A 72089-nucleotide genomic window follows, 5' to 3' on the forward strand; every position below is an offset into this window, starting at 1 on the left:
CTGTGTCTGTTGCTCTCCAGTGGTCTCTCTCTCCCTTGCTACTCTCACTGGAGAGATACAACCCACGGCATTTCACACGCTGAGAGGCATCTGCCTCAAACCTGCATATTCACATGCACATTTGCACACACATATAAGCCCCCAAACAGATGCACAAACATTGCTCAAGTACTTCCACTGGCTTACCGCTGAAATATGTATACAGTACTCACATAAACACACACACACACACATACACACACACACACATATACACACACACACACACACACACACACACACACATGCACACACACACATTCAGTGACTAAAAAAAACTAAAAATCTGTCATATTTCTGTTAAAGCTACACTCAAACTCAACCCAAACTGTTGTGCAATCAGCACTTTTCCATGAAATGATGCCAAATATGCAGGCCGGCAACGTCTACAAGGTGTTACATCTTCATTTTAAAAATATATATAGGATAGTTGAATATATCTTACATTTTTATGTAAGATATATAATATCTGTCGTAGACAGACAACAGGGAGATATCGATGGATATACAGTGCAGTAAGAGGAGAAGAAGCTGCACAGGTACTGGAACCATATCTCTACTATTGTTCCCAGTTGGGAACAAACACTGTCCTGAAGTCTGAGAGTCAGCACTTTCATAGTTTTTGCAACTCTGTTTACCATATTTGCAAGATTTTTTTATATAGTTCTGCTGTAGTCTCCCAGGACAGAGATGCAGGGGTACTGAGGTAGAGAAGCTGTACAGTGATGCACTGTTGCAATACTGCTGGGTAGCCTAATAGCTCCCCCATCTGGACAAAAAAAAACATCAGGCTGTAGTACATGTAATGTATTCTGGATGACTTGAAATATTTGCCAGTGCCAAGGTTACAGCTGCATGATGAGAACATCTCTCAGCTGGATTCAACGCTCTTTATAGTTTAAACAACTTTTCAGTTGTTTTTCCTGAGCATGTCCTTTGATCGTCATAAAGTCATACATTCATATTTCTAATAAGTAGCAAGGCAGGTCAAACTTTGACAAACTCATTATAGAAAGCTTGGAGCAGCACAGTAAGAGTTCATACAAACACAATTTGATCTCACATAAATGTTTTCTGAATGTTTATTCAGAGGGTTGGATGCAACAATAATCATTTCCTTTGAATGTGGCAACAACAGAGATACAATACAAGTCACAAAGGCAGGACTGACTGTGCAGGGGAAATATGAATGAAAGGCTTGTGTCTCACAGAGGCAAGGAGGGAGAACTGGGGCAGAGAAAGGCACGGGGTGCTCAGAATGGTTTGTTTCTCTGCAGAACAGTCTCTTCCAGGATGTTCTTTGGACACCACAGATGTTTGGATGAAACAAGTAGGCGCAATTCGAGCTGGCCTGAGTTCAGTTGGATCTGTGAATGGGGCCTTTGAAAACCCTGCTGAACCACATGGTGCCAGGACCTCAGCCACAATACCTCACTAGACTAACTCAATATTGCAAACATAAAAAGTATCAAATTCTTCTCTTATTGATTTCCTGAACAAAAACACAAATATTTGTTAAACAAAGTAGATATTTTAAATTGGCCACTGCATGTAATGATACTTTCAGCATGAAATAACTCAGCAGATAGAAATCTTGCTGAGTGTCTTTTAGATATGTTGTCAGTGATGAGCAATTTAAAGTGCTCAATTTTTATTTTTATTTTTGCTGCAATTCATTTTTAAATTACCTATCACTATTACCTATCACTTTTCAATGAGATATAGACCACCACAGAGTTTCTCAACTTCTTTATCTCATTAGGTGTTTGAACATTTTTCCATGCAGGCTAACCAAGTGATTCGTTTTCTATTCTTCTCTGCAATTATAAAGACGTAAGATAGTGAATGAAAAAGCCCCTGTGCTGATGAAATCGTTACCTGCTGATATTAGTGTGTGTGTGTGTGTGTGTGTGTGTGTGTGTGTGTGTGTGTGTGTGTGTGTGTGTGTGTGTGTGTGTGTGTGTGTGTGTGTGTGTGTCTGTCTGTCTGTCTGTTCCATACCCTTTTCTTTCTGATAGGAGAAGCCAAGATATCCAATTAATAAGAGAGGTTAAAGTTGACTTTCCAATGGCTGGTCCAATCACAATAGATGCCCTGGTTAATTTGGTGAACAGAGTCATGGCAGGGGTTGGTGGCCACTTAGGGAAAAGCTAGGCGAAGGAGAAGGGATGGATGAGAGGAAGCACGATAAGGACTGAAGGAAAGATTGCAGGTCCCTGACAGCTCAGCTTGCATGGCAAATGAGGAAGCTGACTGAACAAAAACATTTGCTGAATCTGTAATGGGAACGATCAGACCACTTCAAGAGAGAGCAGTGTGCTACAACAAAGAACAAAACAGAAAACTTTTGCACAACAGCCAGAGCTAGATAAATCCACTGCAGGTTTCCTTGCCTCGGTGGAATGAGCCTTTGTGCATAATGTAGCCACATGAATGTCATTCCGCATTTACAGTTTTGTCAAATATCTTTCTGTATGAACTGAACTATGCTATTGTCACAATAACAAAGTTCAGACTAGCGTGTCACAGCAAAACGCTGTCAGCAGCTTTTTTATCTCTCAGTCCAGAGCAGGAGGACATGAAGGCAATGGCTTTCTGATGTGACATGTGGCTCTTTTTATTTCAGAGCGCTCACATGGAGACACAATCAAAAGCATCACTCACTTGACACACCCAGGAAGCAGTTGAGTCTCTGTAAAGGATATCTCTGAGCTTGCAAAAAAAGATTGATGGATGTCTCTGAAATGTAGTGTATATATGCCTCATTGGAACATTCTCAAATATGACAAGCAGCCACGGACCATGCTGAAGCACATCCACTGTTCCTAAATTCATATACACACACTGACGACAGTTTTGCCTCAGCAATTTGAGGAATATTCCTGTCTGCTGTGTTCTCTCTCTCTCTCTCTCTCTCTCTCTCTCTCTCTCTCTCTCTCTCTCTCTCTCTCTCACCTCTGCGTCATCCTATCTCCATCACATCTTTCACACTTTGGTTTATGGATCCAAACTAACGGTAGGCAGACTACTTTTCAAACTTTTCAGAAAAGTGATTCTGAATAGAACATGTAGCCCTTCGGCTCCTGGGAACTCCAAGAGCCAAGAGCTTTCTAGAGAGATACATTTAAAAAAGTGGAGAAAAGGGAAAAAATTATTCAAAACAGAGAAGGTGGAGAACAAAAAATATATTAAGAATAAGAATAGTCTTTATTGTCATTGTACATGTACAAAGAAAATTGAAATCATAAGTAAAAAATTAAAAAAAGAAAGAAAGAAGGTGCTTCTAAAATAAAAAAATAAATGAGTAATTAGTACTAAAACTAATTAAGTACTAAAGTAACTAAAACACATAAGACATTCCATTCGCTGCCAACACTATTGCACAATTCCCCTAAATATTACACAATAGCTGCCGCAGTTAAAACAGGATCAGGTTTATTGAGCTTTTAAAGTAGTTATTGACGTTTTTTAATCTGTTAGTCCGTGTTTTAACTGTCCTGTAACGTCTGCCTGAGGGCAGCAGTTCAACCAGAGTGTGACCTGGGTGGGATGGGTCTTTGAGGATGGTGTAGGCCTTTTTGAGACAAAAGTAATAACCTTAGACAGCACAGGCAATGAAGTGATTTGTGAAAGTTGGAGACAGTATTTGTTTAATTGATCAAGATTCATGATCCCTTGACGAATTTTAGCCACACATTACCAGAATTTCCTTGTTGTTTCATCATTTCCATTGGAGATCTAACTTATCATTATACGCTCTTAAAGAAGCCATTCTCAGCAGTATTATCTTGATGCAATGTCATCATATCCTTATTCTGAATACATTTTTTCATCTATCCTTGAAAAGCTCCCCCTTTGGCTACGTCAAAATATTGTATTACTTTGGTGTAATTTTCACAGGAATACATTGAACAAAGTATGTTGGCTTAATTCGATACAGCTATGGTCTTTTAGAGTTTTGAAATTGAATTTCACCTTCCTTCAAAGTCTACTAACACAATTAAGTTTGGGTCTTTGACTTTAAATGTGATTTTGTTCTGAAGTGTCTTTGTTCTGAATGTCTATTCTTAGAAGTTAATTGCATTTTCAAAGGGTGTTGTTCAACAGCAAAAAAAGGCATTTATGACACCTAGCTTATATCTCTATTCACAGACTGCCCTGTTGTCAAATACCAAGCTGCAAGGTGAAATTAATTCTTTCATATTTTTAGCTAAATGGAAGGTAGGCTGTGGCAGAAGTCTATATATTGGCAAAAGGGATGTGAGAGAGAGTTTGGGTAATGCTATTCTTGCAGTGTTTTCTCACTAATTTGGTTTTGTGCTCTCACTGAATTTCACATACAAGAACCTCTCTCTTAGTGGCTGAACATTTCAATGGTTCATTAATTCCTTTGCCTGGTAAGATCCCAAAAAGGTCTCTTTAAAGTTGAGGTGAATGGCCTTCCCCTATAGAGCCATAAAAGATGATCTAATTAAACTATGCCCTCCACCACTCTATTTAACATTTTGCTTTTTTTTAAATGAGTCACTTGCATGGAATAGATTTGATTTATATTCCATTTATTCACAGACATATAAATGAGAAAATACGGGTCGACCCTCCACAAAAGTCTCAGTCTTAACCTGGGGTTATCACATTACAGCAGTTGCAACAATGAGACTTAAATATTTGTTAAACACTTCGTAGTTATAAGAATTAAAACACTTTAAAGTTATGTTCAAAATGAGGGAGTTGTGATAAAAGTTCTTACACATCTTTAGAGAGGTTGAGGAAGCAGATGGACTCAAGAGGAAAACGAGCAAAACAATGGAGAGACTGTTGGGTTTTGTAAATACACATTATAGCTGATCCAACCAATCAGTCCAGGCGAGCCCTCTGTCCCAAGAGTCTCATCAACGACCATCTGTGAATGAAGCAGAGAGAATAAGCAACAGGGAATTTGGGAACTCTGGAAATGCTGAATCAAATCTGCACTACCAGCTGCAGTAGGAGGAGAGTAAGATGTGGTGGCCTGGGACCGGAAGAAATAATAGAAGACGAGAAGACCTTCTTTTGATATAATGAGCTTATGAGAGAAAATAATGCATGCCAAAGTTTCTCAATCCAGGAGAGACCCTTATTAGACTTCAGATTCAGAAAGGTTCAAATATTTACTTAACTTTCCCCCTTTTTTCTATCCCAAGGCTGAGGAATTTAATAAAACATGCATGAGTTGAGCTAGGACTGAATTATCATGAGAGTAACACTGAAACTTAAAGGACTAGCACCACGTGAAGCATCTAGCAACAATTATGTCCTCCTCTATGAACAGAAATTCAAACAAAATGTGTATTATTGCCTCAAGGCAGTCTTTATTAAGAAGATGACTGACTGAATGACTGGGTGAGGAAGAAAATGGAGGGGGACAGGGAGTTTGGGAGGGAAGGAATAGACTGCTCTATCATCTTCACCCAGACACCACTGGGATTCAGAGTGAGAGACTGTATAGAGTGGTGGAGAGACAAATCGCTTCTCTTGACCTTTGAGAGAATAGCTAAATACAGTAATAATCCACTGAGGGGAGGAAGTTGAGCCGACCATAGTATTGGGGTTTTCACTTTTGCTACAGAGAAGCACTCTTCCAACAGACTGCTGAGGAAGATAAGACTGGGAGTATGGAGGCCTGAGCACTCCTGCAGAGTTCTCTACTTGTACATGTTTGTTGGTGTTTGATCTCTTAGTCTTACTGCTCTGGTGATTATGTGAGAACTCATTTATTCCACGGTTTAAATTAACCGGGATGACACAGTACACTGTGAACGCTCAAATCAGTTTAAAGATTTGTTACAGCTGGATCAAAATCTTTCTTATAGTGCTTTTGGCTGCACTTTTCCCTCCCAGCTAGTAGTTCATTGAGGTCTTGAACACTGAGATTTCCACTTTATGCACCTTCATTAAATTCTAACTAGTGCTATAATTCTCCTCCCTTTGATTCAAAAGCTCTTCTCTGCACTCTTTTGCCACACAGTGCATGTGGGATGTAGCCTGCAGTGGTGTACAAGCAGCAGAGTTGCTGCATTATGGGCCCTTAACTTTTTCATCTGCTACAGTAAAGAGGTTAGCATGATGGACTAGTTACTGGTGGTGCCTGTCACTGTAGTGTGCACTGCTCTCTGATCTACATCGTTCTGGGCTTTAAGTACTACTTCATGCCCTGAGCAATTACGGGCTGCTTCACTATAGTCTGCCAGAGAGAAAGCAGAAGATGTATTGGTGGGAACAGTACCATTCCTGCTAGTGAATTATTCATCTGTTACATTACTGTAGAAATGATCTAGATATTTCTCTGGATTGCTTGATTCATTTGCACCTGTAATTTCTAACAGCCCTCTCTGTCACATGTGCTAAAAGCACAAAGTTTTTTCTCACGCTGTGGGCCCACTTTAGGGTATGTTAAAAATGTTGCTAAAGTATGTTAAAAATGTATGTTATTATATAGGTATATAGGTCATATAGGTAACCATCAGTATTTTTTGGAAGACCCTGTTTCATCTGTTGTGTCTTCCTCACCTGTTTACTTGATCCCTCTAAGTCGTACGGTAGATGCACTCTGCTTTAAATAGCCCATACACTTCTAGCAGACACTGCAGCCCCTCACCTATTTGCTGCTAATGAATCATCTATAATCATCATCTCTGCCATGCACATCCATTCAACATGTGGGGGATCCCTCTCATTTATGAACTGAATCTGGGTCTAATGATCCATAGTTGACTGGGCAGGGAGCAATGTGCCATTAAGGCACATACTGTAGGATCATGTCTTACTGCATGTCCCACTGAATCCAGTTGATGCAGGCCACACACAGACCTATTAATACATGCCACAAAGTCTCACATGACTTATGGGTCTGTAAAAAGGCATCATCCTCCACGAACGGTGTGCTGTACAACATAATCAATTTCAGGAGAGCGCAAATACATGCCACTTTATTATTACAAAATAATAAATGAACATTAGGCAGCTGGTAATGCAACCAATTTGTCTTTCTGGTGGTCGCTAATGGCGCAAAACACTCACCAGAAAGAACTTTGGATATTCTGGTACATTCCATTAAAAATTGAAATGCAATCAGTGTTGTAATCTTTCGGTGCAACTCTTGCTGAAGTCAATGGTGCTGAAACAACAGCCAGTTCAATCTCATATCAATCAATCATAAGAGAATGTGCTCGCTGGGTGAAACTGCTGAGATAGAGAGATTGAGGCAGGTTCTGCCTGTGGTGTATACATAGCTTATGTATATTCTGTATTGAATCAAATGTGAATTAATTGAGGTATTGGCTAAATATCCACCATACCTGCCTTCACATTATGGTTTTTACAACGAATATGAGTCCACTGCTCTGAACTCCAATTGACCTTGTATAAATATTTTGCTTGTTCTTAAAACTGGGGGCGTCCTTGCCTGTGTTCTCCATTTGCTGCCTATACTCATAAACTATCCTCTCATCAGGGCGCAGGGTCATGGACAGTGGGCTGAGCTGTCTGAGTCGTCTGTGGTGTGGAATACCAGAGGACATCTGTCTGAGTGCCAGTCAGACACCCATACAACACCCCTCCCCGCTCACACACACACACACACACACACACACACACACACACACACACACACACACACACACACACACACTCACACACACACTCAGCTCTAATGAAACAGATGAATTATTGCTGTGAGTGCCCGGAGTTTCACACAAAGTGACATTAGCGGGAGCCTCAATAAAGCTGCTGTTGTATCCACACAGAGAGGAGAAGGACAGGACTTTAGACTTCGTGTTTTGCATGCACTCTGCAGCATTGTGTGTCTGTAAAAGGGAAAGCACGTTGAAGGCAGCAAGTAGTGCAGTGCAGGGGTGGGTGTGGTATGCATGGCGGGGTGGAGGGGGGGCTGACTCACAAACACACACATACACTGCTGCTTTCCTTCCCCCTATGTTTCAGTGGCTCAGTAAAGGCCCAGACGTAGTAAACAGGATTTATGTCATTTAATTAAGCTTTTGTACAATTACCTTTATTTACAGCTGCATGAAGCAGGCAATGGGGAACTCATGGCAGTGTGAGCCAAACAGAGAGATCATAATTTCTCTCCTTTATTTCTCATTGTTCCCAAGATATGAGAACAACACTCAAGAGTATGTAGGCTACAGGCTTTGCTTGGTGGACGCACATATTTACATTTACTGGAAATTAATTCCACTTGTGATTAATAATTGTAGGCAATTTGTGAGTCAGCTTTGGGGTATGAATGGCCAGTATGAGTGACTGATTTTAAACACATGAATGTGAAGCTCAGAATCTAACAATATTCTGTTATCATCTACTATTATTTATGACACAGCTTTCATTCCAACCATGCTGTTCCCTAATATGAGAAGAAACATGAGACTGATGAATCCTATAATGGTGATGCACCGAATTTAGCTGCATTTGTCATATAGCAAAATGAGGACACTAGATTCAGCTTTAATGTTACAGTGCCACCTACTGGCCAGCCTATAATGTTCCATATTTGGCAGGTTGCTGACAGAAAAGAATTCAGAACATGTGATCCCGTGTCCCATGTCTGTTTTCCTCTGACAGCAACAGAGGACCTGTTCTGACAACTGTCCCCGTCTCTGTGTCAAACCATCAGAACACATGGCCGTGTCTGTGTGTGCTGGCTCACTGCCACGTGGAGTCACACAGACGCTCTGTGACTGCTGGCATTGTTGTTGCTCCAGGAGGACATGACTCTCATCAACATGGGTATTGTGAAGCAAGAGTCACACAATATAATCACTGTAGTTTCTTTTTTGTTTGATGCATCATATTACACCTAATGCCATGAAGCAAGTTTTCTGTATCTGTAAGAAGCTACAATTATTATTTCTGAATATTTTCAGTTGGATTTTTGCAGATGAATTGTTCATTGTGTGATTTTTTTACCTCCTCCGTTTTATTGAGACAAAACATCTCTTGTTTTAAAGTTGCACAATCTGACCAAGAGAGGGAGCCTTACCCACACTTTTCCTCTGGCTGCATGGGCTCAGCCACAGCATGGAGGCTTCTAATTCCTATAAGTCAAGATACCTTCCTGCTAGCTTTCTTGAAGTTGATCAAGCTTGAAATCAGTGATGCAAAACAAATAATTGGAATCAATAGGCAGTGCTATTTTTCTTTTGTTAAAATAAAGGTATGCTACCTCTCCACATAACATCTACTTGTAACAAACACTACTAGTATCAGTGAACACTAGAATCTGTATCACCCTCTCTTCACATTGCAGGCAGTGCCCCGGCCCTCTAAGAATAGCCTGCTGTTTGCTTTTTTGTTTGTGCATCGTGTCCTTTCGTCAACCCTTGTGAATGGGATGGGACATGAAACTAAGCTCAGAAATGCAACAGGCCCCCGAGGCTCCGCGACTGAATGCAGAGCTTTACTTCTCATTATGGTTCTCATAAAGAGGCTTTTGGATGCCGCTGGCCTGGGGAGGTCCATGGAGAAAAGTTTTAAAAAAAGGAAAAGAAAAGAAAGCAAGAGTAGTGAGTCTGGATTTGCCAGTCACAAGACAAACATGGCGAAGAGATAAAGGACTGACTTTCACACAATATGTCTGTCTGTCTGTCTGTCTGTATGTATGTCTTTCTATCTATCTATCTATCTATCTATCTATCTATCTATCTATCTATCTATCTATCTATCTCTGAATATAGAGTACAGTATGTTTATATTCACACATCCCTGGATTACGAATTCACAGGCTGCCATTGTTATGGAAAGCGAGAGAGAATGAACACCAAAACAGCTTTGTCCACTGTCAGTGTCTCACGGCATTTTTCAGTGTTTTGCAAGACAGTGAAGGAAAGGACGGATAAAAATAGTTCCTGTCTAGCCAGTAATGATAAAACCATACCTGCTGATCCGGAAGCTAACCCTTATCTCCTTTGAAGACAAAAAGCCAAGAGCAACATTGAGAACTCTGAGCATATTCGATCATGCACAAATCACACTCCTAAAGTCTACAGGGAGCGGTTCTTGGTGTTATCTCGAACCCATATTTTAGCTGTCTAAATCCCAGAAGAACAGCTATCATTTCTAGATATAAAAATGCAACACTGAAAGACTTGAATCAAGGACGCTGGGACAAATTCTATATTCTGAGAACATGCAGAGGAAGTACAGCAACTCTGTAGCTGTGAATGTGTATTTATGTGTGTGTGTGTGTGTGTGTGTGTGTGTGTGTGTGTGTGTGTGTGTGTGTGTGTGTGTGTGTGTGTGTGTGTAAGAACATCATCTAGTAAGAGCAAGGGATAAAATACTGTTTAATTAATTGCAAGTTTTGCCCTTAAGCAAAAAAACTTTGCGTGCTCCAGTTTTCCTGAGACCCTGAGAACATTGCCGTGGGTGAAAATACAAGCTCCTTGCTGCAGGGCTTTCCCAGTCAAAATTAGATCTGCCTAAACATCAGCATCAGGATCATTACAGTTAGTGGTCTGCTTCAGTGCAAAATATATATATATATGTCATTGCTCTCATCTTTGACACTTCTTTAAGAGTTCTGAGAGATATGAGACACTTTCTATCCATTTGTGCTTCAACTAAGTTATTCGAGTCAAGGCAATTGGCTAGAAAGCACAAAAGTGTTGAATATGAATATACTTCCTCATCTAATGGCTCGCCCTAGATTTCCCCACCTGCAGTACCCTTATTTTTCATTGAGGTGTCTAATCTGCCATCACTCTTCCACTTAATGTAACACTAAACAAAGCCTCCTACAGTGTTACTCTAGGCTGCTCTGGGGAGCTGCTCTGTTGAGACCCAACTTCATCACATTGTAAGTAAAACACTTTTAACGACATCCATTCCAGGGAGGGGATTATGCCAAACAGGATAGCAGACACTCACCTCTTGCCTCCAAGCACTCTGTTGATTTATAATACAATCTGTTCCATAATCTAAATTTGTTTTGCATTATTCATTCCTGAATGTACTTTTTTCAGAGGGATAATTTGCTTGTTACTGAGCCACTGAATGGTATAAAGTGCTTCACATGGAATGGAGTTTTTCAGTAATCAAACGGCTACTGTCACAACCAGTCATGTAAACTCATGGCATCATCAGGTCCCTTATTATAGAGTTGACACCTGCTATTTCCTGCCACTGTTGGTGAATGTAAGGCTGCAGAACAAGAAATTAGCGATATGTCAGTGTTGGGTTTTTTTTTTAATTGTACATATGGTGGCTCAGGGGTACATCTCGGACTATTGTAATTACACATTATAAGATTTATAATTACAAGTAATATAAAAAGAAATTGTAAAAAAAATAAAATAAAAAGACATTAAGCAAGTCATGCAAAACAAAGAAATGGAGAATATGAATTTTTACAGTTATATGGACAGAGTAAGACAACACCATGCTGCATTATTAGACAATAATATCATCTGTGTCAATTCCATATCCAGTAGATCCTCAGTTATTACTATTTGTGAATACTGTGACAAAAAAAGCTCCATATACAGTATGTCACAAAATGTATCACGTCATAGAAAGGTCTTGTAAATGTAACACATTTCCTGACAAAGGGTTTTGGAAAACTATCTCCTTTTCGTAAAGAAGCTGTATACCATTAATATAAAAAGAAAATAACTAGAGAGGATGATATATCCTAATTGCCATGCTAAAGGATGTTTGTTGATGTTCACACATACTGTACATACACACACACAGGGAGCAGAACAGCACAGGGAGCCAGATGAAGCAAAATGAAACAACATATCCCTCAGTGTTGAACAGTTGGGGGTTTGCACCAGGGACGTGCACATGATTATAGAGGGGCAGGGGCTCAAACTCAGAAAAGGGCAGCTGCGTGCCAACATTTTTTTCCGGTCCTTTACACAATATGGAAATTAATGTAAAATTAAAAAATATAGTTCTAATAGAAAGCTAACTACTTAGCTGTGTGTCCTGTGTAGGTGAAAGTGATATGTAATTGCAATTTCTTTTGTGTCACATTATCAAAGTCACAATAATCTTTATATCTAAACCTCGGACCTGTACTTCAGACCTGTAGTGAGAAGGGAAATATGATCCGCCGTAAACACGGTGTATTTTATTTTGAAAATTAACCCGGTGTTTTATTTTGTATTTTGCACACGCTTTCCTGTACCGCACGATCTGCTCTGTGCTAATTTGACGTCCGGCAAAAATAGAAGTTGACACATTGACTAAAATAGAGCGTTTTCTGAAATATTACCCATATTTAAGCACGTTGAATAAGTGGACGGCGACTAGTTAGACCATAACTCAGGTTCACGTTGCTCCACTGTCACGTCTCCTCAGTTATCCATGGGGCAGCTCTCTCTCTCTCTCTCTCTCTCTCTCTCTCTGGCGGCTCTGTGACGGAGCGGAGCCTCAACAGACAGAGGAGCAGCAGGCTCAACACACACAACAACCCCGTATTACAAGAAAATGGGTACGGTAGATCACCGTGGATATTTTTGTACAGCTGGGTTTTTTTACATCCTTAAGAGGAATTTATTAATGTAATTTTTTAAAACGCACACACACACGCACAGAGGGCACTTTTTAATACGAGGCAAAAAGGGCAGGGGCTCAAGCACCCCTAGGGCCCTATGTGTGCACGTGCCTGGTTTGCACAGGTGACTGTTAAACACAGCATAAGCAGTGGATTTTCTGAACGTATCACAGATTAATAATCATGTGTAGTACATGGTGTGGTGCAAGGTTATTACTCCCAAGAGATTTCCTGTGCTGATTTGATCAAACCACTGTGACATTTACACCTCTTTCTCCCTGTCTCTGTCTCTGTCTCTAGATGACACAGCACACATGGAAACACGCACTACTTACATGTGTATGCACAGATATGACACTTTATTCTGCTGTGTCTTTAATGTGTGTATAAGATGACACTGTAAGAGAACTGTCATTTTTATCCATTACCTCAGGTGGAGTCATACCCTGGTCTACATAGTGTGTGAGATAGATGGAAAAATAACATATGACCAAAGCCCACTGTAAACTTTTATACTCTCTCACACACCCACCATTCAAAATCTGTATTTCAAGTATGAAACACCTCCTGTAGACTTGAAAGGCAACTGTAAAAAAAATTGTAGTTGCTCCATCACAGAGAAAATGTATGTGGTCAGCTTGGATTAATGACGCATTCAGCTTATTTTTGTCCACAGCTGAGTCAGTTTCTATCTGTGCATCACAGCATTGAGGCCCCCCTTGACATTGCTGGCTTGTTTGTCCAATTTATAGAAAGTCATAAACATCCTTGATGCCCTCAAAATTGATATTGGAGAGATCCTGCAGGGTGAGTGATGCTGTCACAAAGAAAAGAAGACAAATTACAAGCACAGTATATGGCTCCTGGAGCTTTACTACCCGATCCAGGCTTAGTCTCCTGCCCTGATCCATTCTTTATTGATGTACGCAGAATATCCTGAAGGTAGATATTTGAGTAGGACAAGGCGATCTTTACTGTGTTTGAGGTATTGCTTAGTTATGTTTAACAAGCAGATCATCCTAAAGACTTGCCTCTAAAGACTGCCCTGTGAGAATTAGCTGAGGGCCTCGCCTCCTGACTGCTGCCCTGATTTCTTGTTTTGTCTCACAACAGTATTGATCTGCACATTCTGTTAGGGGGTTTGAGGAACAATTTCACAGAAGATCGCTGATGGGATGCTGCTTCAAACCCCCTCTGCTGTGTATATATAGAGTTGATCAATGGTAAAGATTCTCGCAGTATGTGAGTGTTATGCTTTTTGATAAATGATCCGCAGCTTGGTTTTGGGAGGAAAACAATCTACAGCCTTAAAGCCTATTGATGGGAATACTTGAAATGTAAATATAATAATAATTTATCACTTAACGTAATACCTGTGAAAGAGGCTAAGATGATAACACTAATTTCAAGGAAGTTTATTGTCATCCCACAGAATGTTGGCACGTGAAAGGGAACAAAATTTGGTACTCGGGTCCTGAATCAGAAAACAGCAATAATAAAACAATAAAGACAGAAGAGGCACATGATAAACACATTATAATAAATAGTTGAAAATAAATATACTTTTTTTTTTGTATGTGGAAGGTACAAAATGTTTGATGAGAGAAATATTGCGTGTCAATCCATATGCAAATGCATGCAACACTTCCATAGCTGCACTTTCTGTTTACCATATGTGTAAAAATAATGTTATGAGCTAGACATATGTGTTAGAGAAGCGTAGAAACACAGACTGTTGTCCTGTCCTCTTCATGGGAGCACATGGTGCGCTGCTGTGACAGTCAGCATTGAACATGTCTTTGGGGATGCTCCATTATTTACACCGTGCCTTCCTGTGGCCCCGATGAGACATGACAGGAGCCACAGGAAGCTCATGAATTAAACAGAGGGGCCTAAAAGCACAAGGGGAGGGTACAGGGTGATGGGGGAGGCCTAGGGTGGCCTGGGGAGACAGCAGAGCAGTGGGGCTGCAGATTGCAATGCACATGTCGCCATGGCCTTAGGGGCTGTTGGAAGGTGAGGTGGTGAGGAAGGCAGTGACATGCAGGGACAGGGGAGAGATGAGAGAGCAGAGAAAAAAAGTAGTAAGAGGAAACAAGAGAGAGGATGATTAAGACAAGAGGAAAATGGTAGACAAAAGCAGGAGTAACAGAAATGCTATTAGTGGGTTGTAATGAAAGAGACAGAGAGCAGAGGAATAGGCAAAAGAGCAACAGCAGTCTTAATTTAGCCAGAGCGACATTAATCCCTTACTGAAGCATATGAAACACAGGAGTGGAGATGATGTCATGCATTCAGTGGACAGTTAGTGGGGTGTGTGATGTCTCAGCTGTTGCTCAAATGGGTTGGGCAATGAGTAGCTTTTGGTGTCAGCCTGCATGTTCGGATGGATGGGATAACCTCATTTAGACTGACTCATCACCTGATGCAGCAAACCAACATGAACAGTAGCTTTGGGCCATAAAAGAATCAGGCAATATACCCCTCCTGTTTTAGTGAAGTGATAAATTTGGACTAATGGGGTCAAAGACATGAATGCTGAATTTTTATCACATTTTTTTCATGCTTTATGTACAGACGTCAATAGGTTTTTACATTGTGCTATGCAATTTTGTGTTTATGTTCTTACCAAATGTTTCCATTCCAAAAGATAAATACTAAATAAATGAATTTGCAAACTGAATTAAGAATACAGCTTCTAAAAGGGTAACTGCCTTTCCCATTTTCTTCTCCAATTATTTAACATGTTAGCTAATGGATTCAAGTGGATCTATATGTCATGAAATGCAGTGGGAAAAAAAGGCTATCTGCGTACTTGCAGTATCTATACAATACACCCACTTTACTACGTTAGCTTCTCTATTTAGCATCTCTGCTAAACAATATGAATCAATCTCCCTGTCCCATGCTCCTTTGTTAACAGCTGGGTGAACTCACCTTCATTAAGGTAACAGTCCTATGTGTGTTTTACATCACATTAGTGTTTGCTCTGTTGGTGCTAATCGTCAATTAGACGTATAGCCCGCATACTACTTAGCTAGCCCACATTTGTTAGAATAAAACTGGAATACCACTACAGACAATCAAACTGTGGACATAATGTGACAACCTTTACTTACAGACTCAACAGAGCTTGTATTAGACTATAAAAACCAGGGGCCACCCCTTTGTTTTTGCAGTGCAAAGTGTCATAGAGAGGTAACATGGAGAGGCGAAAAGAAGAAGCTAAATTACTCAGCAAATACATTAGCTAACATGTTCACTAATAGGAAAAGGAAATGCAAATGAAAAATACAAATTAGAAAGTGAGTTGTCCTTTTAATTGCCCGATTAAAAGCTGTGTTCTTAATTCAGTTTTTAAACTCAGTTATTTCTCAAGCTGCATTTTCAAATTGATTTTGAAATTCCAATATTAATTCAGCAACTCAATGTATTTTAGTCAATAGTCAATTTTATGTTTTTGTAAATCCTTTTTCTAATTTGATTTATCGATGGATAATTATTTCATTTTTAAATTACTTGTGACAATGTGGTTTTCTATAGGACCCAAAAGCAGACGCAGAGACAGTGGAGTGGAGGGGAAAAGGATTGTCTCATGACAAGGCTGGCTGCGGGTGTAGTTTAAGGCTGAGGTGGAGAGAGGCTGGGGGCTGGAGCAAACAATGGCAGCAGAGCTGGAAAAAAACTAAGAAAAAGGCATTGGTAAGCAAATGATGCAACACAAACAACACACTGGATTAATCAGTCACTAGAAGTTTCACTACAGGTTTGAGCCAACAGTTACCACAAGAAGCAGCAGAAACTTTCTGGCGATGAATCTTGAGAAGACCAGTGTTTTTATACTGTGGCTGATAGATAGATGGAAGGGAGGTGTGCATTAGGGAGCTGCTCCACTCAATTAGGTAACTGTCACCCAGCCTCTGGAGGAGAACTCAAGCAGGGAATAAAAAAACAAAAACAAATGCACGATCATGACATTACTTTTGTAATTCCTCTTTTTATTGCCCATTAAAATATCAAGTAATGAATGAATTACTTTATGATGTAGTTTATTTATTTATTAATTGATTTGTAAACCAATTCCTGTTTTTATTATAAAATGAGTTATTAATTAATGGAATTCTTTATTACTATTTCTGTGACACTTGTGGCCCTCTATATATTCCTTTAATAAGACCATGCTTGTGTTTATTCTCTCTCACACACACATACATTCCACACACATTGTTGTTTTTTATGAGTCTGATATTTGTAAGTAACTTTTTACAGGAAGTGCTTCTAATGACAACCCATTTCATTGGCCCCCAGAGAGCTGCTGTCCATCTCTCATGGCAACCCCAGACGGGAAAAAGAACCGCCCAGACCGTTGGTGCCAGGGTGATATCATTTGATCATCAACCCCAAACATGGGCGCTGAGCCACACAGTGCATTTTCATACAGTGGAAGGTCTTCATCCTTCACATTCCCCTTTTATATTCAGAGCATTTTTTCCTCCAAATATTGATCCCGCAGAACTAGTGAAATTGGATTGTCATATAAAATGGGAAGTTGTGAGCATTATATATCTGAATGTGTGCCAAGTAAATTAGACTTATTAACTTGAATCAGTAAAATCTTTTCTTTTTTTAACCTTAAAAGCTGAATGTGGCTTCTCTTATTGATGCAGTCCATTAGTTGCAATAGTGGTCTGTAGAGTATCAGTTGTCATTCTACTTGTGCTTGAGTGCTCTTAATTCCCTCCAGAGCCCATCTGGACAAGCATCTTTTCAAGCAATATGACAATGCATTGCAAAATTTAGATCCAGCCACCACACAAGTTGGACATTTACACAGTCTTTTCAATTATTTTTCAATTGTGAATGAATATAGTTTTAAATACGCAGAAGCAGCTTTAGCCCATTGAATAAAGCAGTGACATATCAATTCATTTACATGTACAATTTCAATGACAGAGATAGTTAACCATATAAAATAATAAAATAATCAAGTCTAAATACATAAATGAAAAGCATAATACTCATGATTACAAAAACATGAACTGATATGTCCTAGTTAACCCTTTTTCCCCCTCTGTGTAACTAAATGTGTCTATTGCTGGCAGTGGCAGTGAAGCTAATTAGATTATGCTGCTCTCCCAACTAGCTCTCTGAACAAAAATCACATTACAAATTTGGAAGATAAATTTAGAGAAGAAAAGGTTTCTCAGAATGTCTGTTAATATCTGGGTATGTGAGTGAGTGTGTGATCTATTCAGTCTCTTTTGTCAAAGTTGCTCTCATAACACAAATTGAAAAGTTATGCATGCATAGGGCTGCCCATTTTCTACCAACATCGCTCTTTAAAAGTGTGACTGAGGGGGCCATGTGCTCTCTGTCCCCCCACCCCCATCTCACCACCACTCTGCCCATATGTGCATTCAAGTGGCAGCTGCAAACTCCCCCGCTTGCCCTCTGAAAGAAGAAAGTGAAAAACAGCCCACTACACTAGTGAAAGTAGGAGAATTTTTTTCTGGTCAGACTGTGTCTGGCTGTCGCTGTAAGTGTCTGGACGTAACAAAAAAGAAAAAGAAAAAGGAAAGGCTTTCAGTGTCAGTATTATTTTGGTATTATTGTGAAAAGTAAACCAGTTATTTGCAGGGCTCTGTCCTCTGCAGTATTCATCTGTAAAGAAGGAAACCCAGTGTCCTTTTATTTTTAATGCCACACTGTTTGGTAATGAAGCAAATGCATTCATCATGTGCATGTGTTCACACACCACCACACACACACACACACACACACACACACACACACACACACACACACACACACACACACACACAACCCTCAGATATCTACTAATAAAGCACCACAGCCTCTCCATCTGCCTTCTCCAACTCCTTTGGGGACTGAAGGAGGTGTAGCGCAGCAGGCTGTGCCATAGCCTGCTCAACACATTAGTAACTCACTGACACACTGAGGCCAAGCAGGCACATATTGAAAGAAGTCTCATCCGGCATCAATTAGAATATTACAAGACAAGTGTGCAGGCAGGGAAACAAATGTAAGAGTGTGCTGCACAAATATGCAGCAGGCTGCACACTTCTGTCTCTTTCACACTCTGTTTTATATACACTGCATGTCACCTCACACACATACACACACACACACACATGCACACACCCACACAGAGCCACACACACACACATCTGTTCAGCAACAGCACAGAATGACCTGCTACCTCATGAGATCCATCTTGTGCAAGGGAGGAACTGCAGCCATGTGGAAAGTTATTTTACAAAACAGAACAGATGAAAAAGATATTTGAAGGACTATCTTAAATCTTTGCTGTAGCCTCCAAAATTGAAACAAGCTACAGAAAGTTAGCCAACAATATCATGGTGCACTGACAACCTGAAACCTAAATGCTACGGATAAATTATACAAAATATTCCCAAACATAATTTGTAATCAGTGCGGTCCCTTGTGTGGATTTGCCTGGGTAATTCTACATAGCAAACACTACACTGCATGCCAGCACCATCAGAGACATATTCTCAGGTCATTTTTTCAGACTACTCAAAATTTTATGTCCCATCTTGAAATTCACATTGGTAATTCACACGTTACATTAAATTTTAAGCATCTGGTTAACATTGGACATGGCATTGGAGGGTTTCATAAATCCCATGAAAGTAATGTTGGAAAACTAGGCCCCTGCTCCCAGGGACGTTTGCTCACGCTATTCATCCATGTGTCACTCACCCCCTTTTTTAAACTTTTATGTTAGTCCAGTGAATTATTCACACAAGTTCTGATGTGACTAGAAGTATACTCTGATTGAGTTGAGGAAGTTGAGGCAAGTGGGCTTGAGTATGGATGCCAGAACATGTATTAATGTGTGTGCTTCACTGAGACAACCACCACATTATCACATAAATGAGACACCAAGGGCTTAATCAGTTGACACACATCATAAAGATTGTGTTAAAGAAGGTGTATTCATGCTTGTGTACGTGTGTGGTTTGTGTTTGAGGAAACTGACAGAAAGAGAAAGAGAGCCTGAGAAAGCAAGTGCATCTCAGATGCACTTGACTTTTACCTTACATATCCACCATACAGGATTAGCACACACCCAAACCACATGTTTATTAGAATGTCTGCATGGTTGCTGCAGCACTTCAATATGTGATAAATGACAAGAGTGGAGAAATATCTTGTTAGCCAATACAATCAATGGCCACAGTTCATTCACATTTACCAATGTGAGGTAGTTTTGATCATATTTCAAACAAAAAGGGATCTTATTTTATAAATTACATAAAAATATATTGAGGCTACTTCTTTCCATCACAAGCAACATGACAGTGAATACACCCCAACGTCCTCCACACACACTCACATGCACACACCCACACACACACACACACACACACACACACACACACACACACACACACACACACAAACAAAACAAAAAAACGTTATTTCTTCAAAGGCAAAAGAGGGTGGCGATCTTCCTGTGTGCTGTCTTCTTTGTGGGTAATGACGTGTTATGATAATATGACAATGAATATGGATGAGAGCCCTCAGTCGACACCCAGTCAGGCTCCCATGGTACTCAAATCAGTGCTCATCCTCATATCTGACAACACAGTTATGGTGAAACAGAGCAGAACAGCCAGGCTGCCCTGCCGTTCTCCTTCACACACTCTTCCTCCCCTTGGCAGTCAGTCAGAGCCAGCCCCTCTCTCAGAACACACATGCAGAGATATGAAGATGAAGACAAAGACATGAACGTGTACATGGATGCAGACAAAATCCAAGAAGGACACACAGGGCATATACACAGTAAATGTATGCACACAGACTGAGGTTGGATTTTGGACTTGATTATTTAACCTTTACAGGTCTGAAACCTCCCTTTTTATACAAATAAACACAGTCAGTGATAGAAGTCAAACGTGTAAGAGAATGGTTACTCCACATCTCGGCAGGTATGAAGAAGGTCCTCTCCATTCAGCTGCCTTCCAGGGAAAGGCAATTAGCCGCATCCTGTCTACAATCTCATTATCCTCAATCTGGGAGCATCTACAGGACACTGCCACACAGAGACAGAGGGGGATCCCAGTCCTCCAGATTACACCACCATATAAGGCCAAATGAGGATGGAGGACTTGTGGACCTAGCAGCAATGAAGCCTAAGGCATGGCCTTAGCACCATACAGTAAATGCAGGGGCAATGATGGCTTGATGAAAAAAATCTCCAGGCTGTTGTGCCATTTCAAAACCTACTTACACTAGAGTGCTCTATGTGCTTGATGCTTAAAGACTATGGCTAGTGGTGCATGTTTGTTTGCATGTTTACAACTGAGTACTTTTGTGTTTCAAGTAGAGTGGCTCTTATGGTTTACATGTCAAGTCAATGTCAACCTTGAGATTTCACAGTTCACTGACCTTCACTGATTTGAGTGAAGTCGTAGCTTTACTGGAGTACACAGGCATCAGCTCCCTGAGTGACTCACGGGAACACAAGGTGGTGTGCCTCCCCCTGAGTAGCAGTATAGTTTTTTAACACCCAGGCCCATCCACCTCTATCACAGCTCATGTCAGGTTTTCCTCATGAGCAGAGCACTCAGAAAACAGAGAGAGCAAAGGATAGGAAAGGGGCACCGATAGGTTGTTGGTCACATTAGATGAAAGATCACTGTCAGTCCTGACAAAATATGTATCCATGTCTTTGCTGTTTTGCAGTGATCTATCTATCTATCTATCTATCTATCTATCTATCTATCTATCTATCTATCTATCTATCTATCTATCTGTGCGTCCATCCGTGTCTATATAAAAGACTGTCAAATCACGGTACAAAAGGATGCATGGTCCAAAGACATGAGGGTGAAGAAATTGAGAAAATGACTTATACAGGAAGTAGAACTCCTGTGAGCAATGAGAAAGAGGACATCCAAGCATCCTTTTTTACAGTGCCAGTTGCTCTAAGATGGATCAGTGTGGAGGGGGAATGGTGATGGCAGCTGCCTTCAGGGCATGACTAGAGATGGTGGGTGGAGAACAACATTGGCCCGTTGTTCTAGCAGCTCAATACCATGTAAGCTTGGGTCAAGGTTAGCGCATGGCTGACTTACTACAGCTTACAAATCAACTTCCTGGACTGCAAACGACATTTGAATGTCCAGTCTGGTATTTAAAACGGCAAGATCAGAATTTATATAGCTTCTAGATGCCATTGTGTTGCTTCACCTCTGTTGCGTTTGCTGACGTACTCCTTAGTTAACAATCCCTTTCACAGTTTTTTTTTTATATTCGGGCATGTGCTCAATGTTAAGTTACTTTTTAGGTGCTGCTATTAAACTGTGTTCTAAAGGAAATGTGTTAAGTGCAACGTTATGAACAAAAGACTCACCAACACTATTGATTGCCACTCGTATGCTAGAGCACAGTTTTGTTTCACATATTTTTGGTTGCTACAGTTAATCTATGACCCACAGACATCAGCAGATGTGTGATATCGTCCCTGGCAATGCTCTGCCATGTTTACTTGTTTGTTTTCAGGAGTGTTTGCTATCAGTCTTGTCAAACATCTCCTTGGAAGTCTTGCCTGCATGTTTAAGATCATTATGTTGCTGTCCTAAAATTACAGGAGCTAGCTATTCAAATGGTTATGAGTCCAACTGAATTTTACCAATCTTAAGGTTAACGCCAAGAACATATAACTGTCCTTGTGCTTTCTGACTTCAAGCAGCTCAGTCTATCTAACATAATGTAATGCAGAAAAAAAACTAAAGTAAATTAATGAGAATGAAATACTCACTCAAGATAAAATGAACAACAGTATACTTTCTGAGAGTCATAGCTATATTCATACTGTCTTCAGCACTCTGTCAAAAATGGCAATTAAAAGCTCCCACTCTATCTTTCATTTTGTCTTCAGCAACCAGAAACAAAGGATGAAGATTAGGTAAAATGCCAGTAAGACTGAATGATGTCAGTCCAGTAACATTGACAAGCTTTTTGTATATTGCCATTTAGGAGGACTCCTTAGAATCACAATCAATTAAATGAAAGTGTCCAAAGAATGATTACACCATCACACCACTATGAACAGATTGAAAAATCTGATGTTATACATCCTTATCTTTTTATTTTATTTTTTTACTGTTCCTATTTTCTGTCTTTCCAACTGAGTGACTGATATACCTATTACTTATCAGACAACCAAAAGGATTGACTTCTTCTTAGAAGTTGTGTGCAAAATTACAGTAAGTGCAAAAAAAGATGGCTGAACATTTAATAATTTACATGGAAAAAATGCGTAATCAATCAGCAATGCTGATTTTGGCATGCACCTATACTACTATTAATATGTCTTCGAGCAAGAGATTTATAGTTAATTCTAGCCACACCCACTCGCTAATCCGTATACAAAGTCATGGTGCAGTCATATTTTAAACCATTAGAAAGTTTCATATGGATCTCAATTTGGATGTGAGTCCCAATTCTCATAGTAGCCTGATTGAAGATGTCATGGATTGAACCGGCACTGCTCTGTGTTCACTTGGCTCTGTCTGTTATGTGACTGGAGAGGAGTGGGAGAGGGAGGGGAGAAAGAGCAGCGCAGCAGCGGGCAAGCCACCAGCCCCGAAACCCAGAAATAAAGGCGAACTTAGCTTGAATACGCAAGAAAATTTTACTTTGGTTTATCGACATGGGAGTCTGTATAGAGCAGCACACCGTTTCGGGGATCTAGGCGGTAAGGCTGTGTCGTTTGTGGACTCTACCCGAGACGACTGGAAACTCAGAAAGAAAGAAAGAAAACAACAACACTGGAAAAAAGAGACGGGGATTACACACTAACAGTGACAATAAAACAACACTCCCCGGAGAAGTGGTCTGCCTGGTGCCGAGGGTGAAGTCCGAACAGAAAAAACAGGAAATACTGGGTGAATTTATATTCGATTTGAAATATTTTGAATGTTAGTTTCCAGATAGTGTTTCTATGTGAACTTTAAACTCAGGAAACAATGAAGACATAGCGAGCAAGAACTCATCAAGTGTCTCGAAGCTGCTAGCCGTCCCGCTAGCGTTAGCTCGGCTATTGAAGCTAACGCCCGCTAGTGCAGCCAAATAAGCTAAGTTAGCTTTTCGGCTAGCGTTAGCTGGCTAGCTAAACGCGTTTTTTGAGAAACTTTTGGTGTTGTTTCCCTGGAGCCCAAACGCTGAAGGAGTATTGTAGAAACAGAGGGGAAGGGCAGGTTCCCTTCTGGACTTTTTCCCCTCTACGTATTTTTCTATTATGATGGCTGCGGAGGTCAGCAGTGAGGAGACGGGCTCGGTCACGACAGGGACAGGGGTGGCAGGCGGAGGAGGCCCGGAGACGGCCCCTTTCCCCTACTACTCCAAGTCGACCAGAGTGAGAGGAACTGATTTGGGGCAAGGACCACCACCAACCCTCCGCCAACATTCAAACACCTCTCCAGACTCGCTGCCTGACATGAGTATTATCTACCCCCAGTCTAGTGGGGATATGACCGGACCAGTACTGTCCGCAACAGGGAGTGGCGGAGCAGGAGGTGGACATTCAGCTTTCCAAGGAACAAGCTCAGGGACCGTGGGCGGCATATGCTGCTCTCCCACCTCGGAGGGTCCGGCTAGTCGGATTTCACCCACATCAACAGGCCCGGATGGGGGCTCTGCCTTCCCCCCACTGCCACCTCCTCCTCCGCCTCCAGGTTATGGGGCTCTTGGCGGCACTATGGATGAAAGTGACATGCAGGATGGACCGGAATATGAGGAAGAAGAGGCGGTGTTCCCCCTCACTGCACCTCCCACAAACCAGTAAGTATACTACCAGTAGAAATGACGTCTTGAAATCAACATTTTCATGCGTCCTGTATCGGTGGTTTTACTTGCTTCCTGCTGTCACACTCTGGATTTGACACACTGTTAACTCCAGTAGGTCATACACAAAGCTTGTGTTACTCTCACCTGTCAGCAGTTGTGATCTACACTTACAGCCCACTATTAATACTTTCTGTACTATGGGTTTTTATAACCAATAACCAAAGAGTTGTGGCAATGAGACCAGAGTGGCCTTATTGAAGTGATCTCAGTTTAATGATACGTTCATGTGATGATACACTTTGTTTGAACAGTTAAAGTTAAGTCAAACTGTTGGAATGAAATGTTTCCTCTACTCAGAATGACGCAAAGAAGACAGGATTAATGTCCATTTCATATATATTTTAAACTTTTACATAATTAATTTTGAAGTGATACATTAAGAGTAGGGATGCTAATTGATAAATTACTGATCAATCATAAACAATTTGTAAACTATAAGATACATCTTATTGTATGAGTAAAGTTGCATTTGAGTAATTGACATGAGTTATTTTCACTTTAGTAAACAGGACTGTAACTAATGATGATTTTCATTATTAATTGCTCTGTCGATTATGTGCTCGATTAATTAATTTGGTCCATAAAATGTCAGAAAATTGTGAAAATTGTCCCATATCATCCCAAGATTATATCCAAAAGTCTTGTTTTTCCGAACCAACGGTCCACAACCCAAAGATATTCAGGTTACTGTCATAGAAGATTAAAGACACCATAAAATATTCACATTTTTCTTCAAGAACAACTCCAAATGATCAAATATCAAAATAGTTGGCAATTAACTTAATAGTTAACGACTCAATTAATCCACTGATCTTTGCAACTCTAGCATGTATGTTAATAATAAACAATACAAATTATTTGCTGAGTCCACAGTTAAAGTAATACGTCACAAAAAAAAGTGATCTGCACTTAAAACTAAGCTTCGTCCAGTCTTGTACAAAAAGGGCTGTGGCATACATAGGTAAATTAAGATAAAGAAATTAAATGGGCTGTTGCGTTCTCCTGAAAACAGACTTAAGTCTTAATGATTTTCATTCAGGAAAATTAGTATGAAGTAAGACATAGATTATGTGTTCATTCTTTTTTTTATGATTAATATTTTATTGAGATTTTGAATATCACACATTACAAGTACACATGTAGCAAATGTTGGTTGAGTAGCAATGTTGAGACTTGTATACAGAAAATAAACAAGCATCTATATTATACAGTGGCAAAGAGAAACAGACAAGACAATGTACAAAAAAATAAGATAGGACGGCACAACAAAAACACAAAGAGGGAAAAAGATGGGGATGAAGACAAAAAATAATAACAGATCATAACGTGTTACATGCTCAGCGATGTTAGGTGTCGTGTTCAGGTTGGTTGCCATATCTTCTAATCAGGCTCTTTCATGTTGGACTAGTATCGCTCCCATTTCAAATTAAAGCTTTCCATTCTGTTTATTAGTCTGTATGATAATTGAATGAGAATTGCTGACATGTAAGCACAGTGCAATGATCCCAATGTTATGGAGTTCAGTTTGAGTCTGAGCGATGAAACATCTGCAGCTGATATTCAGAGGATGCACAAATACTTGTTGTGTTAATACTGTATCTTCTTAATTAAATTCTTTATTTTGATTAATTGTTTGTCTCTGCAGTGCTTACCAGATGATTTTCAGTGAAATATTATTCTCCATCATGCTATATGGAAACTAGAGGTGGGCTAAAATATAGTTTTGTTTGTTTTCTGAACAATTGTCTACTTATAGCTAGTCAGCTGTTTTGCCCCTTTTTAATATTGTTTATCTGCTGATAAGTCAGATCCTAAATGTAGAGTTAGAAATGTGTCTAGTGTCACAGATTGGTGTTTCTCCCCTCTTAAATGATCGTTGGGCGAATGCAGACATCAGCTTCAGATACCACTTTAATCAGACAACAACCAAGTTTTATTTTGGCCTATCATCATGTTACTCATGAAATTTATGATAAGTGACTGGGTGCTAGCAACGTTTGTCATTTTAACTGGCAAAAGTATCAGTCCTTGCTGGCTCAAAAGTGGCAACCTGATTTTTTTTACTAACAGGAAGGATAAAGGAGAGAAAAAAAAAGATTTAATAAGATAAAGTATGTTTATTTTCACTAGCGCATACTAGGTGTGCCTTTTTAAAATTCATATATGCAGTGAAATGCTTGCATTGTGGGCTGTCAAAAACAGGAGCTGGGCTGTAGCACTAGAAGGCTGAGGTGAACAAAGTATAGTAGAGTAAAGTAAAGAAAGAAGGATAGGCATTTCATCTGGTTTATTTTGGCCGATGTGATCCATTAGAATATGCCCAGATTGACCCCGATACGTCTCAGGAAATCTCAGTTTACAGTCCTCTTTACTAAATGGAAAGTATGTGATTGAAATACAATATTTTGTTTGTGATTAAAATGAAACAGGGCTAAAACCAGGTATTTGTAAACCCTTTTTAGTAGCAGCATGTAAAATGTATTATCCTAAGTTGTTTTTATGAATTTGTCAGGCATGCACACAAGCACATGTCCAAACCCGGGTGTGTGCTGGTGTTGTAATAACCTAAATACGGCCCTCCCATTTGTTACAGTCTCATTAGAGAAGAGCTGACTGAGCTTTGTCATTTCTGGCCCTCATACTGTGAGATATGGAAGTGCCTAGGCCTGGAGTGTGGATTCAGCTCTTATTTTAGGAGCTACCCTATATCTCCCTGTCAGATTACAGAGGAAGGGGAAGGCCAGCATTTCACCATTCTTGCCTGTACTGGTAATAAACAAGCCTAAATAGAATTAACCTCACTCAAATCCAAGTGCTTACATATAGCACTGGCATGGAAGTAGTTGTTTTGCCAAGGGAATACTTCTCCATCGGTTTGCACTTGCATTCCAGTTTATCAACTTGTAGTGTTGCCAGAGACGCACTGGAACAGTTGTCACTTGTGCATGAATGGCATTGATTTTCTTTGGTCTTGCTCGTTTCACAATGAGAGACTTGTAGTCGAATGTTTATCTGACACTTTCACCAACACACATAACGTAACACGCTGGTGAGAGTCGAAATGAATCAACTCACTCTGTCCTTTCCTGAAACACTTTGCTCAACTGAGTTGTGCAAGGAACATGCACAACTCATCTTTTCCTCTTTTGGGTTTGTGGTTTTGTTGAATTGGTTGTAGTGGTGATGAATACACCGGAAAGATGGACCACAGAAGTTGCTGGTTATTATTAGCCAGCTGTTTCCCAATAGGTGTTGTGAAGTCTATTGTCTATGACAATATTCATAAAAATGAAGTTCACTCTTACAGCATTTACAGGCCTTGAGAAGTACACACTAAGAAAAATACTGACAAAAAATAAGCTTTTATGATGTACTATTTTCCTCACATTAAAGAATATTTATGACGATGTATTGGTTCAGTTTTCAATTAAATAGTTTATTGTTACCAGAGAAATGTAATTAGAAAAAATCTGGTTCATAAAACATTGAGATCAAATGCTAAATGAATGTATGCCTGTGCTCATCATGAGAACACCTGCAACATTGGCAATATTTGCAAGGCCAGACACAGGCTCTTCTAAGAGTGAGGCACACTGCCTTCATTCATACTCTGGTGTGGCATTGGATGCCTCTCAAGAGCAGACAAGTTATAAGGTGCTGCCCCTGCCATGTAATGATGCCCCAGTTAAGGCGAGGATATGTCCCTCCTTCAGGATGTGTCACTGATTCACTGTGATAGACAGGGGACTCTCTGTGAGGTTATTGTCTGATCCAGTGATGTTTTCCTATAGATGATGCTTTATCTAATATACAGGTATTCAGGCAGAATGCATCACAGTCATAGACATGGGTCAATCTCTGGCCTGGAGGAAGTGTAAGGAACCCAATGGCACGTTATATGGCATACAATCAACTCATCTACTGTCATGCAATGTATGTGAATGTCCAATCCATGCATATAAAAGACATGCATGCATTTGTTTTTTCTTGATGGACTTTGTCACAGTGTTTTTTTCATTGTGCTTATAATAGCATACCAAATTTACCATTGGCAGCAATGGATGTTACATTCACAGCTGACTACCCTGAGTGATTGTGAATCACACCCTGTCTCTTCAGGTGTGTAGTGAGCTTTGTATGCTTCTTTAATTGGGCTCCTAAACTGATGTTGTATTCCTTTGAGTTATGTTAGCAGCCTGCGATGTACATGTTTAAAGAGTGATGGTGGAAAACTTCCACACTGCTGGAAGTAGCCCCACTGTGTATTGCACAGTGACTGTGAAAACTTAACTTGGCACATTTGCAGAGTGCTGTAAGAGTGAATGTGTGTGTGTGTGCGTGCGTGCGCGTGTGTGTGTGTGTGTGTGTGAGTGAGAGAGACAAACAGCAGTCCCATTTATTCACACCTCTGTAACACAGTATGTCATTCATAAACAATGGCTCCAGCGCTGCAGTAAGAATTTCACACTCATGATGTCTTAACGAAGAGGCAAGCGTGAAGATGTCAGGTGGTCCCAGCAGCGTTCATTGCTGCTGCTTGTAGAAACCTTCAGCCTAATGCCCGAGCTTAAACAAACAGCACACTGGGAAATGAGTCGTTGATTTTGAGTTTCCACGAAGATTAGAAAGGATTTTAAGTCATAAATGGTTCCCCAGAGGAATTGGTGGTTGGAGGAAGGAGGGAAAAAAAGGAATGAAAAGTTGGATTTGAAGATCAGTGGCTGTGTGAACGAGTTTACCTATTTGGCAGTTGGCAGTGGAAACATTGCCTTAACTGCAGTGTTAATTGAGCACCCATACTAACTAATTTCCCTTTGTTTAAGATGGCAGATACAATGGAGTTCTAAAATTGGCACAAGAATCATGTCACATAGTTTAATTAGGTTATACCCATATGTTACAACTAGCCAACAGGGTTTTATTAATGGGGTAAGATCAGTCATCACACAGTTTTGATTACAGATAAACCAAGCAGTTTGAATTAAGCGTGCAATTTTTTACAGCAATTACAGCAATACTTTTACCTGGAAAGCTATACTGTTGCAGCTTATATAAATCTGTTTTCACAACTGCCATCTCAGGCTGCCAAACATTTCAGAAAAGGATGCACATGTTGTAGTAAACATGGTGGGTTTACTAGACCCACTGATTAAAATACCAGATCCATTTTTATTGGTGAAAGCTCTGTGTTGTGCATTGATAAGGCAAAGCCTATGGTTTCCATGCATTTTCAGTGTGTTACGCAATGTCCTGTCATGCCCTTCCAATACCTACACTGCCCTGCCTTTTCTGTCCTGCATCCTGTTTTCAAGACTTCTGAGCCACTCATTGTGGCCTTAACAGGATCTTCAAAAGTATTTCAGTTGTGTTTGACAATACCCAGGATTTTTGATTTGAATGACTTTTCACATCAGTTAGGTGTGCTGAATAGTAAGTTAAATACCTTGCATTGTGAGTGTTACAGTGCCAGTTTAGACATGTGTACAATAGTATTACAGACATGACTTCCTACACAACGAATATGATAATAGTGTTATTAGGGAATTGTTACTTGTACAAAAGAACGGCAACACAACTGAAAGCAAGTTTAGCACATCTCTGTTGTATTTGAGATACACTGTCTGTCTTATGTTAACATTCTTAACTGGGCGTCTTTGCTTGTAGAAATCAAATGCTCATGAGGAACTGTATGGGTAGATGACAGTGAAGCCTATTGTCACTGATGTAATGATATTATTTCAGGGAGGCTGATTCACAGCAGGAAAGCCGAGATGTCGGCTTTGGTCCCTGTGTCTGGCTGGGCATTAAAATGAAGATGGTTGGTTAGCACTGAAGCTGAGCAAGGCTGAAGATGCATGGATGGCTCTTTCCCATCTTTCCATTTGTATGGTTTGAGTCTGCCTCTGTGTGCTGTCATTCTTTTATGCTGACTGAGGTAACAAGCTATCTGTCATGTGTTAAGCAAAACAAAACAAATTCACAGCTGCTGTCAGTCTGACACCTCCATTGCGCTTGATTTTTTTTTCTTTCCATTGTGGAAATTTGAGCACACAAATGTAGGTAAATGTTTAATGATCACAATTTGCATAATTGTTGTTTGACTTGGTTGGTGCATAAACCTGGGCAGTGTTCACATTAGAAGCTCTGGTGTTTATTTATTTACTAAAAGATTGCTTGAGCAGCAAGCTTCACATCACTGTGTGTTTTTATCTTTAAGCCTGGCTGAGGCCAGGTTTATAGAAAACTACTCTCCAAGGCCAGTGCTAGTCATAAGGTTGATTTGTTTCCACAGATGCAAGTCTGTATATCTGAGTGTTTACGGGCTGCACATGAATGTGTACTCATTCATCCAGTTGCCTATGTGTGCTGATATGCCACTCCCTACTGTTGCTGTCCGACTGCTTGAGAAACCAATAGGCATCATGCTCATGATGCATGACTTTATGAGAGAGAAAGAGGGGAGAGTGAAAGGCAGAGAAAGTCAGAGGATGAAGTGAGAGCCAAGACTACAGAGTGACACTTTTCCTCAGTCTCTTTATTGGGAAAGATCAACCTGTTTATCTCCTAAGAACAGTGGCTGGAGGATATCAGGACCTGACTTTGATCACTCAGTTTTTCTCTTATTAGTTAGTAAAACTGAATGCATGTGGGCTGTCAGTCTGCATCTCTTAGTGCTTATTTTACTTCCATGGATGTTGCTTATTGACCCTAGTGACGGGAGATGAGTGTCTCAAGGCAGCAGAAGGGTCACATCATCATGGCTCGTATGGATTTAGTGCTGTCTTTGCTATGCTTTGCACATCAGAGCTTACAGTTTTTGCCTGGCCAGCAGTCCTGTCAGTGGAGTGGGTACACCTTGTGAGACCACTGGACACATAGGAGGGACATGCAGCAGAGAGCGAACTCGGCGTAAGTGTGGCATCAAATAAACCTGCAGTTTCTTAACTCGCCTCCCAAACAATGGCCTGGTAGAAAATGCTGACAGTTCCTACTAATTTCTGCCTTTTGTTCAGTTTTTTAAATGTAATTATTCCCATTTTAATTCAGTTGTTCATTATTTAGTTTTTTAAAAAAAAAGGGAAATGATGCTAATCGAGGCTTTCTTCTGAATTATCAATGTTAATATTGCAGGAAATCTACTAAAGATCTTTTTGTGTCTATACTCTCATTTGAAAAAAGTTCACTGTGTAATTGTCAAACACTTGGTTTTGGGATTTTAATGGCAAAATGATAATTATATTATTCCCGGACCTGAAGGATAAAAGTCTGCTAACATGGTAAATAATATAGTTCTACTGGACTATAGCTCTCTTTTAAAATGTCATACTTTACTGGGTGTTAAATTTTTGTGTAGAAAATATTTTGTGCTCATTCTTTTCTGTAGAAAGTCGGCAGCTCCACTGAGGTGCATTTATAATGTACGGTAATGCAATGTTTCATTACTTTTTGATACTGATGAGAGCTGACAGTACGTCTGTGGAGATGTTCAAGAACAGCCGCATCCATCAAAACAGAAAAAGAAGAAGAGGGACATAAGCTGGATAGAAAGAGCTCACAAAAGAGCTTAATGAGAGACAGACAGGCAGACAAGGTCCAGCTCAATCAAGTTGCAGCAATCTGTGTCTGTCCCGTTAGCCTTATTGCCCCTAGAGACATGCCCTCAGAAAAAAAAAAAAAACCCAGTTTGTGTTTTCTATTATATGGTTACATTTAAGCTGTAAGGAAAGTGGATGAAGAAGAGACTTTGTGTATTTGTACTTTATTGGTTTTGGTCAGTGGAGTATATTTTGTGATAACTTGGTACCAAGCCATATAAGTATTTTAGCTTGGTATGACACACATCACCTCATACAGTTTAAATTTGCTTTATTTTCTTCACAAGACTGTAACTACTTGTATCTCAGTTTATTCTATTGATGTAATTTCATTTTTATGTCATTTTCTTCATTCATTTATTAGTCATTGCCTAATTCCTCCTATGTGGAGCCTATGACGTTCAACTTGCCAGCATTGTTTTCTTTCTGTGCTAAAATACCCTAATTATGAGTGAACATTAGCCTACAATTTATTTTTAATTGAATCATAAATCATATTTTCTCTCTGCGTTTACAGCACAATTTCATAAGTAAAAAAAAAACCTTAAGAAAAAAAAGTATTTTACTTTACTTACTTTAATTAGTAGTGCAGGGCTTCTTTCTAATCGTGCTGTTCTACTGAATATATTTACCCTAAAAACGTGGTCATATTTGTGCAGTTTCAGACAATTAGAGCTTCAGTAGTGTGTCTCTCCTTCCAGTTTGAAGAAGAAAACTATATTGTTCACTCTGTGTGCTTTCTGTGACATCATGGACGTATTTTCTAAATCAAAAGCGTAAAAAAAACCAGGGAAACCATAGTTGTATAGGACAGGTTTATCTGGGTCAACACTATAGGCATAATCTACACTCAGTTTGTCACGCCTATCCTGTCAGAGCTCTTGTGATGCAATGTTTTTAAGGCATTAAGCCTTAAAATATAGCCAGAAGGATTGTGTGCACAATAAATCATGCTGCTATGCTTGCTGTAGCCTAAGCCCTAGATTTTGTCATCTTGCCCAAGCTCACTAGGCTTGGGCATGTTTGATTTCAACAATGTGCAGTGATATTGTACTTGACAGCAGTTGACACAATTAGCAGAATTATGCATATCATTTAATCTTACATGTATGCTCGCTGAAACTGCTGAAATGATCGTCTTTGCAGCTTAAAGTGACTTAATAAACTTCCTGTGTGAAAGTTTCAGAATGTGACATAGGTGTTTTGGGTTGTTGAGAATGACACTGTGGGTAATTCCTCCCGCTCATTCACCAGTTTAAAGCATGCTCTTTTTTCTTAGTTGTGGCTTGGTTAATGTAGAATGCATGTGCAATGGTCATTTATAACAACTGGCAGAAGTTAACTGCGGGGCAACTGTATGCAGAGAGATATATGCCTTATTTTGAGTCGCGCGTCAGTAGAGGAGAGAAGCAAGACGTCACTGTGCTGCTCGTTGTTCATGTTCTGACACGACAGGGCATTCCTCAAGCTGATAGTAGCACTGTATCCTATTACCACTGTCATGGCCTGTGCTCAGTCTGTTTACTCTAACACCCTTCCTGCTTGCTTTACTCATGCCATCATGAACAGTATAATACAAAGCCTGAATAATGAAGCTCATAAATAAAGTTAGAGGAAATGTCTTAGACACAGCACATTCATTCTAAATCTTTATATAAATGGTTCTTGAGATGTGTTGTGCAAAGCATTGGTAAAGTTTAATTAAATGGCAAAAAAAAATACCACAATTCATTGTGACTTTTCATCCAAAACTCTAGACACCAGGATTTTAGTTGCTTCTGCATTAGAAGTAAATTAACATGGTTTGATCAATAATGCAGATGAACTACAGGCACTGTAGGCACAACAAATCCACATGGCTGAGATTGCTATGACTCACACCATATAGTACTGTGGTTAAGTAAGAAATGCCACAGCCATAAACTATGTTTTCAGCAAAATGACCACTAACCTAAACTGAGAATACAGCAGAGCAGCGCCATCCAATATGGTACCCAGTGGAAAGTTTGTGTATTGATAATGGATTATTAAAACACTGTAATACACCAGATTGGTTTATTTTTATTACAAGTCTTCCAAAAACTAGAGGTACAACAGCAAAATATTGCAGGCAAAAAATACTATTTAATATTTCTTGATTTAGGAGAATAAACCTTTTGATAACGATCCTTGGTTTTAGGCTTGCTAAGTTATTTGAGTTCTTTGTTGTTGTTTTTTTACTGGTGTTATGCTTGGTTTTGTAGAATAATGGCAGTTGTGATGTCTCACTTCTTAAATATTTTATGCCTTTTTATTTTTTTCCTTATCTTTATGATACCCATTTTTGCCATTTTCATAAATGTGGGTTGAGTGAGTAGGAAGACTAGTAATAGTTCACAGAAACAGAATATTGCTGAAGTACTAAAGTAACAGGGTTGAATATTTAAAAAAAATGGTATAAGAAATGTTACCCTCATGTCCTTTAATCTTTGAAATGCCTTTACAAGAATGCACTTTAAACCATAATGTGCTAAAGCTAACACACAGATGCAATACTTGGTGTATCTCTTTTTAATAGTGACCCATCATATGTTACTATTTTTGTACTTTCGCCTGAGCCCAGAATAGGCTAGCTGATAAACTTCTTGTGTACCACAGCTTAACCCACAGCAACAGCAGCAGGCTTTCTGGCTGCAGATGCACAGCCTTGGGCCAGTTGATCATATTGAATCAACATTTTGCTGCATTAGGCAATTTGTCCTATGTAACAGTGTAAAGCTTCAACCAAATAAATTTACTGTTGTCAAAACAGTATATCTTACAGGAGTGAGGCTTAGACTCAAGCCTGTGTGTGTTTAACTGGGCTTCTTCATGTTGACAAACAAACCTGGAGACTAATAGTCTGATGTCTCAAATTTTAAAATTAAAAATCTTCACAGAAAAATCCCATTAATTAAACAGCTTTGCCCATGAAAACACTGCTCACAGCCATAACAGACTAAACTTTGAACTATTCTGTAATACTACAGTACAGAGTGACACATAAACATTTAAAGTGATTTTGATTTGTAGTTTGCTTGTATTTGCTTGTAAATATAAACTAACCAGTTTAAATGTAAACCATCAGTTGTAGGTATTAGAAGGTACTGTTTGTTGTTGATAGGCAACAACAAGCCTGTTTGCATTTAGAAGAAGCATTTTAACCCTGTGTTGTCTGTTAGTTTGCAGCATGCTATCATAGACAGACTGAATCCTGCATCTTTTTGCAGCCATTAGTGCTACCTCAAGTTGATTTACAGCTAAGAACATAAAATGTTATCATTACAGTTCTTTGTTTGGTGATGTATGTATGAGCCTTCAGATATACCAGACTCTACTCTTTATTTGACAGTCATTTTAGAGAGAGACAGGAAACACAGGTAGAGGCAGATACAAGTATGTCATGCAAAGGTCCATGACCGGGAATCAAACCATGGATGTTGCGGCCACTGGGTTGCCGCATCAGGTTTTGGAGTCTGAGCTCTAGTTACAAACCAGCATTTTCAGTCATGATCCATGCAGTCGAGTGCCATGCTACACTCCAAGTTGCAGGTATGACATTGGCTGCTCCCTTTGTTAGTTGTGTAGAATTGCTAAAAGCAATGGAATAGAATGTTTTTGGGAAGTTTGGCTCAGAAACCCAGCCCAGGATTTTTCATGGACTAGTTCAGAACTTCAAACTTCATACATTTCATACTCCCTCTCCTCTTCCTCAGCCTCCTCTCAGGAAGTCTTCCCCAGCTTACTCTGTCCTAGCAGACTTCACCATGTGTCCCCTGCTCACCTTAACCAGATGGGAGCCCTTCAGGTCTCCTGTGAAAAGAGCTACTGCAACTCATTCAGCTTCTCACCGCTAGATGTTTTTAAAGTCGCTGCCCACTGTTCTAAGAGGCACCAGTGGCCTAAATTTGTAAAAGCTTGTTCATTGTTTACCTTAGCTGGCAAGGTTCTGTCAAGTTCAGCCTCACCTGCTGAAATTTTAACCAGTGTTGGCTTCTGTTTAATTCAGAGAGCAGCAAGACTTATTTAATGGTGTGTTGGAAATTCAAAAATGAAAGCTTTTGGCTTTTAAGCTTTTAGGTGACTTCTCCTTTCCATTTGTTTTAGAATATGTGGCTTGTTCATTTTGTGAAGGTTGTACTTCAGTTCACTTCAGATCTTTGTTGTCCCTCAAGGGGAAATTTGATTTGCAGTTGAGGGCAAAAACACAAACACAACATACAAGAGGACATGGGACATTAATCACACAGCAACTACTCAGAGATTAGGAGGTAAAAATGTAGTGTTCTGGTGAAGGGCTGGGCAATTAATCGGAAAGTTAAAACCAAACTTTCTAGCTGACCTAATTTCAGTCATGTTGATTTATTTGATTCATTTATCTATTGTATATAGGCTGCCATCTACCACTACAATGCCCTGAAAGTAGAATAATGAATCCAACCCTATATGCACAAGGACACCGCTAGCTGTACCTGCCCTCAGCCTTGTTCCTCTTGGCAGTTTAAAACAGTGTCATGAACCATACATTTCCAGTTTAACAGACAAAACAACTCAAATGCTGGTGGTAGATGCAGATGAGCAAGAGCTAGTACGCTAATACACATTTTATATATATTTTTTATAGCGAGCCAAAGTTAAACCAGAACATCAGGGTCATTGTTCCAAAAACAGAAAGCTCTCTAAAACCTAACATGTCTAACATTGACATTTTTATTTCCTCAATATTCCTGTTTCAGCAGCCTTTAGAAACCCCTAACTCATTTCCCATAAGACTCTCATGGGTTAAATGCCACAGATTGACAAAATATGCAAGGCCATCGGTGATATGATGGGTTGCAATTAGTTCAGACATGTCTGACAGAAAAACAAAGAAGCCTGAACAGTGTAGACATTTTTGGACAGCAGAGCTCACAACTAAACAGTTGATGAATCTTTTGTGATGACTCAATTCATTTTATGGAAGCTGTAGTTGTTTTTTTTTGTATGTTAATAATTTCTTTCTTAGATGGCAAGAGACCCCATTCAGTTACATCACATTTTAGTTTGACTTTTCACAAAAAAGTATTCTGTTTACCGTTTCATGGTTATACATACACAAGATGCTATTTGTATACATGAATAATGTCCTAATCCATTATCTACCTGTTTCCCCTTTGTCTGTCTGTCTCAGGTGGTACCATGGCAAGCTAGACCGAACCATTGCTGAGGAGCGGCTGCGCCAGGCCCGGAACCCTGGCAGCTACCTCATCAGGGAGAGTGACCGCCGGCCCGGTTCCTTTGTCCTGTCTTTCCTCAGTATGACCAACATGGTCAACCACTTCAGGTAAGAGTATTTTTAACATGCAGAAAGAAAATCTCTGACATCTGAATTTGTAGCAAAAGCTGGTTTAAATCCTGTAGTACTTCTCAAAATAGAAGTTTTTTCGGAGCTCTTCAATAAGATCCACTCAGGTGGTGCCATCATAAATGCCATCTACAGAGACATAACATTACCTTATTTGGGTTGTTTTTTGTCTAGTGCTGCTTTGATTTACTGGGAAACAACATTGTTTGTGAACAGAGGATTTCCTTAAAATGGAAGGGTCTTTAAGGTTTGGCACCTACTTTTTTGTTAAGCACACTAAATGCAGGGTTTTCCCCAGATTATTTTGAGACAAAGGTAGCAAAGGCTGGAGAATGTACACAGTTTTTGTGTGCACGTTTAGTGTTGTGCGCTTAAGTGAAAAAAAACAATTGACAAACAAAAGATGGAACAGAAAGATGAAAAATAAGGGTTGTGACAAGTGACAGTGTTTATTTTATAGCCCTGGGACAATATACTATCACCATATCCGGGTGCAAATTCAATTTAGAATCAATTCTCAAAAAAAAAAGACGGCACTATTTTCAGTCCCTTACTCCATTAAAGCAAAAAAATGCTTGCAACTGCTGCAACTCCACCCTGTGCATGCTGTCAGTGTCCTGTACTGTCCTTGCAGTGAATTCCGCGTTTTTTGTTCCACATGCCGTAATTCACAACAAAGGGCAACATCACTAAGTAGAGTGCAAGGATAGGGGAATTACACAAGTTATTCATTAACTAGTAAACAAGAGGACAGAAATCAGTTGACTACAGTGACAGCCCAACTTCAGGAGAGCCGATACTAAAGTGAGGTTTGAGAGGTGGTTTCCGGTGCCTGTTGTGTCATTGTAGACTACCTCAACCTATTTGTCACAGTCATTCAGACACACAGTTCAGGGTTTGTGAACGATGTTTTTATAATAGGTATCAACATGTACGCTTTGATGTCTGCTGAAACCCACCACTCGTGTGTGGGTGCGTGACACATAAGACTTTCTTTTCATGCAATTTGTGTGGGTGGACCTGAAATAAAAGAAAGGACAGCACACTTATCTAGTAGTAATACCTTGGGGGTATTTTACAACCCTTACAGTCAATAAAACAAGACTGATTAGGCAATACAATCTGTCCTCCCCCTCACTGGATATGTAATATTCAGTATGTGGATACATTTACCCTGCAGCTCACACATAAGCAGTGAAGATGTGCTCTTTCAGACCAAGGTCAACAATGAAGGCACATATTCTACTTAAAATAATGTAAATACCTTTTAGAGTGGCTTCCTTCAAGGTGTGTAATGATATTGAATGATGAAGTAAAAGTATTCATTGGTACAAGAGGCTACTAAGAATGTGGGAACATTAAGCATTTATAGATAGCACCCAAGCTTCAGCATTTCCTGATGTGTGTTTAAGACATGAGGTGGGGGTGTGAAGGTCAAACTATCAATTGACTTCTGTCTGTGTTGTTCTAATTTTGGTCACACTCTGTTGCCTTATTTCTGAAAGGGAAGTGCCCTTCATCACAGAAGTTTAAGTTTATTTTGTTTGTGAACAAAAACACAACAATATATAACTAATAAAATAAACAGTAAACATGTAGCAAACTCTCAAGTAAACAAAGTCTCAAAAGCATAAATAGACAACATAAATAACTATATATCTGAAAAGAAGCAGAAAGAAGTGTACCCTTATATGATCCTACCCCTTCTCTTTTAACTCAATGTTTATCATATGTACCACTCACAAATAACTACCCTAATACTATTATATACAATCAAAATGTCTTCCTACTGTCAGTCAGATATAACTCAGACAATGACCTCAACATTTATCCCAATAGTCCCTTCCTCATCACTACACCTCTTTAAAAGTAACTTTTAATGTACTATATCTAATGATTGTGCATTATTTTACATTGACATGGTATTGTTGTTAAAAAATTCAAATGAAGGCTTCGGCTAATATTTTGTCTCACAGTGGACACCAGTCTGTGACCCGTATGCCATTGTGCACACTCTTTAATAGGCAGTTTACAGGCATAGTGGTCAATGTGCCCAGCCAAATTTACTTACTGGTTATTGGGTTTGTGAGCTCACGTTTTATAGATGAAGTCATTTATTATAGGTTCACTAGAATCAGTTTTAAAAAAAATAGCATTTCCTGTTACTGCTACCTCTACTGCTCTACTGCTTATATTTGACCTGCTGGTCCTAATTTGACACCTTAGAGAGGAAATGGTTTGTGGTCTGAGAAATTGCAGACATTTCCTCCACAAAATGCACTTCTCTAATTAAGTAACAATGACATCATCTCGTTCACTCATATGGGTTTAATGTGGACCCATGATGTCATTGATGCTGGAAGGAAATAGCCTGTCTGCGAGGAAGTTATGATCACAAGGTTAATTGCGGGACACCTACACCTCAAAAGGTTGATAGCCCTCAATTGTGCATGCAGTAGATGAGTAATTGGGCAAGTGCATTTATTATAAACCCTCAATCAAAGATCCTCTCAGCAGATGACAGTGAATTAGGATTAGTTGCGCTGCAATGGGATAGGTTTAGAGCTCTACTCCTATCATGCCATTGTAATTAATCATTGTAGGTATTTTGAGGTTTTTGTCTGAATAGCAAATTATAGATATCATAGTCATGACAGCTGGATTCAACAGGGTTCTCTCTCTCTCTCTCTCTCTCTCTCTCTCTCTCTCTCTCTCTCTCTCTCTCTCTCTGTCTCTGTCTCTGTCTCAGTAATATTTACTATTACATGACATAGTACTGTAGCAGAAGCAGCACTAATGAAATACATAACTTCACTTACATATTAATGAATAACTGTCCAGCGATACAATTAGCCTGTATCTAAAAATAACTGTGCTGTCTTTTATCATTGTGTGCTCTCTCAACAGGATAATCGCCATGTGTGGGGACTATTACATTGGTGGGCGGCGGTTCTCTTCTCTGTCAGACCTGATTGGTTATTACAGCTATGTGTCTTGCCTGCTAAAAGGAGAAAAACTGCTATGCCCAGTGGCGCCCCCAGAGGTAAGAGTGACCTTATGGCTGTTAGTATAGATTACCCACATGCCAAGCTTTAAAGGACAATGTCAGCACATTTTAAATAATTCAGATCTTCTTTACCCTAAAAGTTAAAACTCTTTACACAGCTTGTGTGACATATAACTTGATATTTGCTATATTAGTTATTATTTCTCTGTTAGCTGTTAGTTACTTTTCTGTTAGAACTTTACCTCAAGTAAAACATAATTCAAGCTATTGCCATATTCATGCAAAAACCATGACAATGAAAATGCAAAATGAAATCCACCCTGAAGAAATATTGTCCAATAAAACTCTTGTAACCTGATAGCATGTGTGAAGGTTAAAACACCGGGCAAAAAGAATGTACCTTTTATTAACTTGAAAGAAACCTTATTCGGCTACTTGCTCAATGTACAAGGGAGTATTTTTCATATCTTTCCTCTCCCTTTTTCTTTTGCCTTGGGGCAGAATTCAAAACTGTTTAAGGCAAAGCTCAAGCAAATGCAAATTACCTTTTTATAGCTGAGTGAGTGTGATATCTCCCAGAGGGAGATGTAGTAGAATACTTGATTTTGTGGAATAATTGGGGGGATTTAACATGGGTGTCGTTTTAGAAGGTCAAGGCTGAGAATGTAATTTTTCTTCTTTGTGTGGATGTTTCCAGCCTGTAGAAGACAGGAGGAGAGTCAGGGCCATACTTCCATACACCAAAGTGCCAGATACTGATGAGATCAGGTAAGTGTGTGTATATTGATGCAGAAGAGTTTTCTTGTCTTACATCTGTTTTAGCATGACATATTCCTATCTAGCCAGTCATTACTTAATAGTAGTCTCACACATATGATCCACAAAATTTGAGCCATGAACAAGAACTGATTTCCTTGTTTTATTGTATTTCTCCCAAAGAGCAGCCTAGTTTTCCTCAGATTGTTGGGCATGTTACAGGCCTGTTCTTCCCTTCATAGCAGCCTGGAAAGCACATCATCTGACTTGTTAATGAAAAACAGTCTTGTCCCTGTCATTAAGCTGCAGTAGGCACACTTACTGATGATCCCAGCTATCCCTGATTTCCTAAATCTGATAAACATCTGTCTGAAGTCAACCTCAACCCCGAGTCTGCCAGCAAGCCACAGGCTCAACTGAGTAGAAAGACATGCACTATTTACCTCAAACATTGTGTGTGTCAGAGGAGACACCTGCTGGCAATATTGTGGTATCACAGTTTACTCCAAATAAATAGACATTAAGCAGTTTCTTCAGCTGGATTTTTTAAATGTTAAATTCCCTTCACATTACACATTATGGTCAAGATAATCACATCTTGGCCTTCAGTTTGACAGAGCAACAGTATGTTAAAGAGAGATATGGTGTAATATATCATGATAGAAACCTATGCAGAGCAAAGCTTACAAAGATAATAAGTAGATATTAAAAGAAACAAAATAAGCATGAAATATAGAACTTACAAATTAAACAATCTGCAGTGTTACAACATTATTCATCTCTCCAATATTCATTGTATGTGTCTCCAGCTTCCTGAAAGGGGACATGTTTATTGTTCACAATGAACTGGATGATGGCTGGATGTGGGTGACCAATGTTCGCACAGAGGAGCAGGGCCTCATTGTGGAGGATCTTGTTGAGGAGGTGGTGAGTACAGCACGGAAGGGGAACGACATGTGTTTATTTTACATGATTTGTATCAAGACATTAAAGAGAAAGCTCCTGAAAAGAGATAAAAACTGATAGTTGTGTCTGCATAGTAAAATGGTGTAGTGTGGTTCAAAACAAACCAATACATGATGGATTTTTAAAAATATTATTGTTCCCTCTTTTTTCCCAGTAATTTTTTGGGAAATAATATATTGTTTAAAAGCAGCTTGAACAGTACTCAAGGTTGTGATATAACAAATAACCATATATCCAAAGACATCACATTGACTGCAGCCATTGGTCTGTTAGACTTTCTGTATTGACAGATTTCTGTTTCTGATACTTTCTAGGGGCGTGAAGAGGATCCACATGAGGGAAAAGCGTAAGTTTAAGCGCTGGACATTTTTTTTTTGAATAATATCTGATAATTTGGTCATCTCTGCAACAGAATGTTGACTTGTTGTCCATACCATCCATACACACGAGCAAACTCTGCTGGAGCTGTAAATCATTGTGTCGTAACAAACAGAACAGCATGGCAGCACTGTGTAAAGTATGAGTCATTATTGTGTCCTCATCTATCATGTCCTTCAGCCTTGGCAAATCTTCAAGTCTGACTAAGTCATTAACTCTAACCCAAACAATGTAAGCATGCCAAAGACCCATGGGCCTCTGTGAGAGGATGGATGTTATACATTAATTTATGGTCGTAGTTATGCCCTTCTTTCTTTAGCATATTTGATATGTTTGCAGACCACTGTGATTCATTTTGAAAGAACCAGGCAGTCATTTTACTATAATGAAAGTCCTCAGCACGGATGTGGGTAATTAAATATTTGTTGGCAGTTAGAAGCACTGAACATTAGCACTTTGTTGATTGAACTAATTCTGTTGTCTGCTTTTCTTCTTCTGTTGCTCGTGTTGGATCTCTTACAGCTGGTATCATGGGAAGATCACTAAGCAAGAGGCCTACAATCTACTGATGACAGGTACCATTCATCTTTGCATCCAAAGTTATGAATCACTTGGAACATTACTATGCATTATTTTTTCTTGTAAATAAGTTGAGGGTATTAAATCCCATTCATCAAAATGTATGACTGAGTATACACTAAAATCTATTGCTCTCTCCCTCACTTCATTTCTTTTACTCTCTCTCATGCGTAGTTGGCCAGGTGTGCAGTTTTCTAGTCCGGCCATCAGACAACACACCCGGGGACTACTCCCTCTTTTTTCGTACCAATGAAAACATCCAAAGGTTTAAGATCTCCCCCACCCCCAACAATCAGTACATGATGGGGGGGAGGTACTACAACAGGTGTGTGTGGCAATATGTTTGTGTTTAGATGTTATTATATCACAGTCAAAAATAAAACTGAAAAGCTAATTGTATCATTTTTGAAGATGTAGCCTTCAAAAATCTGGTATTCTGACTCATGGTTACTGAGTTGTGACACGTCATTTACTCTCTTTGTCTCTGGCAGTGTTGATGACATCATAGACCATTACAAGAAAGAGCAGATTGTCGAAGGTTTCAATCTGAAAGAACCAGTGTCAGTGCAGGTGGGTACAAGTATAAGTAAAAAATAACTAAAATGCTCTTTGATTAATTGTGCCTCTGTGGGTGTATAAAGTGTGAATTATTTATTTATTCTTTTATTTATTTCTTTTTCTTAGCACCAGGAACAAGTTCTTAGTGACACAGTGGATGGGAGAGAAATTTATAACACTATCAGGCGGAAAACAAAAGATGCTTTCTACAAAAACATCGTCAAGAAAGGCTACCTCCTGTTCAACAAAGGTGTGTCAGCCTCTTTTTAATATCATGAATAATATATCTCATTCCTGTCATGGAATCTATCAGTGAGTACTCTTATAATAACAGTTGTCATTGGTTCCTCTCACCTTCAGGCAAAGGCAAACGGTGGAAGAATCTTTACTTCATCCTGGAGGGTAACGATGCCCAGCTCATCTATTTTGAGAGCGAGAAGAGAGCCACCAAACCCAAAGGGCTGATCGACCTAAGTGTGTGCTCCGTGTACGGTGTGCATGACAGTATGTTTGGCAGGTGAGATGTCAAAATGTTGTTCCTTAGTCTAATTTAGTGAAGTTGGCAGGAAGAGCTGAATGGTCTTTTTAATGATTCATCATCTTTTACAAAGTAAACTCTTTTTCTATCATTTCTTTTTTTATCTTTTCAGGCCAAACTGTTTCCAGATTGTTGTCCAGCACTTTAGTGAGGAACAGTACATTTTCTACTTTGCGGGAGAGGCTCCAGAGCAGTCACTGGTAATAAGAGGTTCCACATGTTCTTATCAGTGTTAACTGTGTAATCAAACATAGCAAAAGCTCATGCATATCTATTTTGTCCAGATGATGAGAAAAACATCTGAACTGGTGTTCCATCTCTGAAAATGACTTAACATACTGTACCTGCTCCTGATATGTTATGTTCAGAATATGAACTCTAACTTTCTGTCTCATACTGACATATTCCTGATTACATCTTTCCCCAGCTGCCTACTTGTTTTATTTAAGTACTAGTAGTGTTAGCAGTTACAGTGTTCTTGTGATACCAATGTGCTGACAATTATCTTTTTTTTTTTTTCCAGGATTGGATGAAATGCCTTCATACGTTCTGCAGTAACCTAAGGAAAACCACTCAGCCCACTTCCAACAAGAGGCTTAGACAGGTACACCAAACATGTAGTCTGTAGACAAGTCCATCACTGTTGCTGCATAATTATCATTCATACATGCATACATTTGTTTTGAGGACTTGGTTGAGGTTGAGCACAACATTAGCATTTCGGTATATTAATGAAAAGTCAGTGGAGGAATGTTTCAACATCTTAAGATGAATGGACAAATAGAGGCATTAGTCTTTTTTTTCTTCCTTTTTTTGAAGTTGAGAGCATTTTTATTACAACCCATCCCTGCATGTTTGTTTTTGGTCATAAATCCCTATTTTTTTTCCCCAGGTGAGCAGCCTGATGTTGTATGTTGAGGAGGCCCACAAGCTGCCGGTGAAGTATTTCACCAACCCCTACTGTAACATCTACCTGAACAGCGTCCAGGTGGCTAAGACACACCCAAGGGAGGGGCAGAATCCCGTCTTCACTGAGGAGTTCATTTTTGAGTGAGTTAATCACATATGTGCCTTCTCCCTATTTTCCTCCCTCAACTTCTTTCACTCCTTCTTATCCTACTTCTGCATATTTCCAGTAACCTTTCAAAATTGACATTGTGTCCAAGACTAAAAAGTGTATTGATCTGTTGTTCCAGTGACCTGTCGAGTGAAATCAACAGATTTGAAATCAGCCTGAGCAACAAAACAAAAAAGAGCAAGGAGAGTGACATCTGTAAGTACATGTATCAATTGAATAATAAATACAGTCTCCCTAATAGAAGTCTGTTCTTTTACCTACTTTCTGTGGTTCATACTCTTTGTTTTCCTCCACACCTCCATCTCTCCCTCTCAGTGTTCATGCGTTGTCAGTTGAACCGTCTGCAGAAGGGCCAGATGATTGATGAGTGGTTCCCTCTCAGTTCCCACGTGCCTCTGAAAGGCATCGAGCCGGGCTCCTTGCGTGTACGTGCCCGCTACTCCATGGAGAAGATCATGCCCGAAGAGGAGTACTTCGAGTTTAAAGAGGTCTGATTTACCAAAAACTGGTATTTGTCTACTAACTGCTCTGTTATTCACTTAAACTTATAATGATGCAATGTTTGTGTGTACTCTGTAGATGATCTTGCAGAAAGAGTTTCATGTCATTTACGCTCTGGCCCATGTGTGTGGTCAAGACCGTACCTTACTGGCTAGCCTCCTCCTGCGGATCTTCAGACATGAAAATGCTGAGGCCCCGCTACTCAGGACACTCAATGACAGAGAGATTAACATGGAGGGTAAGACACACGTACACAAAACCAACATTAACTTAAAAAAAAAAAAGAAGGCATGTTTAAAGGAGAATTACTGGACTGTACCTTCAGTAGTTCACATTCAGACTTTTAACTCCTCTGGTGCATTTCATTATGGATTTTATAGGAATGTCTAGTTTTAGTTCATTTCTGTATACTTGATCACTGGAAAGCCTGCAGCTAATTGTTTGTTGAGTAGTTTATAAGAAATAAATACAACCATGTCCTTATAACCAGATGAGGCCACGACATTGTTCAGAGCGACCACACTGGCCAGCACACTGATGGAGCAGTACATGAAGTCCACAGCTACACCCTTCGTCCATCACGCTCTGAAAGACACCATTCTCAAGATCATGGAGAGCAAACAGTCCTGTGAGGTAAATATCTAAATATCTAATAGCACTTCCCTCTCACTCACAAAGAGCAATACAACCCTGCAGGAGATTTATCCTTGCACTTATCTGCGGTACAAATACACAGCATGTATATCCTATGAGTGCAGTCTCTCAACAACACTGCCAAAAAAAAAGCCAGAACAATGTGAATCTAGAAATTTGTATCGAGTTCATACACCTGTGGGAACAAATATCTACTATTTTTAATTTTTTTTAAATTCTCTTTCATTTTAACAATTATAACAAATATTAATGTATCTATCCAGGGTTGATCAGTATGTACCCAAAACACATGAAGTATCACTATTACAGGCTTCGTGTAAGGCACCTATTTTTGCATTCAGTTGCTGAAGAAAACTGTAGAATAAGAAAGTGTAGCTCATCTCATTGTTCACAACCATATTTACTGGATTCAAATGAATGTATCTTCATTTTTTCATGCTTTCTGTCTCTCCTTGTTTTTAAGTTGAACCCTTCTAAACTGGAAAAGAATGAGGATGTGAACCTGAACCTGGCTCATCTGCTCAATATCTTGTCTGAACTAGTGGAGAAGATCTTCATGGCTGCTGAGATCCTTCCACCGTAAGAACAAACACACACGCACATACAATCCTACACAGCACTGTTTGTGGTGTTCTGTCAGTGGATCATTTGTATAAGAAATACAAATGCAAGGATGCAATAGTCAAGAAAAAGACCCTCTCTCCCTGTTATGACCTTTCAGGATACTGAGGTTCATCTACGGCTGTCTGCAAAAATCCGTTCAGCAGAAATGGCCCAAAAACACCACCATGCGCACAAGAGTTGTGAGGTAAACAAACACATATAATTCACTTTCATTTTAGTGTGTGACTTTAGTGTTTGTTAATTCAAAGTCTAACATCCGTTCCTCTTCCAGCGGTTTCGTATTTCTAAGACTGATCTGTCCTGCCATTCTCAACCCCAGAATGTTCAACATCATTGCTGGTGAGCATCCATTCTAACACACACACACACACAACCTTCCTGTTTTGCTGTGACTTGTTATAATCTGTGTTTTTTACCTTTTATCTTCTTGCAGACCCTCCATCTTCAACAGCAGGCAGGACCCTCACACTGGTGGCCAAGTCTGTGCAGAACCTGGCCAACCTTGTTGAATTCGGCGCTAAGGTACAGAGTGCTTAGCTAAACCAGTAGCATGCAGAAGTATTGTTTTCATAGTGGGCATGTACCAGCAGAGTAGTTCTTGAGAATTGTTTGTATTTGTTCTGCCTGCTACTAGAGTGGTTTGACATATATTTTTCTATTCATTACAGGAGCCATACATGGAGGGTGTGAATCCTTTTATCAAAAACAACAAACATAGGATGATCATGTTTCTGGATGAGTTGGGGGTGAGGATTTTTTTTTTTTTTTTTGCCTTTTGATCAATTTACAATCTGCCATTCAGAAATTGAGATGTTCAAATAATTATGTGCTGCATTTGTAGAATGTCCCCGACCTCCCTGAAGCCACAGAGCACTTTAGGACAGACCTGTCACGGGACCTGGCTGCGCTGCATGAGGTCTGTGCCTCACACTCAGACGAGCTCCGGACGCTGAGCAATGAGAGAGGAGCACAGCAGGTCAGAAACTGATGCGAAAATCACTGTTGTGTTGACACAGCATGATTCATGTCGTACCTGTTTAAGAAGATTGATCTTATCCCTGTTTCCTCTCTTCAGCATGTGTTGAAAAAGCTGCTGGCCATCACAGAGCTCCTCCAGCAGAAGCAGGCTCAGTATGCCATGTCCAACAGCAACAGGTAGTACTGCACTCCTCCTCTCCTCCCATCTTCCCATCCTTCCGTCAAGTCTCCTTCATCGGGGTGCAGCAGAGGAGACCTAGCATGCTCTACCCTCATCACCTTGGCAACCCCTCCACCACCACCAGTCCCTCATCATGTTCTCCTCCGATAGTCCTGCTCATCCCCACCCACCTGTCATCATGTCCCATTCGCCACAAGAGAGCTATGCAACAACAGCCAAGTACAACAACCGACCGAGTACTTAAAAACAAAAAGAAAAAAAACTGACTGAGAGCTGTATGCACAGGAAAAAATATTTTTTCCCCTCATAAACTGTGTTCATGATTCTGACCTGGGTACATTTCATTCCCTTAATCACGAGGGCCAAATATTAAGATTTCAAAAGAGGTTTCTTTGTACCCACTATGTTTTGATAGCACAGGTTGCCAAAGTGTACCCCCTCCCCCCTTCCTGCTCAATATGAGGAAACTGACATGAAGAAGCTAGTTCTCTCTGTCTCCTTTTCTTGTAACTGGATTATGAGCGATAATGCTTTTTATACTGTAATTAGTGACTGATTTATTTTAAGTTTGTGACAATATCCGCAAAGTGCTGAAACTAGCATTTCTGTCTATTTGTTCCTTTTTTTTTCTCTTTGTTTTCTAGACTGGAACAAAGTCTTTCCGAAAAGTATGGTTATTTTATATTAAGAATAAATTCTCTTGCTGGAATCATGAGTATATAAGTGAGATGAGCTGAATTCTTTTTCCTCCGATTGTATCAGCTATTGTGATTATTTGGTTAAGTCTACTTTTTTTTTTTTTTTTTCAAACTTCGCAATGTCAGACAAGACACATAATCAGACACCAAGTAAAATGAAAAGTGTTTACAGCAGATTTTTGAAATAGTACAGACTGTATCAGACATGCATGCACTTATTAAACAGTTTTTGTAAAGTAGATTATGGAGTCGTTCATTGTGGAGAAAATTATGCACACAGCAGCGTGTGGCTTGTTATATACTATTCTGTTGTTAATTCACAGAAACATTAAGACAGATTATGTAGAAAAATATTTTTATTCTTACTGCAGAACAAAGGAAAACCCAAGATTGACAAAGTAAATGAATACAAACTGTGACACTCCCATCTTTTTCTTTAAAGCCTCAGTCATCTGCGTCATTAACTTGACAGATCAATACTGGAATGAAGTAGTAGAATAACTTAAAAAATGGTGAACCACACTGGAATAAATGCTCATAGCAGGTCTTCATCAGTGAAATACTGCAATGAAACAAAATTAGTTAATTCCACAAGAAACAAGTAGGGGAATTTATCAACCTGGATGTCAAGTTGTAACACCAAATATTGTCTCACCTCTTCTGTCAGGCGTGGCTCCTTTGATACGTGGCCGTCTTCCTCGTAGCCTCTCTTTCGTTTGCTGTAACACAAACAATCTGACTATTAGTAGTGAAGTAAAACAACATGTATCAGAACAGCAATAACCTTTTGTTAACAGGTCATTATCTCTGCAAGCTGTAATTGTTTGTGACCTCATCCAACCCCTTCCTCCAAATCCATTATAAACACTCATTTATGTGACGAATGCTACATGTAGTTTCCACTACACCTTCATGGTCACCATAAGTAGTTGTAGCTTCCTGTGTGTCTTCATTTCCAGTCGCTGTGACTTCATGTAGACTAGGTCTCACCATGTGTGAATACATACATACAGACTGATTGCCCTGCTGTCAGTAGCATTTTTATACACGCTGAAATTGACAGCATGTGCTTTTCACAAACATGTCCACTTTATCTTACAGGACAGAGTGCACCATCATGTCACTGGCTGCTGCCATCCAGGTAATGTGAATTGTATGGATTTCCACCAGAGAGTCAATGTGTGCTAGTCAGTCCGCACAGATGGCCAGCCGCCGAAGCGAGGCGTCACCCCCACGAGGTGCACGACTGAAGTCAGTTTGTATTTATAAGCATGTGGCCGAGATTCCTGGCAGTACAAATGCAATATGGCTGTTCTCCATGGGAAACCCACTTGCTGCATATCTGAATACTGTCCTTCCAAAGCCCCTTCCCAAAATACTTCAGACACAGACCGTGTGTTGAACTGATTCAAGACCTTGAAGAGATGATTTCTATGAAGATGGACCTGAGATACACTCAACTGCAGAAATGTGTGAATGCCTGCCACTCCCTCAGGCAATTGGTGATTGACACAGTGCTGGACAGATGGGGGTCCTCGATGAGCCCCCTACCTTTTACTTCTCAAAAAAAAAAAAGACATTTAGGACAGGACATTAGAGGGGGGAGGCAATCCAAAGCATTGAAGTAGCGTTATCTGCTGTCATCAGGGAATTTTAACATAGCACCTCTCTCCAAGACGACACAAGCCTTAACTCCCTTTCTACAGACCATCCTCTCGCCCACGTCACTCGATTTTTTGACACGCTCTTCCTTCAAACCATTTTAACAACTTCCACTGTCTTTGTGTATGAGCTACCACGCCGCACCAGAACCACTTGTTACATTTTTATACACTGCTTTGTTGATATTATAAACTTAGGCTTGTATAGAAGTTAAAAAAAAAAAGGTGTTTGTGTATGATTATAGCTGAACAGCTGAGAGATAGTCTAAATAGGAGATATCTGTAACTTGTCCTGTGCATGTGTTAACCCTGAATGGAACCTGCTATAGTGTGTGGGCCTACATATATGCTGCTCTTAACAAATATCGCCTGAACTCCTTTCTAAGCCTGGCGGTGGAAGCTTTCATGCATTTTGCAGTCTCTCTTTGCTCTCCCGCCTTCACAGGTGTTTCCACGCACCTCTGCACCGACTGTTTGTTTTCATGTAGAGTCATCATGAGAAGTCATGCCATGCACAGATTTATCAACTTCAAAGTCGTTATGGGTCGGCCTCACTGTGCCTCCTTGTGATTCAAGCAGCTGCAAAAGTCTGAATCTGTGCCTGTCATAGCTCAAGAGTTTACCAAACTGTTTACTGTAGTTGCACTTAAAGATACCACGGACCTCACCAAGTGTTAACAGATAAATGGCGACTGATAGATGATTGGGAAATGAGCTTAAAAAGTCAGCTCTCCTCGTCAGCGATACTAATATCAGCCGTGCTACATGGTATGGATGATGTAATAGGAATGTGGCGTGCTGTTGTACTTCCTTTCTGTATTTCATACAGCTGATGATGTGTTCCTTTTTATTTTTCTACCTGATAATGAACCTTGAACCTTTTGCATCTTAGATACGACAACCTGGCTAAAATAAAACTGTTACTACATAAGACAGATGCCTGGAGTTGTTTACTTGGGTGTGGGGATAGATAGAGGCCGTATCCGTAAGTCCGTAAAGTGTACACATACAACAGCCAATATACTACAATATGAATTTAAGCAGAGTAAAATGACACTAGTTGCTCGAGCAGGCCACTACATCTCCTTACTTGTTTGAATTTGTGCCAAATTCGACATGGATTCTCTCCAGCTTCTGTTTGTAAACGTTCACCTCGTCTGGTTTGGGAAGTGCGTACCTCTTCAGGAGATGTTTCATCCCTGGATGTGCAGAGGAAGCAGTTATGAGTCTCATTTTGATCAGATAAACACAGTGCATTGAAACTCAGAACACAGCTGAATATCGCCACCTTGTGGTGTCCAAATTAAGGTGCAAGTTACTCACGTCTCATAGACTCATAGGTCTTTGTGAGGGTCTCTTTGTCCTTCAGTCCCAAGCATTCAGTCATGTAGCTGGCATTAGAACAATAAGAAAAGGGAGATTGTTTTATGATCAATGTAACGACAACAACAATAGCCATTTAGATTTGTTTTCACTCTGATAGAATATATTGAATATGATAAAATGAAGCAAAACTGAACTGAATGTTGTAGAAAAGAAACCTTAATACTGCTGTAACTGTTTCACCACAGTGAAGAAAGCTACTAATTCTCATTGGATTTTTTAGGGAAATATGAAAGTGTTCTGATTTAACCACAAGTGATCTACCTCTCAATGCTGAGTCCGGCTCTTGAGGCGCTGTTCAGAATAGCGGTCAGAGCGATCTGAGAGGGGGTAAACAGCAGCCCTGCATCTGTCATGGCTGCCTGTGTCAGAAAGTCATCAGCATTCTTCCTCAGTGTCTCTGGGTTCTCCAGTATAGGGTATCTCGTCTGAGGGATGAAATGTATGACAAGGTATTGTGACGATGTGAAACTGAGGGCTGTTTAGCAGTGTAAAGAGTAGAATTAAAGCTCCCTGGGACCTTGAGGTCAATGAGCAGGCCCTCCATTGGTCTGTAAGGGTTGTGGACCACCAGGTGAAAGTTGAGTTGCTGGATTAGCAGCAGCTCATACTCCAGGATCTGCTCTAGAACCCTTTCCTGTCCAGCTGGGGTCTCCTGCAGGAGGTTGCCCACAAACTGGGTGCTGGACACGTTGAACTCATCCACCTTACAGGACAGGTACGCACACGTCAACCTGAAATGGGAAGGTGGGTACGGAAAGGTTTGGACCATGTGATGTGTGCATATTAAACAGTTACATTATAAAGCATATAAGACACCACATTTCTTTCAGTCAGCACTAAAGGAATTGTCTTGTAAAAATATAATAGTCATTGACTTGAGCCTGGATTGATGAATAAGTATTAACTATTATTAAATGGTGTCATGTTGAGTCAAGATTAGTTAAGTTAGTTGGGTTAAACAGCTACAAAATCGTTTTTGAAAATATTGCAATTCAAAATGAATAAATGGCATAATATTGACAATGTCCCTGTACTGTTGAACCCTGATACCTTATGATCAGACTGAATTGCACTTTGGTGTCACTTAATTCATTCAAGTTTAATCACTGCATGAGTTGGAGATCTGAGGAGATTTGATCATCTGTGGGTTAGTTGGTGTATTAGGAAGCAAATTATCACTTCATGATTTTATTCAATAACTTGATCTGCTGGGGGTCTAGTACTACCACAATTATCTAAAACGAGGACGCTTACCAAGGCTAATTTGTCAGCCCAATCAGCGCTACTCACATGATAATCCTGGGGTGGTACTCCATAATGGAGTTGTTCAGGTAGAATCTTCTGAAGTACATGATGGCTGTACCCTGCACAGGAGAGACACACATGCTTCACATATGTAACAGTAAGTAAGGATTTTGCTCAGTAGAGGGTTTTTTTCCTCAATGTTTACTATTTCACATGTTACTGAATACATATATTACTGTTTTTAATTCTTTGAAAACAATATTTATTTTTATATTTTGTTACTAAATCATGAGAAGGGCTTATTTGGAGGAGCACACATGGACTTAAATGGTGTCACAGTAGCAATTATGCCCATGTCAGACTTTTGATATCTTTATTTTATATTCCAAAATCTAAATGAACTAATAAATACATTTTCTATTGAGGGATAAATATTGATTTATAAGAAGTTATATAAGATTATAAATAATGTCAGTATCCATGAAAAACACCTGAACTTAGATTTTGGTGGGCTTAATGGGTACACTTACCCCAACAGTTGAAAAGATTTGTTAGAAAATTAGAAAAGTAATCAGAAAGTTACACTTATTTGATCAAGTAATTGAAATAGTTACATTATTTATTTCATTTTATATAGGTTAACTAGTAATCTGTAACCTATTACATTTCCAAAGTAACCTTCCCAATCCTGGTAACAATATACTGTTGTCCATACGTACCACCACAGACTTTGGCATCACAGGTTTGAATGCATTGCAGAAGTCCAGCAGCCTCCTCTCATAGTGTCTGAATAAAACGTCTTCTTCATGACGCTCCAAGAGCATGGAGTCACTCACAACAGGCTGCAGACACACAGACAGAGAGAGACCCGGCTTAAGTGTACTTCCACTCAACAATGTGTTTTGTTCCTACAGTTGAATGTTCGAGTTTCACTGTGTGGAGTGTTTACACGTTTATCTGTCCTGTTCCTGTATTCTACTTCTACCAGTGTGATGAGGAAACTTGAAGCCTCCAGTACACACACACATCGAGAATGGACTTTACAGTGAAGTCAAATCACAGACATCTTGTTTCCAGCAGTTAAACCTTTGAAATTAAAAATCATTTGCATATTCAGAATCTCTCATGTTTAATGAGGGAGAAAAAGAAGATAATGTTTTAAGAATTTCATCAAGATATGTTTTTTTTTTCCTTTTTAGGAGGAAAAAACGATATCAGACGCAAATGATTATTCCAAGTATGGTCATTTATATAGATTTTTAAAAATGTGGAATATTTAAGCACAGCTGAGTTAGTAGTATCGCTGTGCCGATATGTTGATCGATTGTCTTTCTCCTCTCCTCTCCTCTTTATTTCCCCTTTCTCTTTCTCTGTCTCTCTCTAGACCCTCACCTGCTCTGAGATGACTTATGTTGTGATCTGGCGTTATACAAGCAAAGATTGATTGATTATCTTACCTTCCCACTTTCTGCAGCCTTTTTACGGAACTTCTGATTGGCTTCATATCTGTTCTGCTCCAGCTCCTCTTCACCGTTAAACGTCCAGTGTTTTCTCTGCGAGCTGTTGTGAAACATGACTGCTTCTGTAAGAGAGGAGAGCCAAGGTGTCAGGCACACACCAAGTGAAAATAACACAACCAGAGACAGAAAGAGTTAGTTTGCGGAGATAACAATGAACTTACTTTAGACTATTTGTGTCAGCATATACGAGTCCATAAAAAAGAGAGGACAGCTCTGTGAAAAACACACTGTTTGATATCCAGTGAAACTCGTAGAAATCGGTCTGAAAGCACAAAAACACAAATCACTAAAGCCAGCGAGCCCGCGGCACTACTCTCTGACGTCTACACTGTCCCTTTTTGATGACGTAATATTTACCGTAATATCGGAATGCGTGCGCGAAAGAAATGTGCTCGTCTGTAAAGTTATGCTCTCTTACTCTCTTATCGCTCATACAGTCTATGTTATCTCTCTGTCACACACACACGCACGCACACACGCACGCGCACACACACATACACATACACACCTACTAAGAAGACAAAACCCCACTAATCATTTACTTTTACATGACAATTAAAATTTAAGTAGTCTACATTAATTTTCTGCGAATGCGACATCCAACAAAGTATAATAGCAAGATATATATTTTAAAAAGTAATATCTAGATTTGTATCATTATTTGATTGTATCAGTGTTAATCTTAAATTTCCAAGGGCCCCTCTGCATTACGGGGGTCCCAGGTTAGGACTTTCTGGGTGCCTGACACTCAACCACCTATATTTTGCTTTTTTATTATCTTGGATATTAATCAACATATCCTTCAGGGAAAAAGAACTGATTTGTCAATAAAATGCTGCTTATTCACCTCAATAGGCCTATACATCACTGCTATAATGTGACTGTAGGATCTGCTTAGTTTCTTTCATGTCCCACCGTCAATTAACTGGATGAAACTTCAGAATAACCGAGCTAGTTCATGACAATGGTCAAATGCCTATTTGGATCATTTTGGAGGGAAAAGCGCAACAGAATTTGAATCACACACATGGGCTATGTTACGGAGCCACTCAACCCCCATCGGTGTTTTCGTATGCCGTCATTTGCATAAACATGAGTAATTTATGAATAATAAATGCCCTTGCGTTCAGCGGCAGCCGTTAATTTGCATATCACCACAGCTACAGTTTTATTTCCTTAGTGCGGTGTTATCATGAAGCCCTTCAAGCCTACATAAAGCAGAATCAAAGAAATGATGCTTTAACAGGTATGTGCTGAGAACAATTTTTATTATCTTTATCTGTGTCTTCACATGGCATCAAATATTGTAACTTTTCTGTCTGAGCTGTGTCTGTGATATGCTTGTAAATCGCTTTACGTTCAATGTGCACAAGGCTCACGTCTACAGTATCCATCGCTCGGTCTTGCCCTGTAAATTGCATAAACATGAAGTGTTGATGCATTATTGATGAGGGCGTTGCAACGTTTACTGTATGTGCGCCCATGTGTGCGCGCTCTGATAGGGCGTATAACGCTTGCGTGCGTGACTGTGTGCATGTACGTCTGTTGTCAGTCTAACCAAACACCTTTCTTTCTGCTGTTTCACATAATTCCGCAGTGTGGTGTAGATGACCGATTTTTGTATGTTTTATCTTATGCTAAAATATATTTTTCTTCTTTATATTTTGTGGCAGCAGCCTGCAGTCTCTTTATTTACAGTGGCAGAAAACGCTCTCTCTCTCTCTCTCTCTCTCTCTCTCTCTGTGTGTGTGTGTGTGTGTGTGTGTGTGTGTGCGCCTCTGCATGTGAGTGTGTGTGTGTGTGTGTGTGATTTAAGTTTTCCTCTAGATAATCTGATAGGCAGTGATTTATGGGAAATCAAACTTGGGTGATTTTGTGCTATCACCAGATCAGCTGAATGATCTTTGAGCCTCCCTGATCAAGTTAGGCTCATCCACACTGGGTCAAGTCTGTGCTACCTGTCCTGTAGTATATCTCACAGACACATATGAGAAACCTTTTCTGGCACAAAATGTGAAATGATTGCAATTTATGGACACAAACTCAGCTGAAATTCAAGCACTGACCGATGGATTGATGTGTGAAGCATCACCTTGGCTGTACACAGCCGTGTAAACTATTCATGATGATAATAATGTTGAGGAGAAGGAGGAGGTGGAGGATAATCCCCACCCCATGGCCCACCTCCCCCACCGTCTCATCTATGAAGTTACTTTCCTATATGAAAGGAAACAATTTGGAAATAACCTTGACAACGATGCAAATGATTTCTCTGACCAATGAGCTTGCTTAATCTCTTTTTCCCTTCTCCTCATTTTTTGCCGCATCGTTCCATCCATTTCAGCTTCACACACCAACAAATACAATTAAATCCTCATTCAAACTCCCCATATGTGCATATTAATTATTCTGCCCTCCATCAACCCCAACCCCCAGTTGCAATGCCGTTGCCTTGACAACAAGAGGTGGCAGTGCTGATATCAGAGACTCCTCCAAGGACACTCATGCAGGCGCTGGGTCAGGTGATATGTACTGCTGCTGGGCATCGACTAACACCCAAGAACAAAATGGCCGCCATCCCCCTCATTTTTTCTTTTGCCACATGGGAGAGTCTTTTTCTATCTCTTTGAGATTTAAACAACAGAGAAAGTACACATGTGCTTGCCTGATAGCTTTTTGATGTGATGATATGTGTGTTATGGATCATGTGGGATATTATTGGTGTGATTGGTGTGGCCGAAACACATCACAGAGCTGAGCTGTCTGAGTCCCTCAGAGATCAGCTGCCTGTCTTAAGAATTTAGAAATATGTCTGCCTATTTAAGTGCATTCACATGCGTGTGCGCTTTTGTGTTTGAATGTGTCCGTACATTGGTTTCCTCAGGTTGGCATTAAGGAGCTAAGGGTTTTTTCCCCCCCATTCCCCCTCCCCTCCAGACACTCAACGCTCCCCCACCGTCTCTCTCTCTCTGTATCTCTAATTGAGCTTTGTGTCTACCTCCATCTCCATTCAAATCCAGGCTCATTTGCATACTGCAGCCGTGCGCTGGACAGCTCCCCAGCTGTACAGTACAGAACTAAATGAGGAACACAGACCCACTTTACGTGACGTGAATACTAAGCAGCGAGGAGAGTCATTTTCCTGTTTCCTGGAAATACAGCTACCTGAGAGATGAGTGGTGGAGAGGAAGGACAGTTGTATCAAATCAGTACATTCAGAGCGAGACAGACATTACCAGTGTGAAAAGAGATGCTGATGCAGAGGCAGAGTGGATTATTTTTAATAAAACAAGACATTGCAGAAGGTATCATATTATATCATTTGATGTAGTAGTCAGGTGAGTTAAATTATATATAAAAGAAATAACTGGTAAAAGCTAGTTTTACATACATGAATGACTGCTTTGAGGTTCCAGGTTGAACATGGTTTTTCACATTTTCGGGAAAATTCTGCTCAAAGCTCATCAACATTTTGTGATGCAGGGTTTACACAGCATTTCTTGTGCCAGTCTGACACGATAATTGCTCAAATATTGGCAGGTTTAGTATGAAGCCAGCTGCCCTGTAGCCTTTCTGTCGCCTCAGCTCTGTCAAGGCCTGATCCCCAGTTCTCTTCAGCAAAGAGCCTCGCCAAGAGAGACTTGCTCAGCATCGAGGAATTTTCAGGACATTTTGCTTGAGTGCACATAGACACGTAATTATGTTGCATTTTTGATGCACTCCAGCCACACTTAACAGAATGTGTTAAGCACACCCTTAATGGGAACCTTTAAACCCCAAGGCCAATTTTCATTTCTGGCATATTGGTAAGGATTTGTGACATTTCAACTCATTTCAGGATTCAATCAAAGCCATAGCTCTAGGCACAGCGAAAATGACATACTCTTTATGGCAAATCCAACTGTCCTTGGTTTGCTGTATGCATACAACTTCTTCCTCCACAGTTAGACCAGTGAAAATTGAAGGAAATTTGATGACCCATGTTAACTTTACCTTGAAGACAAATGCAAACAGTGCAAAGATGTTTCTGATTTTTTCAGCACAGCATTCATATGGAAATGTTTTATTTAGAAAACAAAGTAATCCATGCTCATTTAGAAACGGTTGCCAGGATTTAAATCTCTTTACACACAACATGCAATGCACTCAACTTTCCAAAGAGTCAAGACATTTGGATGAAATGGTTGCGTGCAGTGTGCTAGCAGAATAATGTTTGGCTGGTCTGTAGGTGCTGTTCACAGGCCTGTGTGTGTTTCTGTTAGAAAGCACCGGTACACATTAACGTGTCCCAATTTGTTTTACCCTAAAAATGTATTTTTTTAATATGATATTTATATACAGTAATATCTCTGAATTACATGTGTAAAAGTACTGTCTGCAATTGGAATTCTGATAATAATGTAATTCTGAATATTATAATGAATTGCACAAAACCCTGAGTTTGGCGTGACATTTGAGATAAATGAACTCACACTTTAAAACATTTAGATATTAAACACAAAATAAATAAGCAGTTTATCCCTGATGGCAACAGTACATCTTGTATGTGTGTGTACATCAGTAAAGCTTAACCCTATATTTTTATGTGTGTGTGTGTGTGTGTGTACATCAGTATAAATATCCTCCCAGCGGGGGTTATGCATCTTAATCTAATTAAGAACTAGATGCCTGAATATAGACGAAGAATTAGGAGCTTCAAAATGGGGGAGGGGAGCCGTGTTTGAACAAGTCAGGTTGCCCAGCAACCCAAACCATTTATTTCAGACAAAAAAAAAGATTTAATAATCAGGTTGTCTGCATTAAAATGCAAAGGAGGCTGTCAGGCTGTACCTGAAGGACAGCAAAAATTAGGCAGGGTAATTTCTCGACTTACAGGTGAATTGCTGACCTTCTGCAGTGAGCGTCTGTCAAATTCCACTCTCAAACACTAAAAATCAGCCAAAATAAGCTTTAAATGTGACTTGTACAATTTAAATGGATAAAATAGGACAGGCGTTTGCATGCAGCATATTTTTCTCGCTTTGAATTTTGTTAATTGAGCATGAGTCTGAACACAGCCATTATCAATTAAATACAATGTTCGTTTTCATTTTTTTTTTTTACTCAGACAGGTTCACATTTTATGTTTCTTTAAATCCAGGAAATAGAAGAAATACAAAGACAGACATATATAGTAATTGACAAAGAAAAAGACAAATACATGTTCATGCACAGATTTAAATGAATTGTATTTATTCATGTTTTCTACTACGATCACAGAGCTTTTTAGTATTAAGTATTTTTCTTAAATATTAACCACTACATGAGATATTTTCTGACATTCTTCACGGCTTCTCTAATTGACAGTGTGAAAGCTGGGTGTTGGCTGTTGAAGTGCTCCTGCTATAATCACTGGCACCCTCCCCTCCTTTGTTTTCCTAATTGCCACCATCCCTTTTGTTAGAGAGCTTTCTTATAAGTGCATCACTCCGTGCTGGAGAGCACTGAAGGCTTTCTATGGACTTCCTGTGGACTCCAACAAAAAGCCCTGTCAGGTGGATCAGCCATTAGTCTCCAGTCTACATTGTCTCTGACAAATCTGACGTTTAAAGTACACACATAATTCCAAAGAATTCACTGTCATCCACAAATTACACGCATTTTATCCTGCACATGTCATAAACATTTTTTTGTTACAGCAAACATGTTGATACAAAATGTTGATTTGGACCTTTGCTCAGTTAAATCTGATTTCACCCCATCCCATGAATGGCTATAGATAAATACAATTTAATTATCAATAATGAACTATTGTTATCTATTTTGACACCGGCAAAAAAAAGTTGTAATCCTGAATTATTTACCTTTTTGTTGCTCTACAATATCTTAAACTTTTAAATGTTGGTTGAAATGTAATAATAATAATCATAAAATAATTTAACATACTATATATTTTGGGAGTCATAGAATCACAGATTTTGTCTGCTTCTGCCTTAGTCTTTATCTGAATAGGTTAAAGCTATATACAATATATATATTTCTTTACTTAAGGAGAAATTTCATATAATCAAATTTTGCCACATTGCTCTGATTAAATAATGCCCTCTTGTGGTCTTGGTGTTGAGGAATATTAAGCAGAAGAAGTAACATAATTAATACAGTGATAACACATTAGACTTTTTATGTTATTGAAATGTTTACCTAATCTAAAAATATTCTGCTTCTATCCCTAAAAAAAAATAATTAGCATTTTCCTTTTTAAATTATTTTTCTTGAGAATTTTTGAAAGGCTCATTAGGGCAAAGTCCTCAACACACACGCACACATACTAGCTCTGTCACTTCTGTGGATGATGTGAGTTACTCTTTCTCCTCACTAGATGGGGTAAGAGCATCATTTAATAGGCTTTGAAACTGAGTAAATGTTTCCCTTCTGCACCTTTGCATGGAACACTTTCTTGATAATACTGCCCCATAATTCTTCTATCAACTCAGCAAGTTCAAGCTCTGAAGGGCAGATTTGTTCTTGTTTTTTTTAAATATCATTTTACCCCCCTTAAAATAGTTTATTTGTATGGCTGCAGATACGTAAGGAATATTTGTCCAAGTGACCAAATACAAAAACAAAACCAACAAGAACAAACTAAAAAACAAAAAATAAGAGATTTTTGCACCCCCAAACTCCCAATGAGCTGCTACTGTTTCAGCCAGCTTTCTCTGTGTGTTTGCATGTTATGAGTTTTTAAAATAATTTTCAGAAAAACTTATTTTCCCACAGTACAATATTTTGGAATCTGTTTTAGATTTCATTCAATTATTTTCCCCATACATTCAGACTCCCAAAATTGTGTTTCTCTTTGATTAATAAAGTTTCTCTTCTGTCTTCTTCTCTTCGTCCCCTTTCCCAGAACCCCCCCACCCCCACCCCTCCCTTTCATACATTCATTTCAGAGCAGCATATCATTAGCTCATGGTTGTGTTATGGTCCACTGTTGTTTGTCCCGGCCCAGCTCCTCAGTATGTCTGAATTGGCATGGGAAAGAGAAGGGGATAGAGCCTAACTGCCAGAACTGTGAGGCTCTGTGGAGATGACAAGTAGCTCCTTGATTAACCCATAGGCTGATTGAGCAGACCCACACTTTGCCTGTGTTCTTTATTCATTTCCCTTGTCATTTTCTTTCAGAAAGAGACCCAATAGGGCCCAGCAGGTGAATGTAAAGAAACGCGAGAGGACTCCCCTCCGATCAGCCTTTCAGACCCAGACAATAGGCCAGCCCACCTCTTGTACAGCTGCATTAAAACCCTGATTAAAGCTCTTCCTGTTAGCGATTGATTGAGGATGCAAAGCTAAAACCAACAAAAACCTGCACTGCTGTGGCCTGGTAATGACTGGGCCCCTCCTACAAAGCACAGACTTCAAATGATTAGTGGGGTTTTGTTTTCTTAGTAGGTGTGGAGTATGTTTGTGAGTGTGTGGGTGTGTTTGTGTGTGTGTGTATGTGTGTGTGTGTGTGTGTGTGTGTGTGTGAGAGAGAGAGAGAGAGAGAGAGAGAGAGAAATGAGGGAGAAGAGGTTGTCTACCAGTAGGTCTTCAGACAGATAGCTCTAATTAATCAACGGGCTCTCTTTCTTTCTTTCTTTCTTTCTTTCTTTCTTTCTTTCTTTCTTTCTTTCAAGATTTGTATTTCAATTAGCAGGGTGCAAGTGCACTTTCGCGTGTTCCATACTAACATAACACACAAATATATTTCTATTTATTTAGTAAATATTAAATCATATGTAAAATGAATAACCCGTATCAAATGGTTTGACGATGATAATTAGGGAAGAAATCAGAGAAAAAAAACTGAATCAAGGAAAATTGGAATTAAATACACATGGTGAACTGGGTTACTAAAAAATTCAGTTTATAAATCCTGAAAATGAGTTGAAACGGTGTAAATGTGTTGTATTGTATTTGTAGCCCTTTCATCATCAATGACATTAGGAGGAGTAACAGAATAAAAAATGTTCTCCCACATATGCTTGCGGTCTGTTACAACTTTCTCATGGTTATCATAATCATGTTTTAAAGTGTGGATTTTTAAACACTCTCGTCATTGTTATGTAAACAGCCTTTTTTGCATGTTAATCCTTTTATGAGAGAACGTTAGGGAGAGACGCATGACGACATGGGAAATGATTTGTAGAGAAGCCGCTGAGAAGACTTTAACAATCTGCGTGTGTGTGTGTGTGGAGAGAGAGAGTGTGTGTGTGTGTGTGTGTGTGTGTGTGTGTGTGTGTGTGAGAGAGAGAGAGAGAGAGAGAGAGGTTCTTCAAGAATCCATAAATATTGCATTTCTTTGTTTGACGGATGTTTGACACATTTTCATGTTTCCTCAACAAATTCCACTGTCATATTTTTTCTTTTGTCAGTCATCTTCCAAACAGCAGATCCTGACAATTATCCCAGAGAAACTCCTGATCAAAACCACCTTATTCTGTCGGCTGCTCAGCTCATCACACTCTGATTCTGCATCACTCTCTTCTTTCCTTCTGCACAGTCTTTATTTGATTCCAGCTCTGTATATTGCACTGCTCATCAGTTCAAATGCAGAAATTACATTTACAACATGTTTGTGTCATCTATATTTCAGGCATTTCTGTAATGTCTATTTGTTGATGCACAGTGCAGTTATTGCAGTGTTGCTGCCGAGTGATTGTCGCAAGGCTTCTCTGTACTGTAACAAAGCGGCTAATTCACAGTTTCAACAGAGGAGGGCATTGTGCATATTTGGTTTAATGTGGACCACCCTTAATAATGGACTTGTCAGCAAAATAACGGCAATAATAGTTTTAAAAAAGTAAATTAACCAAAAAAATCATTTTTGATTTACTTTTTCAATAATAGTCGGTTAGGTGAGAATGTGATTTAGAAATTTGCTTTATATTTTGCCCGTATTAAAACAAGTGAAACACAAGTAGAATATCAAATCATAAACATTTATTTACTGATTAATATTTCCAGTCATGGCTCATTTCTAGAATCATTCCCAAGAAAGAAAAAACATTTACATACTTGAAACTACAAGAAAAGCTTTTTTATTCTGACTATCCCGCACTGTTGGAATAGCAGGAGAGTGAAAAACAGAGACAGGTAGAGAAATGCACTGAGGAGGCCCTCAGGCTACAGTGAAGGTCCTGGGCAGATTGGCTCTGGGGCTCCAGAACGATCCTCACATCCCACACATTTATCAGAATAGGGTTACCACACTGTGCCTACACTTACGCTGTGCCCTCCTAGAAATACACACACACACGTACATGTTTAGACCCAGACATCCGCCTACACCCACTGTAAGCCTTGTAGCCTTTTTAACTTCTCCACTGTGCACCTCTTCCTCCCACTCTACTGTTATTAGCCTTAGACAATCAGACTACCTGACTCCACCTCCCAGCATGCATATGAGTCAGAGCGACCTGCAGTCTCAGTTATTTTCAAGAGCATAATTGTTCCATGTGTATGGTGCGCATCAAATTGCAGCAGCGGAATCAGAGAAATAGCGCGGGAGGAAGAAAAATGTCTAAGACAGTGACGTTATTAGAGATTCTTTGGTCATCGTGTAATAATACTGCAAACTCAAATATATGTGAAAAAGCACACTCTAATATATTTTTAAACACAATTATGTGTTTTGGTTTCATTTTTGCAACTTAAGGCCATTGCAGCTCAGCCCAAGTCCTGTTATTTTTATTTCACACGTGGTTACGGAGTCTTATTTAGTTTTACATGAAGCACGCTTCAACTTCTGACAGAGAGTCTATCTCTCTTTCATTTGCACCTTGTACATCTATTTGCTCTTTGGAATCTTTTTACTTATAGAAATGGACAGTAACTGTACCTGGCAGGCAGCAAGTGGGATAAGAGCGGGGGTCTGTTGATAAATCCAGCCTGGTTCATAGACGGACTCTAACAATGTCTACACCAAGCCCAGGGAGTAAAAAGCTATGAAATACGGTTTCTGTGTACCACTGCCGTTCTGCATTCACACTGCTGATTTATTATAGATAGGACATAGTGTTACTCTCTGTCTACAAGTCTGCTTTTCAAGTGAATTTGTAGTGGGTCAGAAATGAATGACTACAAGAATCACAAAGTTCACACAGTGACATATGGATAATACGTAATTGTTCGTTTGGAAAAGACTTCTCTGGATTGTCCAAAAGGACAATTTCATTGAGATTGATTCAGATTTGTCATTCCTCACCTTAAACTAAATGTAGTACATCATCTGTGTCTGTAACTGTCTAACCCTAATCCTTAAAAACATGGACACATGCTGAAATTATTGCATTGTTCCAAGTTATTATTTCTCTTCGATGATTTTGAAAATCATTGTCGAATGAAGATGGTGGAAAATGCTTTTTTTAGTGTATTTCCATGCCCTATACTGTAACTAGAGAGACTGGCAATCTCAACACAACCCCTGTCCTTAACTCTAACCCCCACCCTCATCCTTGCCCCCACCAACCCACTCTCAACAAACCGTGGTCCTCCGCAGCACAAACAGCAGCACGTTGTCACACACTCGACCCTTTGTGACAGCATTGGGTCACGGAGGCCGACAACAGGCTGTGTGTACCATCAAACACACATGTCAGTGTGAAGGACTGCCACATTGTCAGTAACTCTTCTCATCCAACCCTAAAATATCTCATAGTCCAACCGCCCTTCTTCACACAAACAAACACACACACACACACACACACATACACAGTAGCTCAATATCCTGATCTGTCTGACCCTGGTGGATGTGGATCAGTGCAGAGGCACTGACAACTCAGGCTCTGGCATGCCAACACGTCTGGTGTCGATGAAGTGATGCTTTGAATTAAAAGTATGTTTGACGCTAAAGAGGAGCTAACCTGATTTGACTAGCTAACGTGATTTGAGTGGGCTCAGACAGAGATAGAGTGCTACAGTGTGTAGAGAGAAATGGATCGGTGCCAGCTGGATCTGCTCATTCAGTTGATAATGGAAGCAAATGCAACCAAATGAACCCAGAGGTTTAGCGTGGAGCTAATCTGAAATGTTAACAGTTGCCCTTGCATTGATGCTACTCTGGGTTTTATCACTATGGTTATCCAAAAGCCTCTGCTAAATGCTCTTGGTCATTACAAGCATTTAGTGTGGCAATCAGTGATAAGCTCAGAACGTGTTCTCTGAGTTTTATTGTCATACAAAGAAGGCAAGAAATCAGATTCAATACAAATGCAATTATGCTAATTGTTGGGTTTTTTTTTTACTTCTCTGTACATCTCTATTGCCTTGTTTGTTTAGCACTGGATGTATTTACTCATTGTCATTATTAAAATAGTTTTGCTTGTCCATACTGTGGTTAATTTTGTTGAGAGGGAAGATTTCACGGAGAGAGCCCGTGCTTCAGGGGTGTTTTCAGAGGTGAGAGAGTCAGAAATTGTAAGATGCAAAGTGCAAAAGTGTTGATTGGGCTGAGGTGGGTGGATCTGTGAGGAAAATGCCTGTTTATTTTTATGTCTATGAATTAACAGCCTATGTGTTCCTCTTACCAATACTTTATCTATGGCATCACTGTTTGTGTAGGAAAAAAATAGGATCTTTTGTTTTGTATGTAAAGAAGGTGAGGTGCAGTGCCTCCCCCCATCCTCAAAGAGCATTAATCATTGGTGCTCAAAGACGCAGTCTCTCTAAGGAGCAGTCACTCACCCCAGAATGACGAGACACACATGAAAGCTAGCAAGGGGGAGTTCAAGATAAGGTATAGAAAACCATTCTGCAGGGAGAGAGGATTTCCCCTCTCATTAAAGATCAACTGCTCGCCTCTTGCCTAACGAGAACTCTTTCTTGAAAGCAAACAAACAAACAAGCACTCACTTGGAGAGAGCCACTGAAATGGAGAAGAGGTTTCCCACAATAGACGATATTGCATGCCATCAACTCTATACCTTCAATACACTCACTGTTGCCACGCTTGTCAGAATAAGTTGTGGATAGGACCTTTCTTTATGAGGTCATAGTTCATGTGGTCTCAGGAAGAAAGTGGACTGAAACTGGGTCTTCCTCTGCTCTTCTCTGAAATGGCTTCATGATCTCCAGGCGTGAGGGCCTCGCTCCTGAAGACCAACCCCTGCTGCGCCTCTAATCCTGTCTAAAAGAACTAGGAAGATGGCTTCTCTGCTCCATCTCTGACCTTCAGGTCCTCCAACACCTCCCAGTATGTGAGGGGATTAGCAAAGCAGGCGTCAAGCATCCCCGCTGTCTCAGTGTGGAGCTGACCCTGCAACCCTGTGGCCAGGTGGAGATCCATGATGGGTGGAAACCCAGGACTGAATTAGCCTCTCGCTTCCTCTCCAAATGAGGTGTCCTGAAGGGCGCCAGGTAAGACAGGTCACGAAGGGTCGACAAACCCCTGTGGTCTGACACAAAAAGAGGCAGAGGATCACCTGTCGCTTGCCAGATCAAATGAGGGCTTAAATAGGGGGCTCTTCTCTTGTCAAATCTCTCTCCATGAATACTCAGGAAGGCCAGAGACTACTGTATGGCCTCCCCCGGTCTTGGCCTCCTGTAGACCTGAGACCCTGTTGACTGCTAACACCCCTGTACTTCAGCCCAGGTCCCCTCGCAGTAGCCATCAAGCTCTTAATTCCTACTCTCAGCCCTTCACTAAGTACTGTGTGCATAATGGTCCTATAATCAACCCCTGGCCAATGGAGCCTTTTCTCTCAGCGTGTCTGCACTCATGTTGAGCTTGCATGTCGAGTTGCAATGAGATGCTAATTAGACTTCATATCTACAGGGCTAATCTGTGTGTTCACATTCAGGTGCTTTTAATCCACTCCATAGCCGAGCAGCTTGCTAATTTGCAGGTAGTATTACCATAGTGGCCAAGGGAAATGAGTAAAATTATCTTATGAAATATTATGATGTGGACATGCTTGAAGGGAGCTGTTCTGATATAACACAGTCATTTCTAAGCCTATGTACAGTGTGTTCTGTGGCTATAAGGTTAATGGTCAGATCCTGTTCTTTCTACCAAATAACCTCATCAAACTGCACCGCATGACAGGGTAAGTGAGGGGTGTGGCGATCTAGGTGCCCAACACAATGCCCCTTGTCAGTCAGCCTCATTCCTGGGGGTGAAGAGGGGTGAGGGAGGGTGCGACGGAGGCAGCCACAGGCCCTTGGGTCTCTACGATTGGCCTTAATCCGCCAGCTAATAAGTTCAGAGAGGGGCCATATGCTGCGGTGCAATGTGTGGGGAGGGGAGTGTTGCCTCATGTTACTTACACCAGGCCGGCGCTTTCTCAGGTACCGCCCTCCCACGGTCTGTTCCTTTGTACTGGGGGATCAGCCCTCTCCACGCTGTGAATGGTCCGAATTGATTAAACCCCACCGTATAATTGTCAGCAAATCCCAGCGAATCATTTCCCATCCATTTGAAAAGTACAATGTGCGTTTCTCTTTTTCTCCTCGCCTCCTTTCTTCCTCACCATCCCCACCCCACAATGTCCCTTCCCCTCCTGTTTTCTTCTTCTTCTCGCTTTTTTTTTTTTTTTTTTTTTTTAAGGTCCCAGGTTTGTCCCTGCATGCCACTCTCGGCCCCCTGCATGAGAGTGAAAGCAGAGGCAGGAGGACAAGGATAAGAGGAGGCAGGGGTGAGGAGGCATAGGGTATGCTTGGCTGGACAGTTGGCCGTAGATGAAAGTGGGCAAAGGGGAGATGTGTTTTTAATCTGTGGCCCAGGCCACAGAGAGAGTGCTGCTGATCTGAGCTGGTACCTGCCTGGTTACAGCCAGTGCCAAGACTTTTGGCAGCATCAGGTAAACACCAGGTAGTCAAGGTCTGCAGGAGGCAGAAAAAGTCAAACGGGTATCTCAATATTAAATGTTAAGTTATTTCATTTCCTAGCAGTATACTTTGACATCCGTAATAAACAACCTTTTATGTGAACATGTGTCAAATCCAAACCCAACATGTCCAGTCCTTATGATTTTATAATATTGTCTTTTAGGAATAGTGTAAGCATCACACTGTTGTTTTATAATAACAGTTATGGAACATTTATCACTTCCTTCTTTTTCTCTTATGAAAGAGCCAAGTTTTAAAACCACAACAGTAGCTGCCATTTTCCAAGCATGTTTCCGTATTCTACTCAACTTTATTTATATAACACTTTAAAACAACCACAGCTGAAACAAATTCAGAGCCTGCATCTGCGTACACGTCAAGCATATTAAATTTTCTCTTTTTTCAGAATTTAACTGCTCCCCCCTTTTCTCTTGGTGTTATCACTGGCAGATTTGGGAGGGTCATTTCCCCAGTTTTTTTTGTGGATTTACATATTTGTTTTCTTTTTGGGTAAAAGCAGGATAATAGAGTTTTCCACAAGACAGACCACAGACCAAAAAACCCATCTGACACTTGTCCTTCCTCTAATCTATTTCCTATTATGAGTACACATGTTCAACACCCTTTCATTGATCTGAGAGGTCCCTAGACAGAGGTTCAAGACTCTCTGACCTCAGTCATTTAACCTTTGACCTCAGCTACAAGCTGACAGTAAGTCAGAATCTGGAGATTGGGTTTATTTCAGTTAGAATGCAGCTTTAAAGGGATTTATCAATATTAAGCTCTGGACATTCATTTTTGCTGTGGATTGGAGGATTCTGAGTCTTGCAATGACATTTTCTTGTCATACATTTGGCAGTGATGCAAATTCATTAACAAAGGGTTAAAATCCAAATCATGACATTACTATCTAGACTAAAACGCATTCATGCATATTTGCATGTATGTTATATTAACTTTTAAGTAATGGTGTTTATTCATATATTTCAAAATAAAAAATGTTTTCTAGATTAGTTGCCAACACTGTTAGACAAAATAAATAACTCAAGGCTCACTTACTGGCTATTTCTTTATGTTTTACTTTAAGCTGCATTTGAGTAGTCTTTATCAGCGAATAGAGTTTGCTCAGTTGTCTGGAAAGAACTTGTCTAACCACTATTTCAAGGTCGAGGATGAACCTTCACACATGATATTTCTCTGGTTTACCTTTGTTGGGGCTGTTGATGGACAGCTTATTTAAAAGATTTGAAGTTCACTTGAACAAGGAGTTCATGTATCATTATTTGAGTGTGTCATACATCAAAACATTGTCTATCATAATGGATTGCACTATTATCTCACATTGTTCCTTTTTCAGATCCCTTGGAGACCCCTTTTTTAACATATGGGGTCATATACATACAAGCAGGCCCTGTCACCATTCTCATAACCTGACATTGATCTTCAACTTTGACGCTTGGCTTTCATTACTGGCTGAAGGGCGTTGTTTGTGAGAGTGATCTTCATGTAAAGTGCTCATAAACGGTCACAGGCCATGCAGGCAGATTTATGATCATGAGGGCTACAAGGAGACGTGGGACAATGCAGCATCTCATCTATACTCATATAAATAGGACAGTCATGTAGGTTTGGGCTTTGTATGCGGTCATGGTGCTGGTGATGATGATGGTGATGGTGATGATGAGGAGAAGGAGGTGGAGAAATATGAGAATACTGGGAAGAGGTGGAAAAGGGCACCCGGTATGCTGCTATTAAAGACGCTGGATTATGCATTTTGAATGGATAATAGCCCCAACAGAGTTGGTGCTAATTCATATGAAAAATCCAATGCAAATGCTCATATGTATACAAAATGCATATTTACATGCTAATCCTGGATATAGTGGTCAGGAAATGCTGTACCTCTGGCCCCTTTTTTCTATGCAGAATAGTTAACCTTGAGATCAATGCTGGAAAATGCAATACTCAAAGACTGTCCCTCTAAAGACCCCATCTAGAGAGTTAATTATCATTCACTCACAGTTCTGCATTGTTAATGACTTCCCATGCATATTTTTGCCCACCCCTTTCAACCTTAAATGCTTTCTATCATTGTGCTTTAGGTAGGCAGGTTTTACACTGAGAATTCAATTAATACAATGCGGTCTTATCCAGTCTGCATTAAAACTGTGCATTTGCCTATATTGTAACATCACAGTACATCAAGGTCAGTGGACATTGACGATTGACATGTGCAACTGGTGTGATGCTATTGTTGCACCAAGAGCTTTCACACATGCAAGTGTTGTCCATTTATGGCTACGACCTCCTGATCATTTACAAGCACTTCTACTTGTTTGACAAGTTTTTTTTTACACTTTGGACATAATTCTGCAAGGTTATATGTGTCTAAAATAAATGTAGCAGCTCATCGTGCTAAAGGTCATTAATCCTTCACTAGTCCAGCCTATAAACCCTTAATGATGTCCGGTAACTAGTGCAGGAGTCCATCAGCAAGGTCCCCCTGGGAATGAGGTCGTGGTGTATGGTTCGCGAACTCTGACCTCCAGTGACCACAGTGGTCTGACCCACACATGTGCTCTTGTACCAATGAGGTCATCAATTGGACCTTGTCAAGGACCTGAGCAAACAGATTAAGTCCATTCTTTGTAAATAGGATGACCAGCTGCCTCACTGCTCATCATTTGAATGATGTGACCCATGAAGAAAAAAACAGACACAAGGCTTAGTTAATTGGGAGCTCATGTTGTAATGATATTCATTTAAATGAATTACCTGGTAAGATATACTGTACGTACACTTTTCTTTTTTTAAGCAATTTTTTACATACAGTTTATATAAAGAATGGTATACATTCGGTGTGATGGATGTGAGGTGTATCGTAGTGGTCATCCAGCATAAATGTTGAACTGGGCTTAACTTTTATTGCAACACAAACTGATGTCATAAAGCTCATACATGCAAAGACACATTCCTGGTGGATTATTTCGTAACACCATATCCAACTGATTACTTTGCAATTGTCATAATAAAAGATAAATCCTGTCAGTGTGTATTACAAAGCATTGTGTAGTGTTCAACAAACAAACACCACTGCCTGTTTTAATGAAGGGCTATATTATTTAAAGATCAAATAAAAAAATACTATATGCACTATTTTATATCATCTAACAATTAAAATCAGTCAATGAAAATATACTAAATAAATCCCAAAAACAAAACAAAACAAATAACTAACTAAAGTAGTGTGTACTGTCAGTAGCAGACCAATACATGACTTTCACTAATCACACATTAATCTTACCAAAACCATTCACAAGGGTCCAGGGGTTAAGTCAAGTGTTGCTCAGTGCCAATCATTACCCACTTCACAACAAATTTCCCCCCTACCGTCACTCAGTAAAACTCTGTGCCTGTGTCCATCCAGTTCCCCCCCCCCCCCACACACCCTACCCCAACCCCTTGGTGGTTGGCGTGGCTGAC

General features: G+C 39.8%; 2 protein-coding genes across 3 annotated transcripts; one reads left to right on the forward strand and one right to left on the reverse strand.

Moving 5' to 3' along the window:
* The first annotated feature begins 23206 nt into the window (after positions 1 to 23206).
* LOC128365355 (ras GTPase-activating protein 1-like) lies at positions 23207 to 49182 on the forward strand. The gene is made up of 25 exons (XM_053326056.1): positions 23207 to 24430; positions 37280 to 37432; positions 40361 to 40496; positions 41158 to 41228; positions 42026 to 42143; positions 42497 to 42528; positions 43083 to 43135; positions 43314 to 43464; positions 43631 to 43709; positions 43824 to 43947; positions 44058 to 44214; positions 44348 to 44435; positions 44759 to 44839; positions 45128 to 45285; positions 45432 to 45508; positions 45629 to 45801; positions 45893 to 46052; positions 46305 to 46447; positions 46932 to 47047; positions 47190 to 47276; positions 47364 to 47431; positions 47526 to 47614; positions 47761 to 47838; positions 47934 to 48068; positions 48168 to 49182. The coding sequence occupies exons 1-25, from the start codon at positions 23889 to 23891 to the stop codon at positions 48249 to 48251; spliced, it is 3153 nt and encodes a 1050-aa protein (XP_053182031.1). The 5' UTR covers positions 23207 to 23888; the 3' UTR covers positions 48252 to 49182.
* Positions 49183 to 49205: 23 nt separating this feature from the next.
* ccnh (cyclin H) lies at positions 49206 to 55129 on the reverse strand. 2 transcript variants are annotated; one of them, XM_053326061.1, is made up of 10 exons: positions 54923 to 55129; positions 54699 to 54820; positions 53961 to 54083; positions 53287 to 53360; positions 52514 to 52727; positions 52258 to 52421; positions 51934 to 52001; positions 51701 to 51809; positions 49605 to 49668; positions 49206 to 49511 (listed from the first exon to the last, which is right to left on the reverse strand). In XM_053326061.1, the coding sequence occupies exons 2-10, from the start codon at positions 54813 to 54815 to the stop codon at positions 49485 to 49487; spliced, it is 960 nt and encodes a 319-aa protein (XP_053182036.1). In that variant the 5' UTR covers positions 54816 to 54820; positions 54923 to 55129; the 3' UTR covers positions 49206 to 49484. The 2 variants fall into 2 exon arrangements, with proteins under 2 accessions (XP_053182036.1, XP_053182035.1); XM_053326060.1 differs by having other exon boundaries at positions 54699 to 54823.
* Between the last annotated feature and the right edge of the window lie 16960 nt (positions 55130 to 72089).

Source organism: Scomber japonicus, chromosome 9 (assembly GCF_027409825.1).
Source record: "Scomber japonicus isolate fScoJap1 chromosome 9, fScoJap1.pri, whole genome shotgun sequence".
NCBI classification, from domain to species: Eukaryota; Metazoa; Chordata; class Actinopteri; order Scombriformes; family Scombridae; genus Scomber; species Scomber japonicus.

Excerpts from the sequence above, each read along its gene's own strand:
- LOC128365355 (XM_053326056.1), top strand. The coding sequence starts at position 23,889 with ATGATGGCTGCGGAGGTCAGCAGTGAGGAGACGGGCTCGGTCACGACA. Across the intron at positions 45,802-45,892 it reads AGTACTTCGAGTTTAAAGAG|ATGATCTTGCAGAAAGAGTT; the intron begins GTCTGATTTACC and ends TGTACTCTGTAG. Across the intron at positions 46,053-46,304 it reads CAGAGAGATTAACATGGAGG|ATGAGGCCACGACATTGTTC; the intron begins GTAAGACACACG and ends CCTTATAACCAG.
- ccnh (XM_053326061.1), bottom strand. The coding sequence starts at position 54,815 with ATGTTTCACAACAGCTCGCAGAGAAAACACTGGACGTTTAACGGTGAA. Across the intron at positions 52,422-52,513 it reads GCCTGCTCATTGACCTCAAG|ACGAGATACCCTATACTGGA; the intron begins GTCCCAGGGAGC and ends TTCATCCCTCAG. Across the intron at positions 51,810-51,933 it reads GACCTATGAGTCTATGAGAC|GGATGAAACATCTCCTGAAG; the intron begins GTGAGTAACTTG and ends CTGCACATCCAG.